This window comes from Xenopus laevis, chromosome 3L (assembly GCF_017654675.1).
Source record: "Xenopus laevis strain J_2021 chromosome 3L, Xenopus_laevis_v10.1, whole genome shotgun sequence".
In the NCBI taxonomy this organism is placed as follows: Eukaryota; Metazoa; Chordata; class Amphibia; order Anura; family Pipidae; genus Xenopus; species Xenopus laevis.
Genome location: NC_054375.1, coordinates 135,155,661 through 135,227,749, shown reverse-complemented (window position 1 = coordinate 135,227,749; position 72,089 = coordinate 135,155,661). Strand labels below are relative to the sequence as shown.

At 40.4% G+C, this 72,089-nt stretch overlaps 2 protein-coding genes across 2 annotated transcripts in view; one reads left to right on the top strand and one right to left on the bottom strand.

The window, feature by feature from the left end:
* The window catches only part of slc25a37.L (solute carrier family 25 (mitochondrial iron transporter), member 37 L homeolog), an 18,972-nt gene extending 17,413 nt beyond the window's left edge, over positions 1-1,559 (bottom strand). Inside the window, exon 1 of the mRNA XM_018253473.2 lies at positions 1,252-1,559. Within this exon, the coding sequence (XP_018108962.1) occupies positions 1,252-1,431 (180 nt within the window). The 5' untranslated portion in view covers positions 1,432-1,559. The remainder of the gene's footprint in view (positions 1-1,251) is intronic.
* A 43,211-nt stretch (positions 1,560-44,770) lies between these two features.
* On the top strand, positions 44,771-71,307 carry entpd4.L (ectonucleoside triphosphate diphosphohydrolase 4 L homeolog; the record flags this gene model as incomplete). Its single annotated transcript, NM_001095079.1, is given in 13 exon segments — positions 44,771-44,807; positions 46,054-46,172; positions 49,684-49,881; positions 53,780-53,985; positions 59,303-59,453; positions 60,295-60,398; positions 62,156-62,215; positions 63,161-63,315; positions 65,887-66,053; positions 66,557-66,881; positions 67,711-67,796; positions 67,935-68,096; positions 69,424-71,307. Coding segments are annotated over 12 exon segments (1,851 nt in total). The 3' UTR covers positions 69,653-71,307.
* Positions 71,308-72,089: the final 782 nt, after the last annotated feature.

The window sequence follows — 72,089 nt, the reverse complement described above, 5'->3', positions numbered from 1 at the left end:
TGCTATTTACCATTTGTGCATTAGGGCTTGGGTGGGGTGGGTCAGAGGCATGTATAACTTCATGTTGCAGGAGTAGCCCCTATGTTTATATTGCAATTTGCACTTCTATACATGCAATCTCTATAATACAGTGTTGTAACTTCCCCTTGGCAAGTGTCTGCCAGCTCAGTTTTTCGCTGGAATGTATATGTATCATTTAAAGGATAACTAAACCCAAATGCACTTGGGGTGCACCCCTGAAGATTTTAATCACTGGCCTGATTTTCCCTGGGATCCCTTGAAGCTTGCCTTCAGATGTCAGCACCTTGCAGGTTACCAAGGGTGGCAAAACCTACTTCATCTAAATTTCATCTCACAAGTGCTCTCTGCACTAGCAATGCAGCCCCCCCCCCAAAAAAAAAAGCACTTTCACACTAAAAATTCAATCCTCAGGGTGCCATAACGGGCAGATTCGCTCCTGCCACAGACTCATGTGGCGCTGTAACGGGAACGTACAACTGGTTGGTAAGAAGTGGAGGTCTGTCCCAGGTTAAAAATTGAGAGTCACAGGAGGGTGCCCATTAAACTGGCATTGCTTTGGGGTTTTGTTATCCTTTAACTTCTATTGACAATAGTAGGAACATCTTCTAAAGAGACTAAACCTAATTTTGCCAATTGGTTAAACCCGATGACTCCATTTGCTCACCCCCATCTCTGGACGGCGCTCCTCTTCTACACACAGGCCTGGGGTAGTTTATACTAAGCACCACATGCAGGAGGTGAGCAGCTAGAATTATGGAGGGGTGTCCAACACCTAAGCCTTCCTCTCAACAATGAGTTCAGATTTTCTCGCCCTTCAAGTAGCACAGCGATATACAATGGAGGAGTGTATACATCAAACAGACCGAGACTGAAGCAACACATCAGAGCTTTCAATCTAAGAGCCAAGAGGTTATGTAATAAATGGTACTAAGTTTCCCCCGGGGCAGTAACCCATAGCAACCAATCAGCAGGTGGAATTTACCAGTCACCTGTTGAAATGCTAGTATTTTATTGGTTGAAATGGGTTACTGCTCCTGGGCATACTTAGTGCCATATATTACATATGAGGGTTAGTCCCTGCAGCTGGTGGACGGTAGCTGCAAAGGGACAAGTTTAATGGTTTTGCAAGTGCTTCAGAGTGGGGTTACTACTTTGCCACATGCATGTGCGCCTGCAGAACGCCATGACACCTGTCAAGGAATCCCCGCCCCTTTATGTAAGGGAACTCACCTTGACAGAGTCCACTGGATACATGACGGTGTGCTCCAAGATACCAGCAACCGCTCCTGCCATCATGTGGGTGAGAGGGGAGGCTTCAGGCGGCAGGCTCTCATACTCATCATTATCCCCGGGTGAGGGAGAGATCCCCTCTCGGGCCTCCACAGGGAGCCCAGCACTTCTCAGGTCCATGGAGCGGCACTGAAGTAGCAACACCTCACTGCACGAGAGCAGCCCGAGCTGACTTATCTGACTGAACTCCAAGCATTGCAAGGCAACATGCTATCCTGAAGGAATGGCTTGAGGAAGGCGTGGCTTCGAATGAGCCAACCAGCAACGAGCATGCGAGGTTTATCACATGACACCGGTGCTGGCAGAGGATTGGACAGAACTGTTGTAGCAGCACAGTAAAGTTGTGAAAGAGTATGTCTGCTGCTCTGTCCTCTCTTACGTCTTTACAACTGCAGGGCCTTTCATAATCTATCCAGTGCCCCGCAGAGGTTTGCAAATTAATAAAAACTACAACTCCCAGCACCCCCTGACAGAATTTAACAACAACTGGAGGCTACATTGTATCTAGGATTCCTGACATACTTAAAATAGGGCACGTACTAAATGCTGAATAAATGAATAATTTAAATAATATAATGAATAAAAGACACCCTCTTATTAAATACAAGGATATTATAAGTTACGGAGGAGTTCCATGACCCTATAAAAACATGAAGCCGAAGGCCGAGTGCTTTTATACAGGTCATGGAGCTCTGAGGTGACTTTTAATATATTTTGCAACAGGGGGTACTTTATTTATTATAATACACACGTTTCAGTGAGTCATGTGACAGAAATGACATCAGAACTCATTGTTTATAACTGATGACATCAGAACTCACCGTTTCTAAGGATATCATTTACAAGATATTCATGGCTTTCGTGTATTATAAGGATATAATTTACAGGATATTCATGTCTTTTGTGTAATATAAATAAATAAATGTAGACACATGCTGCAAGCTTTATTGGTTTTTATTGGAGAAAGTGTAAGGTTAATGGCACGACTGGCATCTAAAATGCCCCTATCTAAACCTCCCTTCACCTCAATAATGTTTAGTGGAAAGTTCCCTGGTTGATACACATGGAGCAGTGACAGGTAAACCCTCGATTGTGCATCTGGCTTTTGCATGGAGGTCACCACTTGGTGAGTCCTAACCTCCCACCTAGGGTTGCCAACTTTTCTGGAAAAAAATACCGGCCTTCCTATATATTTATCTTTTTCCCTATTAATAACATTGGGATCAACCATAATTTTTACCGGCCAGGCTGGTAAAATACCGGCCAGGTGGCAACCCTACCCGAGCCCCAAGTACGTACACCATCGGCACTGGAAGGGCTCAGCCAAGAAAAGGATACCTGCTGCAGTCAGATCTCATGGTGCGCAGAAACCCAAGCAATAGCCACAGAAATGGATCTACTGACAAGGACAAGATCTGCTGATCACATTAACTATGAGGATCTGTTATCTGAAAAACTGTTATCCAGAAAGTTACAAATTACTGGAAGGCCATCTCCCATAGACTCCATTTTAATCTAATAATTCACTTTATTAAAAATGATTTCCTTTTTCTCTGTAATAATAAAGCAGTACCTTGTACTTGATCCAAAGATATAATTAATCCTTATTGGGTTTTATTTACCGTCAAAATTATTTTTTAGTAGACTTAAGCTCCAAATTATGGAAAGACTCCCTGTTGGGCAAGCCCCAGGCCCCAAGCCCCAAGCATTCTGGATAACAGGTCTCATACCCATATATAATCATTTAGAACAGCTTCACACAGGGGCGTAACTAGTGTAGGCATGGAGGGGCATCCCATAAGAACCTGTGATCCTTGCTCTTGGCCACAGTTCCAATTCTGACATTATGCCACTGGGTACCTGAAACTCAATAACTACTAAAGATCTACATAACAGCATAGCGGTACAGAACAGCCTCCTTGCATAGAGAATTAATACCTGAGCCATTAGAGGGGAGAGAAAAAGAAGCTTTTTTTAAAAAAATAATCATTTAAAAAGAATGTCCAATTGCTGAGTGAAGCACGTTATTTGTGGAAGCTCCACCTTCCCATTTAAAAACCGGGTCAAAAACTGAAGGTTAAAGCAAGTATCTGTGCCAATGGCAAAAAAGGCAAAAAGCAGCTTATGTAGTCTCTATTTCCCTGGTCCTCTCCGTATCAGTACTACCCGGGATAGCCCCTCCCATTGCCCTCTGTTAAAAGAACCCTCCCACTTAATTATCTAGTGTACAAGCACCTCTCCAGCACTTACCAACCCAGCTTCTTTTTTGTTCTTCTAATTTCCCTCTCGCGCAAATTTTAGGAAGTTTTTGTATGGGGGTAGCATGGGCCTGCCCAAAAGGAGTCCCTAAAGTGGGTTTTTTTCCTCCATGCCATCTGCAACCGATGGAGGTTTATTTACCAAAGCCAATTCCTCAGGCTACTGTTCCTAGCCACGGCTGTTCCCTGCTTCCGCAGCTTTACTGGACTGGTCCAAAAAGCATCCGGCGCCATTACTGGCAGCACACTTGTCCTCCTATTCGGAAGCAGTTTAGGGCATGTGGAAGGTGTTTTTTTGTTTTTGCCACGGAGAAATCTGCTGCTCTCATTGAATATGGGCCATAGATGGGCGCTGCCAGGTTTGTGGTGGGCGGAAGTGACGTCACAGACGGCAGGGGCCTTGCAGAGCGTGTTCAGACACGCACAAGACTGCATCTTAGCACGCCAGACACTGGCATGTCTTTAGGGCTGCTTGGGAGGACTGCGCTTCCTTTTTGGTGAGCTGGAAAAATGTTATTTTAGTGGGACTCAGGGTTGCCTGCTGCATGTTATCTTTGACGGATTGGTATTTTTTGGCATTGGCAGGCGGTAAAGACCCTGATGATTCCGGGCACATCCCCACCAAGTCTATTCCCCTGGCATTTTGAGGTAAAAAATAAATAAATAATTGTTAGATCTTCTAGGTATCAGGGATTTAGGATTGAGGGGTCAGTGTCTAAGGAAGATCCTTTTGTTTTACAGTGTCTCCGCTATGACTGCACCTACGCAGAAGGAATTGACCACAGCTATGGATCAGCCTTCAAACCATCCTGTTTAGGTTGTTCAGAACTGGTGCTCCCAAACAAGAAGCTCTGCCGTACATGCTTGTCCGAAGCAGCAGGTCCTTCCGAAGCATTTGCCCCGGATATAACAGCATGGAATAGGGAAGCAGTGGCTCAAAAGATATCATCTTCTAGACCTAAGCTGACCTTTAAGTTCTCATTACAGGAGGGCACGGGGATATCTGAACAACAGGGCACGATTTCATCATCAGAAGATGACTCAGATGACGATGTAGCCTCGTTTGACTTTTTTCTAGTGGCTCCCCTCATTCGGGCGGTCAGATCAGCTCTGGGACTGGAGGAGAAAAAGGAGCGAGCTTCTTCATCTTCCTTCCTACCAGGAATTAAGAAAAAGAGCCAGGTTTTTCCATTTCATGAGGAAGTATTGGACCTAGTCAAAGCAGAGTGGGAAGTCTTGTCCAAAAGGTCCCCCACTCCACAGAGGTTCAGTAAGCTGTACCCATTCCTAGAGGAAGATCTCAAGATATTTTGCCCAGTTCCAGTAGTGGATGCTCCAGTGTTAAATTTGCCCAAGAACACTCTACTTCCTATTGATGATCAAGCGTCCCTAAGGGATCCTATGGACAAGAGGCTCGAAGCAGACTTGAAGAGGGATTTTGATTGCAGGAGAAACCCTTAAACCCTCAGTAGCCAGTATTTCAGTTGCAAGGGCAGTCAAGGTTTGGATATCGAACACTGAGACGGCTCTCAGTGAAAACCAGGACAGAGAGGAAGTCTTAGAAGGGATGAAAGAACTGAAAATTGGAGCATCTTTCCTATTGAATGCTACCATGGACCTGGCTCGGCTGGCCTCTAGGTCCCTAGCCCTATCAGTCTCAGCAAGGAAAGCCCTATGGCTCAGGTCATGGGAGGCTGATGTGGCCTCAAAACTAGCATTGTGTACTGTACCCTTTCAAGGAATGTCTCTCTTTGGAAAGAAGTTAGAAGAGCTGATATCAAAGGCTTCAGGGGGTAAGAGTTCAGCTCTTCCCCAAAAAGAGAAAGTGTAGGTATCCAGAGAAGCAATCGTCAAGGGGAAAACCTCCATCCAAGACAAGGGATGACAAGTGGATTCAACAAATAACCAGCCAGGGGTACTCACTGGAATTTCAAACCACTCCTCCACTACCATTTTTTCATCCTTCTTCTCTTCCAAAGAATGCCGCGAAGAGACATGCTCTCAAGGTTTGCCTAGCTCAATTAAGCCAACAAAATGTTATAATCCCAGTCCCTCCACAGGAGATAGGCAGAGGAATATACTCCAACTTTTTTCTGGTCCAGAAAGCATGAGGGGCCTGGCGTCCTATACTGGATCTGAAGGAGGTGAACAGGAGTCTAAAGCTCCCCATAGACGCGACGATTCTTCTTGCCGAACGACCGATTTTAGGGAAGACCGACCAATCCTTCAAAATTATCGTGCAGTTAGTGGGATTCGAACGGTTGTACATTTTACGTTTTTTTTAGGAAATTTATCGGCCAGGTCAAAAAATCTTTGTCGGTCCCAGTGCAATCTATTTATGTTTGCAAGGCCAAGCAGGCAGCTCCCCTTTGTTTTCCTGGCAAATTGATCTTATTAGTTGATGGTGAATCCGTACGATCGTACTATCGTTCCGAGAAAATTGTGGTCTCATGATGAGGATCGGATCTTTTAAAAATCTCAACATCCATGGCCAGCTTAAGGGTCCATAACTTCTGCATGGAGTCATTAGAAGCAGTCAAGAATGCACTTTCCCCAGGGTATTGGATGTGCACCTTAGGCATCAGGGACGCTTCTCACCACATACCAATAGCTTACCGGGACCAAAGATACTTGAGATTTGCAGTAGGGGACCAGCATTGGCAGTTTCGAGGGCTTCCATTTGGTATTTCGACAACTCCGAGAGTATTCCCAAAGGTCATGGTAGCTTTGGTGACTCAACTGAGATGGAGAAAAATTTGCATTTTTCATTACTTGGACGACCTCATCGTGATTGCTTCATCCAAGAAGCAGATGGTTCTCCACCGCATTCATGTGATTTCATTTCTCCAGTCTTACGGCTGGTTTTCAATTGGCAGAAGAGCCAATTGGACCCAACACAGAAAATTGTGTACCTGGGGGCAACCCTGGACACAATGGAAGGTCAAGTGTTCCTATCAGATCAGAGACAGTTGCTGATTCAACAGGTGATCAAAGAAGATACAAGGGTTCCGGAGAGTTGATGATGAAGATGCTAGGAATGATGTCATCGGCAATTGGCCTGGTTCCATGGGCACGATGGAAGATGAGGGTACCACAACAATGCTTCCTTCAACAGTGGGACGGTTCAGACAGAACTCAGACAATGTTTATCCCACAGAAACTGGTTCAATCCTTACAGTGGTGGATATCTCCAAAAACCTTGGGAGAGGGTGTCAGTCTGTTTCCTGGGAGATGGAGAGTACTGACAACCGATGCCTCTGGAATCGGATATAGTGCAGAATTCGAGGGTCAAGCAGCACAGGGCACATGGACTTATTCATCCCCAGAGATACCGTAAAGCGTTCTGGAAATCAGGGCAATGGTACAGGCATGTCTTGCTTCAAGGCAAGAGAGTGAAGATACGCTCAGACAATACCTCAGCAGTGGCATATCTGAGAAAACAGTGGGGTACTCAGAGCAGATCCTTGCTGAGAGAAATAGAGCCTCTTTTCACCTGGACAGAGGAGAAGGTAGCAGACCTTTCGGCAGTGTATATCCCAGGGAAAGAAAACAGGCAAGCAGATTTTTTTAGCAGACAGAAATTGCAGGAGCACGAATGGGAGTTACACCTTCGGATTTTCAAGAAGATTGTGAGCCGTTGGGGCACTCCAGCAATCGACCTGATGGCAACCTCCAAGAACTCGAAGTGCAAGCATTTTTTCTCGAGGACACCGGACCCAGGAGCTTTAGCAGTGGATGCACTGTTACAGACATGGCCCAGGATTTATCTCACATCTTTCCTCCTCTTCCTCTGATTCCGAAGATTATACAGAAGATAAGGGAAGAAGGAGCGGAAGTGTTATGCATTGCTCCAGCATGGCCGAGAAGGCCATGTTTTCCTCGTCTAATGCAATTGACGGTCGAGGCTCCATGGAGGTTACATGGGGATGGTCCAGTAAGATACAAGGTCCAATAGTCCACCCAGACCCAAGGCCATGGGCTCTTACGGCATGGAGACTGAGTGACAAAACCTAGAGGCACAGGGTCTATCTTCTCAGGTAATTCAAACCCTCCTAAGATCCAGAAAACCCAGAACTAACAGATATGGCAAGCTGTGGGAAATCTTCTTGAAATGGGGAGAAAGTCAAGGAATGCTTTCTACATCAATCTCCATATCAAACATCTTAGAGTTTCTACAATCAGGCCTAGAAAAAGGGCTAAGCGTTAGCATACTGAGAACACAAGTATCGGCCATATCAGCTTTCTCGATTGTAAGATGGTCCCAGAATCCATTAATTATCTGTTTTTTCAAGGCAGCGGTGAGGATTCTACCAGTTAGAAGACCGTCCTGTCCACAGTGGAACCTGCAGGTGGTACTCAAGACATTAACGGTCCCTCCGTTTGTTCACCTTGGAAGAAATAACTTTATGGTGGTTAACCTTAAAGGTGGTGTTCCTGGTGGCAATTACATCAGCCAAGAGAGAAGGGGAACTTTGAGCATTAAGGTACGATGCGAACAGTCTGCTGTTCTTTCCTGACAGTCCTGTTAAAATTTGGTTCCTCCTTTAAACCCAAGGTGGTATCCACTTTTCATCTTAACAATGAGATTTCCTTGCCAGCATGTCCCATGGAGGGGACAAGCTCAGAACTGAAGGCCTTGGATGATGTGGTAGCTAATGTTAAAAGATATTGTGAAGCAACTCAGTCCTTCAGAAAGGCAGACACACTTTTCGTGCTACCGGCAGGAAAGAGAAAAGGGGAGGCTGCCTCCACTACAACCATTGCAGGTTGGATTAAGAAGGTGATAAAGACTGCATATATATCACAAGAGCCAGTGGGAGTCAGAGCATACTCAACCAGGGGTCAGTCAACATCCTGGGCGGCTGAAGCTAGAACTCCAATAGAAGTCATCTGCAGATTTGTCGCTTACCTACCCATAGCAAAAAACACTGACCAAACATTATTGAAACATTATTGAATCCTATACTTGCTGGCCTTGCAAAAGCCAATTTAGCTTAATGGCTTAACAATTAACCTAGTGCTTGTACAAATACCAGCTTGTTTAGTATCCAGACACAGTGAATTCTACAGTAACCCCTAATTATTACTAACTACTACCGTAAGCTTATTAGAAGTCGCTGAGGAGCTACCTGACCATATAAAGGCACAGGGCTAACTGTATAAATGCACAAGTTTACAGCAATTGCAGCGAAGAAACCCTTCCCATGCTCATGGTAAAATCTTCTCTCTATAAGTCTCGTTGATATCACCTGTACCATTCTAGGGAACAAAAGTTAGACTTTTAGAATTTGTACACATTTATTATGTTCCTTCATATCCATTTTTTCATATCCAGTAGCCCCCTAAATGTTCTGAATGCCCCAGCAGTTGCTGAGAGTGCCTCCACTATAGTAACAGACTTGTTCTTTCTGACTCTGACCCTGATTTATTGCACATTTGAGATTCTCATTTTTTCTCTGATATTCAGATATTTTATTCAGGGAGTAACTTTTCCGTAAGACGGCTCCTATATCAAAGGAAGGATGTACCTAAAACTCTTTTAATGACTCACAAGGAAGAGGGGTTCCTATTGGATTCTGTGGGAATCACTTGCAGGCACTTTTGCTGTTGTACTAAAAAGGGTTCACTTAGAGAACCAAGGCACCAAATGCAAAGAACAGCTGGGTCATGCTTGTTGCTGCCTCCAAACTTTAAGCTGAATGCCTTTGAGACTTGAAGTAAACCCAGCAATGAGCATGCCCTAGCTAACATTTACATCCAATGCAAACTTTAGCTGGGGCATGTTAGTTGCTGCTTCCAACCTTGTACCCTGATTACTAAGAATAATTTAACAAATCCCTCCTGGAGCTGACTTTAGGGGCATTAATAGGAGTTACAGCCCTGGGCAGTGCAGAATAGCAGCTGTATAGTGGAAGCCTGTAAAATAGGTCATGGGGGTGACACCAGTGAAAGATGGGCACAGATACCCCATTGCAGCCCCTTACAAATGTAAATACAACAGTCAAACATGGGCAAAAAGATGCTGATCTAGGACCCAGTAACTTCTATTGATGACAATGTGCATATAATAAATAATTTATATATTATTTTAACAAATCAATTTTAATATGCCAAAGCTGGACTACCACTACTATACAATAAAAAAAGACATAAACTAAATATTTTAGACACAGTAAGTAAATTACAAAAACCCTGGACAGAGTGCACTGCAAGAATATGCCCTGTTTTAGGGCAGGCTGTAAGTACAGGGGCCCGGTGAAGCTTTTGTTGACTGCTGCTCCCTGACTGCCATGTCCAAATGATGAACAAGTTAGTGAGTGGGAGAAGGGAACACCTATAAGCCCCCCTGCCTGCTCCTAACTAATTCAGAGAGCAGAAAGACGGGGTAAAAAAAATGCAGATTTGGCCAATTTTTTGCACTTTGCACCCTGGCTTCCACGTAAATAACCCTTAGTAAGCATGTGAGCTGCTTCGGTGGCTTGTGCTAAATATATCTTATAGGGTCTGGACATGGAATCCCAGGAAATGTTTATGCCCCTTAAAGGGATGGTTCACCTTTAAATTTGTTGTATGCCTTCATGCATTTGTTTAGAATGAAGCAGCCAATGACCATACATGACTATAAGATTATTGTCTATCTACTCTGTGTGTGTGTGTACATAAAATCCCCAGATATAAAAATAATGTTTTTTTACTCACCGTATCGGATACTTTCAGGAATTCTATTCTATATGCATTTATTTATATAGCGTCAAAAGTGTGCACAGAGCTTTGCAAGGGGTAAAAGAAAAAAAGAAAGGTACAGTACAAATAAATAAGTAATAAGACATACAAGTGCTAGGAGTTTCAATACATGTAAATGAGGTCCGTGCCCCAAAGAGCTTACAATCTATGAGGCAGTAGACACAAACAAAAGTAAAATGGGGAGGGGTACTGTATCCCGACTATTACATTTAGCAGACAGTTAGTTATATAGAAATTTAATCTTTGAAAATGTAATGCCACTGTACTTTCGTTTTGCAGCACACTCTCTAAGTCTGCTAATTTATGCTGTCATATTAATTTTTCTTGTTTATGTAAAATCAAATAAAAATATTTAAAGTTATATAGAAATATTACTATTCATTTAAATTCAATAATATGTATTCTGTTTGTTTGCCGCAGAAATTTTCTACGTCAGTAGAATAAAATAGCATTGTGAGCTTTAACTTTTTAATGAAGAAAAGAATTGTCTGACCAACTTAGGACAGCTTTAAAGTCACACAGAGCTTCTATATGAAAAAAGGATCCCTGGTAAAGTAAAAGATACTGGGGGTTTTAAAGTTCAAGCCAAGTGAGCATCAAAAATAGTGATATTTGACCCTGTATCCTTGTGGTATCCTAACGTATATACAGTTATTATGTGCAGGTTTGGCCAGTTAGATACAACTATGCCTGCAGGCAGATGAGCAAGGGTCAGCCTCCCGAAAGACTCACTTTTTGACCAACAAAGTGCTGATGGCCTGCACTGGTTATCAGACAAATGAGCCATTACTGCAGTACAATATTTCTCAGATAGTGGAAACATATAACTTAAAAAAGCACCTATGCACCCAGAAATGTTTTCTGTGCCTGAGCTGTGGCTCTATCCGAGTGGAGCAAGCATTGATATTACTGACAGTGATGTGGCAGGTCTTTGCCTGGAGTTTCTGTGAGCTCATTCACTTGTATACCAGTATAACAGTATTGTTTGTAGACACATGCAATTATAATTATTGAAGGTGACATTCCTAATGGGTAAGGCCATGTGCTCTGATGATAAGTATGTGATCCATGGTGTAAGAAGTCTAGAATAGAACACATGCACAGACAACTCTTTGGAATCCTGGTGCAATGTCAGAGTTTGCAGGTGATATTATACACAATAGGGTTACAATAGTGCCTAGGCGACAGAGAGAGGAAGAAGGAAATGGAAATATAGTGCAGTACTGTATTTCACAGGTACTTTCCACTGATATAAAGTGTTTGTGCACATACGTATCTGTAGCGCTTCATGAATAGTGATATATCAATCGCAGTGATAATTGATACAGGCAAACAATGATTATAATAAGCTGTTTGACAAATATAGGATCCATTATCCAGAAATCTCTGTATTATAAGCCATGTCCCAAAAAGTCCATTTTGAGCAAACACAAATTATTAAAGCCGATTTCCTATTTTTCTGTAATAATAAAAGTTCCTTGTACTCGAGCCAAACTAAGCAAGTGGAGGCAGCATTATACTGGGTGGCATGGGGCCACTGCCTCGGGCCCCCCCCCAGCCGCAAAGCCCCCTCGGGCCCCCCCCGCATACCTTTTCCTTCTCACAGCTGGCAGTCAGGCCAGGGAGGAAGGTTGGGGGCAGGGGCTATGAATTCAGGCAGGGAATGGGTCTGGGCCATCATGGGCCTATCAGGTTTTTTTTCCGGTGTCCCACAGGCCCAGCCCGACCCTGGGTGGAGGGTGTTGTGTGGCACATTAAAATGCAGGTAGAGGTATCAGGCAGTGAGTAAGTGATAAGTGAAATTTTTGCAGCGGAAATGACGGCCATAGACTCTAATTGTTGAAAAAAATTGTCATACTTCAAAAGCATGAATTTTCGCCATTTTTGACGAAGCGAAAGGGGTCAGATTTGTCCATCACTAATGGTGATGTGTAGCAGTGGTGGCTCATGGTTTTATTTTTTAGTTGACAGGAGGTTGTGGGTAAGTTTGGAGGTGACCCCAGTCTTGGAAGGCCCTGCCACCTCCGGCTCATTGTAGTTCAACGACTGAGGCCAGGGTGGGGGAAAGTTTGACAGTGGTGTCGGGTGTCATGTGTAGCAGCAGTGGTGGGGGTGGAGGTTTCGCAGGGGCTGGGGTGGTGAGCCCAGGAACCCCAGTCCGACATAGTGAGATTTCCATTCAGCTTTAACTAAACCTTTTGGTGCATTTTCAGGGTACAAATGTAAGTACTCACGCAAGCAGCTGGTGGGCTACAAATTCAGGAAGTACTAGTACTAGTATAAGAAACCTTCTGATTTATAACCATTAGTAGCGGTGGTGCACTGGTGTGTATGGATGATAAATCTGCAAGCATAATAGCAACACCCAGTATTGTGAAGAAATCTAGAGGAAAAATGTTCTGGGCATACAGCAAGCTAAACCCTTAGCAGAAAAACTTAAAAATAAATATTTTTATAAACAGGGAACACTGTAACACTCCCAACACTGCGCAGCACAGTCTTTCATTGCAATCAGCAAGAAGTTCCTGAATTATATTTATATCAATATATTATAATTTAATTACATTAAATAAATAGAGGGTTGGACCCAGCTCTTGTGGGCCCTGTCGGCCCAGATCCACACCCCGATCCTTCGATTTGCCAGCTTCCTCCTGCCTCAAATGTCTGAAAAACATAGTGCATGCCTGTGCACAAGCACGCTGTGGGGAGGCAGGGTGGCCAGGGGGGGGTCCGGAGGGGGGCCCTATACAGCAGCCCCGGTGGGCCCAGGGCCCCCCAGTCCGCCCCTGGATAAATATATATAATTTAACCTCTCCAGAAGGAGACCAAGTACTATATAATAATATATATAATTAGAAGTTCTTCAGTGGCAAGCCTAGTGGTAGCTAAAATAAGTTTCAGTAAGTGACACATCATTAAATAGGTAGTACTCCTTTGAGGTAACTTTAAGGGGCACATTTACTAAGCTCGAGTGAAGGATTCGAATGAAAATAAATTCGAATTTTGAAGGTTTTTTTTGGGTACTTCGTCCATCGAATAGGCTACTACGAACTAAAAATCGTTCTACTATTCAACCATTCGATAGTCGAAGTACTGTCTCTTTAAAAAAAACTTAGATTATATACTTCGGCAGTTTAAACCTACCGAGGTACAATGTTAGCCTATGGGGACCTTCCCCATCACTTTTCTAAGCTTTTTTTGATTGAAGAAAAATCGTTCGATTAAAATCCTCGAATCGTTTGATTCAAAGGATTTCATCGTTCAATCGAACGATTTTTACTTTGATCGTTTGATCGTAGCATTTGCGCTAAATCCTTCTAATTCGATATTCGAATTCGAAGGATTTTACTTCGAGGGTTTATTAACCCTCGATATTTGACCCTTAGTAAATGCGCCCATTAGTATGTTATAGAAGTATATAGTCTAAGCAATTTTTCAATTGATTTTCATTGTTTATTTTTTATAGTTTTATAGTTATTTGCCTTTTTCTTCTGACTCTTTGCAGCTTTCAAATGGGCATCGCTGACCCCTTCTAAAAAAAATGCTCTGTAAGGCTACACATTAATTGTTATTGCTACTTTGTATACTCTTCTTTCTTTTCAGGCCTCTCCTATTCATATTCCAGTCTCTTATTCAAATCAGTGCATGGTCCAAATTACCCTAGCAACCAGATTGCATAAAATGCAAACTGGAGAGCTGCTGAATAAAAAGCCAAATAACTCAAAAACCTTAAACAATAAAAAATGAAAACCAATTACAAATTGTCTCAGAATATCACTCTCTACATCATACTAAAAGTTATCTGAAATATGAAACACCCCTTTAATTCAATAAAATGGGGAAGATTAATTATATTTCTACATGGGTACAAACATAGTATATTGCTCTTTTAGTACAGTGCTCCTGCTGAGGTGCTAACTGCCAATACTTGCTTGCACATTAACTGATAGCACTCCTGGGTGCATGCTCATAATGTCTTGTACACTTATCTGACCTGACACACTAACATTTTCCACATTGATTGCACTGTGTGTATGTGTGCTTTAAGATAACAGGGGTGGGACTGGCACAGAGACACTGCCATGTGTGTGTGTGTAAGTGCATACTGCAGAATATGTGTGTGTATATATATATATATACAATCCTCCAAAGTAGAAACTGCACTCTCAGGTCTTACGAATATATAAGAACTTTATTAATGAAAACTAACGTTTCGGCTGTATCACAGCCTTTGTCAAAGTCACATATACATTTACATCCTACCCCTATATACACAGTAAAAAGGCGCGAAATTCAAAATCCCCGTCACCTAGTGACGTGTCCCGCATTCGTTGGCTACTCAGGCTTTTGTGTATTAAATGCTTAACTGATCCCCTTCCCATAAGGGATTATGTTATTTATTTATTATTTAATATTTATTATTTAATAAAGCTCTCCGTTCCTTATGTTTTAATCACTCCTACGGCTGTTTCCTGACCGATGCAGCAGGCACCCATCAGGCCTGCTGCATCGGTCAGGAAACGGCCGCTGTTCTTCTAAAACGACCGTAGGAGTGATTGTAAACAAACAAGGGAATGTTGTGCTCACCACTAATTTTTAAAACCGTTAGGCGGGGGTGCAATGAGGCTGTGACCACAAAATACATATAGACAAATACAAGAGTCCTCTGCACTCAACCCATTATCAATATATTTAAGACAGAGACATTTTGTGCATACTGCTACTGAAAAATGCCTTACCCTTTAAACAAAACAGGGATTGTTTGTCCATATATTGCAATATATTTAAGCTGGCCAACTACGTCATAGTCATCCCATATCTGGCCAGTCCTATGTTCAATTTTATCTGATTCATTAAGAATTCTATTGCTTCATTATACATTTTACAAAGGGACTAAGTTTTACCTATGTATATATATATATATATATAACAAGCAAGGGAAAGTTGTGCTCACCACTATTTTTTTAAAACCATTAGGCGGGGGTGCAATGAGGCTGTGACCACAAAATACATATAGTCAACTACAAGAGGTCCTCTGCACTCAACCCATTATCAATATATTTAAGACAGAGTTAGGACTTAGAGGACTTAGTCCCTTTGTAAAATGTATAATTAAGCAATTGAATTCTTAATGAATCAGATTAAAATTTTTTTAAAAGGTATTTATTTTTTCCAACTTCCAGAAGCATACAAAATAAAGTGCATACAGGAAAAAAGTTATTACAGATATATTGCATTTCGCATCTCTGAAAGCCGTATTTTGATTTACAACCTTGGGATAATCAGATTAAAATTAAGCGTAGGACTGGCCAGATATGGGATGACTTTGACGTAGTCGGCCAGCTTAAATATATTGCAATATATGGACAAACAATCCCTGTGTTGTTTAAAGGGTAAGGCATTTTTTAGTAGCAGTATGCACAAAATGTCTCTGTCTTAAATATATTGATAATGGGTTGAGTGCAGAGGACCTCTTGTAGTTGACTATATAAATATATATATATATATATATATATATATATATATATATATATAATCAAAATGTTAGGCTCCACATGTCATTCTGACCCACCACTTGTAACCAGTTAATTTTGCCTTACATTGCAGTACAAAAATGGGATCCGTTATCCAAATACACGTTATCCAGAAAGACTCTATTTTATCCAAATAATACAAATTTTTAAAAATTATTTTTCTTTTCTCTGTAATAATAAAACAGTACCTTGTACTTGATCCAAACTAAGATATTATTAATCCTTACTGGAAAACCAGCAAAACCAGCCTATTGATGTTTAAATGACTTTCTAGCAGACTTAAGGTATGAAGATCCAAATTATGGAAAGGCCTTTTATCTGGAAAACCCCAGGTCCCGAGCATTCTGGATTACAGGTCCCATACCTGTAGTTTTGAGTATAATTACCTCCCCTTTGTGGGGGCTTTACAATAAAAAATCATGCAATCGTATGTTAGTCCTTTGAGACAGATGATTATATACTGTCCCCTTAATCAACAAGGAGAATTTACAATTTACAATAATATACAGAATTTACAAGGGAATGTGCAAGTATATCCACTTTGCTAGACTTCTTTAGGGTATCCTGATGACAAGGCATGCCTCTAATACTCCTTTTCCCCTAGTATAATTCAATAAAGGAGCCTCAGTGAAAAATGTTGGTAATTTCTTCCTGGATATTGGGCCAGCACTGTTTGATCACTTTTCCTACTTGTTTTCCGTGTCTCACAAATTTGAGAAAAAATGAGATTTCTAATTTGTCTTTGTCCAAAACTGACTTTGGACCCGATTTAAGAATGCTCAAGCCTTCGTGCTCAAGCATTTTGGGTACCGAATGGTTTCTTCTTTGGCAGAATATAATAATACTAGACATTAAGCCCGTTAAATTAACGGGCGCTAGAACATATGTAGAAAATTCGCCAGAGACGGTCCGTGGGGCACATGCGCAGTAGCGCAATCCCACGGACACAGGGACTGGACGCAGAGACACTTCAACTTTATTATATAGGATTCATTCACTCTGAAGCTAAGGGCTCAGAGCAAATACTTTCACTGCTCTGAACTCAAATCATTCCTGGATTTAAGGAAAAAATACTATTCTTCATTTCCATGAGTAATGCTGCCATTAGTCTGAAGACAAATTATTTAGCCATTGGCAGTAATCTATTTATGAGTTAATATTGATACAGCATTGGCATTCACCTTTCCCCAACACAGCCCTGATAATACTAAAAGAGGCCTGTATATCACTCATTTCAAAAAGTCTCACATCAGATCACAAACCTGAAAAATAAAAGGGGGAGTCTAAATAGATTCTCCACATGCCAATAAATGCTAATGCTGCAAGCCACTATCTACACAGCAGGATGGAGCTCAGGGTGTGAATGGGTGCTGGGTGGCCCCTTTCTTCTGGCTCATTAGATAAAGCTAAGAAAGGGATAGGCTCAGCAGACTTCCATTGAATATTATTACCAAGATAAGCTGCCCACCAGAACGTCCTAAACGTGCATGTAGCAGCATAATGAGTGAGACAAAAAAAGAAATTAAATAAAATGCTTTTCGGAATAAAACCATCCCATTTAGCACCACTAAGAGAGGTTTGCAAGTTAATTAAAGGGGATCTCGACTTTTATCAATTGTTGCTGGACTACAAATCTCAACATACTGTATGTCAACATATGTATAGAGTGATATTTTGAGACAGTTTGCAATTCATTTTCATTTATCATTATTTGTGGTTTTTGAGTTATTTCGCTTTTTATTCAGCAGCTCTCCATTTCAGCAATCTAGGGTCCAAATTACACTAGCAATCACTCATTGATTTGAATAAGAGACTGGAATATGAAGAGGAGAGGGCCTGAATAGAAAGATGAGTAATAAAAAGTAGAAATAACAACAAGGGGGTTATTTATTAAAGGAAAACTATACCCCCAAAATGAACACAAGCAACAGATAGTTCATATCATATAAAGTGGCATATTAAAGAATCTTACCAAACTGGAATATATATTTAAGTAAATATTGCCCTTTTACATCTCTTGCCTTGAGCCACCATTTCGTGATGGTCTGTGTGCTGTCTCAGAGATCACCTGACCAGAAATACTTCAACACTAACTGTAACAGGAAGAAGTGTGGAAGCAAAAGACACAACTCTGTCTGTTAATTGGCTCATGTGACCTAACATGTATGGTTTGTTTGGGAGTACAGTGAATCCTACGATCCCAGGGGGCGGCCCTTATTTTTTAAAATGGCAATTTTCTATTTATGATTACCCAATGGCACATACTACTAGAAAAGTATATTTTTATGAAATATTTACATGAAGCAGGATTTTACATATGAACTGTTTTATGCAATATCTTTTTATAGAGACCTACATTGTTTGGGGGGTATAGTTTTCCTTTAAAGTCCGAATGGCAAAAACTAGAATTTTTCCAGATTTATTATTAGGGATGCACCGAATCCACTTTTTTGGATTTGGCCGAACCCCCGAATCCCTCGCGAAAGATTCGGCCGAATACCGAACCGAATCCGAACCCTAATTTGCATATGCAAATTAGGGGTGGGAAGGGAAACACATTTTCTACTTCCTTGTTTTCTGACAAAAAGTCACACAATTTCCTTCCCGCCCCTAATTTGCATATGCAAATTAGGATTCGGATTCGGTTCGGCCAGGCAGAAGGATTCGGCCGAATCCTAATCCTGCTGAAAAAGGCCGAATCCTGGCCGAATCCCGAACCGAATCCTGGATTCGGTGCATCCCTATTTATTATACCCCAAGGATGGAAAAAGTCGGAATCCGAAAATCCGGCATCTTAGACCGACCGAGGTAGAGGAGAGTTCCCTATCCTATTTGGAAGTTTCTTTGGTCTGCGCTGGAATTACCCTGAAAATCCGACTATTTTTTAAAAATTCAAGCTTTTCAGGAAAAAGCCCCATAAAATCGAGGGAAAAAATTGTATGGTTCTAGATTTTTTCGTGTTTGTCCCCGATCCAATTAGATTGTGCTTTTTTTATTAAGAAATAAGGTCTAATCGTGGATTCTAGTTTGGTTATACTTTTTCAATTTAATTAGTCAGAAAAATTCTGAATTTGATAAATAAGGCCCCCTATGTGTAGCCTTTACAGAGCATTTGTTTTTTAGATGGGGGTCAGTGACCCCCATTTGAAAGCTAGAAAGAGTCAGAGGAAGAAGGCAAATAATTAAAAAACTCAAAAAATAAATAATGAAGACCAAGTGGAAAACTGTTTATAATTGCCCATTCTATATACATTTTTAATCCACAAGGTGCAGAGCACAGTCAGATCCTAGTGCTTTTTAAGTGAGCACTATGAGGAGCGCTTTTGTGCCCCTTAATGCTCTTGAATCCGTGTATTAACTTTTAGTGTGATATAGAGAGTGATTTTCCGATTTTGCAATTTGCAACTGTTTTTTTCATTTTTTATTTGTGTTTTTTTTTATTTATTTCGCTTTTAATTCAGCAGCTCTCCAGTTTGCAACCTCGGCAATCTGGTTGCAATGATTACCATGATACAATGATTTGAATATGAGACTGGAACATGAATAGGAGAGGTCTGAATAGAAAGATGAGTAATAAAAAGTAGCATTAACAATACATTTCTAGCCTTACAGAGCATTTGTTTTTTAGATGGGGTAAGACCCCCCATTGGAAAGCTAGAAAGATTTATAAAAAGGCTACAAATCATTCAAAAACTATCAAAAAAAAAATTCATTATATAAGATATTAAAAGTTAACTTAAATGTGAACCACCCCTTTAATGGCCAAAACAATTCAAGTGCAGCAATAAAAGGCCCTTTATACCTCAAAAGTTGAAAAATATATGGATGTATGATATGGCTCTCTACTGAAATGAGAAATTAACACATCATGGCCTAAGTCACAGTACTGAGCATTACACCTTTATCTGGTTAATGCAACTGGTGCTGAATAATGTATTTTTGGATCTTAGTTTCTCTGTTTAAGAATTTCTCTCCTGATCCTCCTGTAAGCTGCTGTCACTGCTGTGCTGTTTCATAACACCCCCTGCTGGATAAAAGCTTAATATCCTATATAATAAAGTTGAAGTGTCTCTGCGTCCAGTCCCTGTGTCCGTGGGATTGCGCTACTGCGCATGTGCCCCACGGACCGTCTCTAACGGCCCGTTCTAGCGCCCGTTAATTTAACGGGCTTAATGTCTAGTAAATTAATAAAGACAACCACCTAACGTTAAAAGACAAGGAAAGTTTTAGGGAGGAATGTAATAAAAAGTCTCAATCAAAAAAAAAGCACAATCTAATTGGATCCGGGAACAAACATGAAAAAATTTAGAACCATACAATACAACAATACAAGCTTGAAATTTTACAAAATAGTCGGATTTAAAATGTTGTCTTTGCAATTGTTTAGCACTACTTGCAATGTAAAATCAGTCGCTGGTGAATATTACATTGCGCATTAGCACTAAGCAAAGGTTGAGCGTTAACACCTGCTCTGGAGTTTCATTTAATATTTTGCTGCTAAAAAGAAAATTAATTACATACACTGTGAATGTTCGCAAAAGGCATTTATTCGCAAACATTAAGATGAAGTGGTTGAGGTCTTTAGTCTGCCAAAAAGGATGCAAACAAGGCCGCTAAGGTTCGCAATTGTCTTTGCGCAGGTTTTTTTGTGCTAACAAAACTTATTACATTCCCCCCCCCCTCTAGGGGCATAGTTATCAAAAAAAAAAGATTTTTCACATTTTGTTTTTTTAAATTGAAAATAACTCGAAAACTCAACAAACTTGAATGTGTGCTTATTAATTAGTTATTTGGATAAAATGGAGTCTATGGGAGATGGCCATTCCGTAATTCAGAACTTTCTGGATAAAGGGCTCCGGATAACGGATCCCATACCTGTATTATCCAGAAACCTTTTATCCAGAAATACTGCGTTGCCCTATGCCAGTTTCCAATTTAATTGCAGACTTTAATAAAGATCAAATAGAACCCCCTGTATGGTGCCCCTCCCTATAAGAGTCAATATTAAATGCTATTCTAGATTCAAACTGTCCTAAAGAAATAGAATAAACAATGAGCACATACACCTTTATTTAAAGGATCAGTAACATCAATTTAAAAAAAAAAAATTGTTAGTATAGAACAAAAAACAAACACAAAGACATATTAAACTTTTAAATCGAGAGTCTTTATTAAGAAATAACTTCGCTTGCGCTCCTCTTCAGAAAAGGCGACACAGAGACGCGGCACTCGATTTCTCCTCCCTTGCTATCTCCTATAAGAAAAGCAGGGAGGAGAAATCGAGCGCCGTACGATGGATCACCTATCGCCTTTTCTCAAGAGGAGTGCAAGCGGAGTGTAAGTAAGTTATTCTTAATAAAGACTTAGCAATTTAAAAGTTTAATTTGTTCTTGTGGGTTTTTTTGTTCTATACTAACGAATTTTTTTTTTCAAAAAATTGATTTTACTGTCCCTTTAATGAATAAAGGGCACTAATCAATAGAGAATATAGACTGAATTGATTAGAAGCTAAAAGATGAATTCATTATTAGACCTAAACTTGATGCCCTTCATTGATTAACCAATAATTAATGAGTGACCAGCGGCGTAACTACCGGGGGAGCAGAGGGTGCAATTGGTCCAGGGCCCGCACCACCTCTAGTTATGTTACTGTGAGTGACTATGAATTGTTTGTATAAAGCGCTCAGTGCACTACTATCACTCATTTGAAACTATTTTCATTTAAAGGACACCTATCATCTAAAAATTGATTTCCCCTACCTGAAGGGATTGGAGGAAACAAGAGTTTTTATCAACACATTATTGATTACATTAAAATCGATCCATAACCGTGTGGCCTGAAACCTTGTTCAAATCATAACAGCTAGTAACGAATCCCAGTATTAATTAGTATTTATTAACTGATCACAAACCAGTTCATTTTACTTAGAACCAGGCACTTTGTTGGCATCTGCTTTCATAAAAAAAATAACACATTTTTATTTAAATTTAAGTAATTTTATTAAACTGTTCAGCACTAAGCACTTTATAATGAATTACTAATTCATTAATTATTTGGGTTACTCATCATAGATATGTTATAGTAAATGCAAAACAATCCTGTTTTTAAATGGGTTCAATGTATTTTACTGGACTTAAAGTCATGGCTCTCCGTATTAAGATTCCAAGCATTTCTAATAACAGCTCATGTTCTTCTCTGTTTCTTTATACTTGTGCATCCCTTGGTACAATACAATGCAAGTACTGTGCTCACATGATAAAGACATTTAAAACTCACCTCCCCCTCGTTTTTGAACTCTGCTCAGTGATGTAAGTGACATAAAAAATGCTAGTTTGAAGGCACTTCATGCTTAATGCCTTTAAACTGTTGTGGAACTCCTTACCCTTATATAATAATGTTATATTGTATTACTGCAAATAAATGTCCAAATATATTTTTACACTGCTGCAGCATTATTTTTTTATCAGTCATTTGCCAAAAATATTGTGTTCCAGTGATAAAAGACAATTTTTGCTGCTACCACATTTAGTGGGTTATTTATTAAGGTTTGAATTGTGCTTATTTATTATACCCCAACCCTGGACCAAAAATACACCATCTAAAACCACCATCCCGGAAGTATCCATCATAGTTAACAATTCCACTATCACCCCCTCTCCCCAGGCACGGTGCCTTGGGGTTATCCTAGATTCTGCCCTGTCATTCACTCCTCATATCCAGTCACTTATTAAATCATGTCACTTCCACCTAAGGAACATATCCAAAATACGATCCTTTATCACCCAAGATGCTGCCAAAATTCTTATTCACTCTCTCATCATATCACGTCTAGACTACTGTAACTCTCTTTTAATTGGCCTCCCCCTCCAGAGACTGTCACCTCTCCAGTCCATAATGAACACTGCTGCGAGGCTCATACACCTCAGCAACCGCTCCTCCTCTGCCATGCCACTCTGCCAATCCCTACACTGGCTTCCTCTACCTTTCAGAATCAAATTCAAACTAATGACCCTGACATTCAAAGCACTTCATAACTCTGCCCCACCCTACATCTCTGAACTCATCTCTATATACTCACCCAACCACTTACTACGCTCCTCTAATGACCTGCTACTCAACTCTTCTCTCAATACCTCCTCACGTGCTCACATTCAAGACTTTGCAAGGGCTGCACTCCTCCTCTGGAACTCTCTCCCACAGTCTGTCCGACTTTCTACCAACCTTTCTGCTTTCAAGAAATCTCTTAAAACGCACTCTTAACTTCCAAACGCAACACCACATACAATACCACATATCTCACCCACTTAATTCAATCTTGCCCACTCCCACACCTTGTGTATTACTCCCTTCCCTTTAGAGTGTATGCTCCTTTGCATATGGCCTTCCTCACCTTTTTAGTATTGATTGTGATGGATGTAACTCCATATAATACACAAAAGCCATGAATATCCTGTAAATTATATCCTTATAAACGGTGACTTCTGCTGTCATCAGTTATAAACGGTGAGTTCTGATGTCATTTCTGTCACATGACTCATTGAAATTTGTGTATTATAATAAATAAAGTACCCCCAGTTGTAAAATATGAGGATATTAGAAGTTACCTCGGAGTTCCATGACCTGTATAAAAACACTCGGCCTTCGGCCTCGTGTTTTTATATGGTCATGAAACTCCTCGGTAACTTATAATATCCTTATATTTTACAAAAGGGGGTACTTTATTCACTATATATTCTATGTATATAATTCATGTGATTTAGTTATATAATCACATTTACATACATTTACGCAATATGTTGGCTGTATATAAATACATGTTAATAATAATAATAATAATAAAACCTGTCGAGGTCTGTAGGAGTCAATGAAAGAGGTCCCTTGAATCATTTGTTAATAACCTTCTTGATGTTCAAGTTTTATTTTTTTTGGAGGGTTTTGTCCAAAAACTCGAATGATAAATGCAATAAAAGTAAAGTTTTTTACTTGGATTTACAATAAAATTAAAGTATAAAGAATAGCAAAATATGTTGTTGCTAAATGGTGCACTTGTCATATTTACAGGAATCTTTACATTTTAACTGGTTTAACTGATCTAATTACTTTGTACTTTCATAACAAGCAAAAGTGGATGCTTGAAGAGAGAACCTAAAACTCACCAAAGTGGCAGAATAAACCAATTTGGATCTAACAAAGGAACCTGAGAAGATATAAGCAAATGTAACGGATACTACTAAAGAAGAGTCACAACAGGTCCCTATTCAAGGCGAAAAAGTAGAAGGTGAATTAAAGAGAACTGATGAGCAGTTTTCTAATGAACAATGTGAGAAAAAAGAAGAAAAGGAACAATTTACTGAAAAATCCGAGCAGGAAGAAGTACAGATTCCTTGTGAGGAAAATAAAAATGCTGAGGAGCAAGAGAAAAATAAAATCTGTGAAACAGATAGTGCTGATGTAAAGAAAAAGAGGATGTCATTCTTCAAAAAATAGAAATGGAAAAAAAGCCCAAACCAATGGAAAGAACAGAAAATGTGAGCATTGCGGGCAGAGCATAGAACAGGACAAGTAGTACCCTCTATTTTTATACTAGAAATGATCCATACAGAAACAAATCCGTTTTCCCAGGAAAAAACATGTTTTTTGAGTGTAACTATACGACCCATGGGCCACAAGTTACACAATTGTACTATTTTTAATGTGCTAATAAAATACTGGAATTATTGTAAAATATATAGGGGCATATTTATCAAGGGTCAAATTTGGAATTGAAAAAACTTCAAAATTCAAATTCAAAAAGACCAACCGAAATTAAGTCGAAGATTTTTTTCATGGTCGAATAGGTCCGTTTTCCATCAAATAGGTCCATACGTATCGAATGAATAGCGCATTCGATCGAATTCGATTCAAAGTTTTTCCCAAAAAAGTCCACCAATTGACTCCAAATGGGTTCTAGGAGGTCCCCCATCGGCTAAAACAGCAATACAGCAGGTTTTAGTACATGATAAATTTCGATATTCGAATTTTTGCATACTTTTCAAATTCGAATCGAATTTGGACTATTCCCTAGTCGAAGTACACAAAAAAAGCTCGAAATTCGAATTTTTTAATCCGAAATTTCACTTCAACCTTTAAATCTGCCCCTAGGTCTCTTTATTATTTATTTAGAAAAATTAAATGTTCTATTGCATTTATATGTGCAACTACAACAATAGCCACCCATGTAGTTAGTGGCAAAATGTGTTCACAACACTGTTTGTATTTTGCCATTTTTAAAGAGTAATTATTAGGTAATTTGTCCACATAATTTTGATTAGGCATCAGATGAGTTAGGTACATACATAGGAATTAGAGGTATGTATATTAGTAATCTGGCTAGGGCCAACTTTAAATATATTGGGGCAGTGTATATATACCTGTATAAATAAATCTGTGTGTTGTCGCAAACGTATTGGCCATGTCCCTTGCATGCACACAAAAGATCAATCAACTAGCAGTTAGGCAGGTTTTACTAAGACAAATTGTGACCTTGAAGGATGTTTTTATTCCAGCTATAGCTAGGGTTGCCACCTGGCCAGTATTTTACAGGCCTGACCGGTAAAAATGACGCTTGATCCCAATGTTATTAATAGGGGAAAAATCTAAATATATAGGAAGGCCGGTATTTTTTTCCAAAAAAGGTGGCAACCCTAACTATAGCTACAATGATACATACCAATCACCAGTCATTTTACTGGTGTAAGTAAGGGGAAACCATCCTGCAACTGCTGGGGGAAGGGGTTGAATTATAGGGAACCCAGTGGAACTTCAACTGATATGTGTCCGCAATATATGCTTATGGAAAATATCTAAAACCCAAAGATTTTGACCTCAGTTGCCATGAGGCCCAATAGCAAGATCTATTGCTGAGTACATGTAGATGATAACTCATACAACTGAGTTAATAGATCCCAATATAAGCAGCTAATGTTCCTCTATAATAAGAAGTTCATATTTAGGTTTTATCAAGGGTCGAATTTCGAAAACAAAAAACAAGTAAGTATGAGCAAAAATAACCACAGCATCCCCTTAAAACACTGACCTGCCCCACGCTCCTCCTCTGCTTCCTCCCCCAACCCGCCCACTTTTTTCCCGCCGTGGCTAGCCCCTTCCTTTGTTCTACCTGAGGGGCTAGCTGGGAAGGGTTGGGGGATGCTAAACACGGGCACATTATGGAGGAAGGGGGGCCTGGCCTAAATCCATTCCTACCTAGACGGTCCTCATTCCCCCGAAGTTCATATGTAGGTTTTATCAAGGGTCGAATTTCGAAGTAAAAAATACTTCAAAATTCGACCATCGAATTTAAATACTTTGAATTCGAAGATCGAATTCGAACTTTTTTTTATCGAATTTGGGTATTCTGCGGTCGAAGTAAAATCGTTCAATCAAACGATTTAATCCTTTGAATCTAACGACTCGAACGATTTTATCGCACGATCGAATGATTTTACTTCGACTTCAGAAAACTTAGAAAAATGCTGTAGAAGGTCCCCATAGGCTAAAATAGCACTTCGGCAGGTTTAATTTGGCGAAGTATTGAAGTCTAAGTTTTTTTAAAGAGACAGTACTTCGATTTTGGAATGGTCGAATATTCAAACTATTTTACTTCAAGTCGAAGTAAATTCGAAGTCGTAGAATCCTATTCGATGGTCGAAGTATCCAAAAAATGTCTTCGAAGTTTTTTACTTCGAAAATTCCCTCTAATTCATTTCGACCCTTGATAAATCTGCCCCTTAGAGTAATTAAAGTAATAAGAGTGCCAATAACATGCCTCCTAACATTTAGGAAACAGAAAGAGGGACAAAAAGATTTGGCGAGCGTATTGAGGCAAAACTTTTTGGCCACGCCCATTTTTGGACACACCCCTAATTGCCATGTTCATTTTACATAATTTGGCAGGTTATGAAAGTTTGAACACATTTCTGTGGTTTTTATATGTTATTACAGTTTTGCAAATTAAGGTGAATTGCCCTTTAAGCTGTGAGTCTTCGTTCTTATCTTATTAAACTGTTACATAAGTATGTCAAGTATCTATTCTGGGATGTCTGCCAAGACCCAATTAAGTTAGAAACTTTGTATCTGTAACTTGTAACAACCAACTTTATTAACACACACACAGAAAATGTGCAAACCTTGAGGACTGCAGTACTCATCAAAACAGTAGATGGCAGCACATGTTAAGTTCTCCATATATGTAAACATCTCCCTTTCTTTCTTTTTTATATAACAAAAACAAACTTCAGTATATATTGTTTTTATTTATATATATATATATATATATATATATTTTTTTTTTTAAAGAACAAAGTCTTTGTATCTTGCAGGTGTTCTGATTACTCGAGTGCGAGTACAGCATGATAGAGCTGTAGTATCATTATTCTCTACTAGTGATGGGAAATTTGCGAAAATGTTTTTGATGACGGCATATTTTCGGGGCAAATTTATTCGCCAGCAAATTCGTGACTGGCGAATATATTCGTCCATCACTATGTTCTACATTTACTTCTACCTCTGGGTTTATAGATGATGTCTGGTTTGGAATGTCCTCCAAGGACTCTGTTGTTGGGGCTGTCTCCTCACTGGTGTTAGCATCACTTTTTTCATTGGTGCTCCTGAGGAATTTCTCCTATACAAGTGACCATCAGCCTCCACTATATATGAACGTGGAGCAACTTTCTCCAAACAAATACCTTTGCACCACCTTCCATCTACCGATGTAGGAAAAGGTTGTATATGCACTGTTTGGCCAATGTCTAGTTCTGGGAGTTCTTTGGCTCCTCTATCAAAATATGCTTTTGCTTTCTGGCGCTTCTCTCTAAGATGATCAACTTCCCCTTTTATCACCTTTGGAAACAGCAGCTTCTGAGTAGTGGGAAGGAGAGTTCTTGTCCTTCGTGACATGTCTTTGTACAGGACTGCTGTTGGGCCCTCGGTAGGAGTATTCCTCCAGTCAAGTATGGCTTTCCAGAGATTTTTTTCTATCTCTTTTAGCGTTCTTTATGATTGTTTCTGCTATCTCCATAGCAGATTCAGCTTTACCATTGGACTGACTGTGATAGGGCGATGATGTATTGTGTTCAAATTCCAAATTTCTGGAAAAATGTGTGAATTCTGAGCTGACAAATTGTGGTCCATTATCTGTGATAACAGTGTCAGGTATTCAATGTTGACTAAAGTGCACTTTATAGCATTCAGTGATGGTTTTGGAGGTGGTATCAGAAATTGCATCTATCTCCCAAAAGTAATCTTGCCCTGGTATGGAAAAGAGGTCCATTCCTAATTTACTCCATGGTAGAGTAGGCAGTTTTGGTGTCATCAGTGGTTCCTTTGTGTGCTTGCGGAGGTATTCATTGCAGATGTTACAGTCCTTTATAACCTCAATTATTTCCAGTCCCATATGTGGCCAGAATATTACATCTTTTGTCCTTGCGATGGCATGAATCTATGCCAAGGTGACTTGAATGTAGTCTTGCTATCATCTCTGGGCATAGAGATTTGGGTATGATGACTCTGTGTCCTTTATACAGAATCCCATCCTGAATAGTGATTTAGTCTCTAAAACCCCAGTAGTCTCTGCTACAAATGGGTACCCTTTCTTTCTGATCAGGCCATCCAGATAGAACAGTTGTCTTCAATGACTGTAAGGCCTCATCTTGTTCAGTATGGTGTTTTTGTTTATAAACGTATATCGGATATTTTTAAATATTCAGCAAAGTTAATCTGTTCTAGCTCCTTCCTAAAGGCGTCATCTGTATACATTGAGAATATTTCATACTCTGGAGTATTAGATTTCACTTGGGTTTTGGATAATGGTGCTCTTGACAAGAAGTCTGCAATATACCTTTGTGATGCTTTTTTGTAAGTCACATTTAGGTTGTACTTTTGTAGCTGCAGCATCATGCGCTGTAAGCGATTTGGGAATCCTAGTAGAGGTTTCTTGAAAATGCTTTCCAGTGGCTTGTGGTCAGACTCAATGCTGACTAGGTTTTTTCAATGTAGGTACTGATCAAATTTCTGACAGCCAAATACAATTGCCAGACATTCCTTTTCAATCTGTGCATATCTTTCCTCTGTTGGGGACAGTGTGTGTGATGCAAAGGCAACTGGCTGTTCCTTTTCACTGGCACTGTACTGTCCTGTCACTTCTTCATTTACATCATAGTATCATAGGACTGGTTTTGCCATCACCAGTTTTTTATTTGCTCCATCGATTCCTCATAGATGGATTGCCAGATCCATACACTGTCTTTGTCTGTCAGCCTTCTTAGTGGTTCGCATAAATCAGACAAGTGCGGTAAGAATTTAGCTAAATAGTTTACAAATCCTAACATTCTTTGGAATGCTTGTACATTCTCTGTATCTGGCATATCCAAAATCCAAAAGACAGCATATGAAATGAGTTATCTATAATACATTTATGATACACAAAAGCCATGTTTATCTTGTAAATTCTATCCTTTGAAACGGTGAGTTCTGATGTCATCAGTTATAAACGGTGAGTTCTGATGTCATTTCTGTCACATGACTCACTGAAACTTGTGTATTATAATTGTATAATAAATAAAGTACCCCAGTTGCACAATATGAGGATATTAGAAGTTATCTCAGAGTTCCATGACCTGTATAAAAGCACGAGGCCTCCTTATATTTTACAAGAGGGGGTACTTAATTAACAGCGGTTATAAGCCAATTCCATATATTGATATGTAGACATGCAAAAGTATAACCACAAGTGGTATGGTTTTTATTGGGGGTGGTATTTACTAAAACTCGGGTTTATCTAATTTTTTTAATGAAAACAAACTGCCATCCACGAATTGAACTCATTCATCATAATTATTCTCAAAAAAGTCGGAGCAAAAAACGCTGCAGCAAAAACGAGCGTCAATTTCAATCGTACAATGTACACTACAGAAATTCAAATTTATCATGCCACTTATCATGGCCACAGACGTGCAGATTATAGCCTAAAGTCATCTGCGCATTTTCCGACTTGCAACTAACCATTCAGATAATATAAAGTAGTAAAGAGAAGAAATCACACAGTTCTCTGGTCATTTATTGGCAGACAGCAATCACAAAAAAGTGATGCCCGACAAATTGTAGTGACAATCTCCAATTGATATTCTCAGATAGGCAATACATACAGAGATATTATTGGTAATCAATATTAATCTTTTAGTTTTCAACATTTTTATTGGGTTTTCCAAAAACAAACAAGATTTACTTATCACAGCGCAAGTTGAGCATGGTTAAGCTATTTAACCCTTTAAGTGCCAGCAGAATTTCACATTTTGGTTACGCGAAATGCCAGCCGTTTTTAAGCATTTTGTGCTCTCTCACTTTAGGGGCATTTTCTGAGGGGAAACCTATAGTTTACCTAGGAAAACTATACATTGTTTTTTTCGGTAGAAACTGAGCTTTCTAAATCTGCCTGAGTTTTCATGTATTTCCACCTGTGCAAAAAAATTTATAGTGCTAAATACCAAAAAAAAAAGAAAAATTACCATTTTTCATCGTATATCAATTTATACCAGAAAAATATTTCATTTTACAGATGAAAATCCAACTGATTTGGAAAGCCTTATGTCTCTTGAACGTGCCAATACCAGATATGTATAGTTTTAGGGAGATTTAGGACTTCTGTACAGCAAAAACTCCCGGCAGTATATTACTGAATTTTGAAAGCACTAAGGCAGAAAACGGCATGCTTTAGATTCCAAGGCAAAAAATCCTGAAACCATAGGTTTACCCCAGAAAACCATACATTTTTGAAAAGTACACATTCTGCCGATTACAAAATGGGTAACTATGTCTCTCTACTCCCAACTACCAAACAGAAAAGCTTGTCTGAACATAGCGGTTTTTCAAAATAAAATTCAAAATTTTGAAAAATCATTTCAAAGGTTTTATTTTGCTGCTCCGCATATCCCAAACTATATTAGGTACCAAGTAAAAGCACCTGCAATATGATTGCCAGGGGTCCACTGAACAGTTTTATACCCATTATGCATAGGTTTACCAAAGTATCTGGCATGTAGAGACACCAATATGAAGTTAGCACATCCAAATTGTTCAGGACTTTACTTCAGCTACTGAGAAATCAACACATTGACTGCATTTTTTGTGGGGTAAAAACACAGAAATATATATTTACCCCCCAAACCCATATATTTTTGGAAAGTACACATTCTACAGAATCTAAAATGGGTACCCATGCCTTTCTGCTCCAAACTACTGAGTCGCAAGGCTTTCCCAAAATTGTCGGTTTTGGTGAAATATCTGAAAATTGCCTCAAACCTTCAACTTCTCAGCACCATATCACCCATGTATCGTTACGCACCAAGAAAAAACACCCTAAATATGATTGCCAGGGTTCCTAAAAACAGTTTGGTGGCCATTGTTCATAGGTTTACCAAAGTATCTGGCAGTTAGAGGCCCCAAAATGAAGTTAGCGCATACAAACAGTCCCGTGGGTGACTTCATCTAATGAGAAATCAACACATTGACTGCATTTTTGTGGGGTAAAAACACAGAAATATATGTTTACCCCCCAAACCCATACATTTTTGGAAAGTACACATTCTACTGAATCTAAAATGGGTACCCATACCTTTCTGCTCCAAACTACTGAGTCGCAAGGCTTTCCCAAAATTGTCGGTTTTGGTGAAATATCTGAAAATTGCCTCAAACCTTCAACTTCCCAGCACCATATCACCCATGTATCGTTATGTATCACAAAAAAGCACCCAAATTGTGATTGCCAGGGGTCCTCCAAACAGTTTGGTGCCCATTGTGCATAGGTTTACCAAAGTATCTGGCATTTAGAGGCCCCAAAATGAAGTTAGCGCATACAAATTGTCCTGTGGGTAACTTCATCTAATGAAAAATCAACACATTGACTGCATTTTTGTGGGGTAAAAACACAGAAATATATGTTTACCCCCCAAAACCCATATATTTTTGGAAAGTACACATTCTACAGAATCTAAAATGGGTACCCATGCCTTTCTGCTCCAAACTACTGAGTCGCAAGGCTTTCCCACAATTGTCGGTTTTGGTGAAATATCTGAAAATTGCCTCAAAGCTTCAACTTCTCAGCACCATATCACCCATGTATCGTTATGCACCAAGAAAAAGCACCCTAAATATGATTGCCAGGGTTCCTCTGAACAGTTTGGTGGCCATTGTTGTTCATAGGTTTACCAAAGTATCTGGCATTTAGAGGCCCCAAAATGAAGTTAGCGCATACAAACAGTCCAGTGGGTAACTTCAGCTAATGAAAAATCAACACATTGACTGCATTTTTGTGGGGTAAAAACACAGAAATATATGTTTACCCCCCAAAACCCATATATTTTTGGAAAGTACACATTCTACCGGATCTAAAATGGGTACCCATGCCTTTCTGCTCCAAACTACTGAGTCGCAAGGCTTTCCCACAATTGTCGGTTTTGGTGAAATATCTGAAAATTGCCTCCAAGCTTCAACTTCTCAGCACCATATCACCCATGTATCGTTACGCACCAAGAAAAAGCACCCTAAATATGATTGCCAGGGTTCCTCCAAACAGTTTGGTGGCCATTGTTCATAGGTTTACCAAAGTATCTGGCATTTAGAGGCCTCAAAATGAAGTTAGCGCATACAAATAGTCCTGTGGGTAACTTCATCTAATGAAAAATCAACACATTGACTGCCAGGGTCATATGATTGCCAGGGTTCCTCCGAACAGTTTGGTGGCCATTGTTCATAGGTTTACCAAAGTATCTGGCAGTTAGAGGCCCCAAAATGAAGTTAGCGCATACAAATAGTCCTGTGGGTAACTTCAGCTAATGAAAGATCAACACATTGACTGCATTTTTGTGGGCTAAAAACACAGAAATATATGTTTACCCCCCAAACCCATACATTTTTGGAAAGTACACATTCTACAGAATCTAAAATGGGTACCCATGCCTTATTGCTCCAAACTACTGAGTCGCAAGGCTTTCCCAAAATTGATGGTTTTTGTGAAATATCTGAAAATTGTCTCAATGCTTCAACTTTCCAGCATCATATCGCCCATGTATCATTACATAACACAAAAAAGCACCCAAATTGTGATTGCCAGGGGTCCTCCAAACAGTTTGGTGCCCACTGTGCATAGGTTTACCAAATTATATGGCATTTAGAGGCCCCAAAATGAAGTTAGCGCATACAAATTGTCCTTTGGGTAACTTCAGCTAATGAAAAATCAACACATTGACTGCATTTTTGTGGGGTAAAAACACAGAAATATATGTTTACCCCCCAAACCCATATATTTTTGGAAAGTACACATTATACAGAATCTAAAATGGGTACCCATGCCTTTCTGCCCCAAACTACTGAGTCGCAAGGCTTTGCCAAATTTGGCGGTTTTGGTAAAATATTCTGAAAATTGCCTCAAAGCTTCAACTTTCCAGCATCGTATTGTCCATGTATCATTACCAGCATAAAGCATCCTAAATATAAACATAGGGGTCTACTAAACAGTTTGATGCGCAATGTGCATAGATATACCAAACTATGTGGCGCACAGAGACCCCCTAATGACAATATGTATAGACATTTTCACGGCTGACGCGCTGGCTGCTGCAATATAACCACCCGGTGTGTGTATTATGCGACATTAGACCACCTAACAGTACAGAGACCCCAGAAAACCATATATTTTCAGAAAGTACACATTCTGACGAATCCAATATGTGTAAATAAGTCTTTCTACTGCAAACTGCCAAACTGCCAAGCAATGCTGAACATAACGGTTTTTATCAAATTTCTAAAAATCGTCACAAAGCTTGAATTTTACCCCATTATATGCCCCACATTTCATAACTTATCAGCATAAAACATCCTAAATATGAACGCCAGGGGTCTACTAAACACTTTGATGCCCAATATGCATAGATATACCAAAGTATGTGGCGCACAGAGACCCCCAAATGACAATATGTATATACATTTTCACAGCTGACGTGCTGGCTGCTGCAATATAAGCACCTGGTGTGTGTATTATGCGACATTAGACCCCCTCCTAACAGTACAGAGACCCCAGAAAACCATATATTTTCAGAAAGTACACATTCTGACGAATCCAAAATGGGTAAATAAGTGTTTCTACTGCAAATTGCCAAACTGCAAAGCAATGCTGAACATAACGGTTTTTATCAAATTTCTGAAAATCGTCACAAAGCTTGAATTTTACCCCATTATATGCCCCACATTTCGTAACGTATCAGCATAAAACATCCTAAATATGAACGACAGGGGTCTACTGAACACTTTGATGCCCAATATGCATAGATATACCAAACTATGTGGCGCACAGAGACCCACAAATTGATATATAGTAGATAAAATTTACATAAGCAAAACAAACTAACACAGAACAGTGTGAAATGCAAATAAATCACCAAAAACTAATAAAACCACAAAAATCAATGCTTTTTTTTTTCACACTAGTGTAATCGGCCACCAGAATTACCGTTTGAATATTTTAGCTGGGCCAAATCGATTATACGGACAGAAACAAGTGAACAACATAAATGCAGAGCTGAAAATGCAATAAAATGGCTAAAAATTCAATAAAATGGCTAAAAATGCACCAAAATACCCAAAATTGCAATATAACCACCAAAATAACATACAAAAGCTATTGCACAGTACGGTTAGCGAATACGCTATTCGGAACGGCAATAAAACATTCTTTTTTAGCCCAAAAAGAGACGATGCGATAAGAAAAAAAAAAAAAAAAGCCACAAAGCCATATATGTACATATGCGTGTGCACAACGGGTAAATTGCATGTTATTTGCACGTGTGCGCGTGTGCAAGTGTACATGGGTGCTCTGAGTGTGTGTGACCCCCCCAATCCCCAAAAATCTATGTGTGAGTGTGTGTAAGTGTGAATGTAAGTGTATATTACTGTAATAAGTGTGTGTTGGTGTGTTTGTGTGTTTTTGTGTGTGTAAATGTTACACTTACCTGGGGTAGATGCATCAGATCGATGAGAAAGGGTCCCACGCAGCAGATCTCCAGCTCCAACGGTCAGCAGCCATGGGGGAGCGGAGCTGGGCGGAAGTGCAGCGCAGGCAGCAGCAGGACGCATAGGAAACGCGTCCCTGCTGCTGCTTTGGGGCCCCTGGGCGATCGCGCCCCAGGGGCCACACGATCCCCTGCTCTGCTCGTTGTCTAGGGGCAGGGGATCGTGAAGGAGCGGAGCGAGCGGCTCTAACAGCCGCTCCTCCGCTCGCAAACCCGGAAGTGCTGCAGAACGTAGAATCTACGATCTGTGGCACTTTGGTCCTTTGATCCACAGAACGTAGATTCTACGTTCTGTGGCACTTAAAGGGTTAACTTCATGCATACATCATGCTGTTTACAACACAAGGGCATAATAAACTTGTGAAAACATAAAGATTATAAATGGCTTATATTTGTGTAATGAGTCCCTTGACCCATGCAATAAAGTTTAGTAATTAGATCTACTGTACAAGCTAACAAAAGCAACACACAAACAAAACCTCTCATGGTGGAGTTATAATAACACTAAATATTATGTAGATACCAAGTTAATTTTGTTGCCCAGACATTAGGATAGTTAGATCTGTAACAGCTCCTGAATTTTAGTTATGTGTTTAGAGTTTATTTGATCAAAGTAAAGCGACCAATTTTCAGAAAACTTAGTTTCAATATGTGGTTCCTCAAATTTAATTTTTATGGCCTCTTGCCAGCTATATAAATCTTTTAACCTGTCTGATTGGCTGAATGACCGATCGCCATTTTCGTTTTGTACGATAGTATCTTCGTGTCTATGGCCAGCTTAAATCAATAACAAATGGAACTATTTTGGCTAATGAACAGTTTTTGACACCTGACAAACACAGGTGCATGCACTTTCAGCTGATTCATAGTAGCTTATTGGGGCAGTTTTCATTTTTTTGATGATGATTGGGCAGGTAAAAAAAACATGGTCGATAAAATGTAAAATGTAAAGTAGTGACTTTAAAGCTCAAATAATGCCATATTTACCTGGGTGGGTGCTTATTTTGACCTTAAAGGGATCCTCTCATAGGAAAACATGTTTTTTTAAAAACGCATTTTTGAAATCTGACATAGGGCTAGACATTTTGTCAATTTTCCAGCTGCCCCTGGTCATGTGACTTGTGCCTGCACTTCAGGAGAGAAATGCTTTCTGGCAGGCTGCTGTTTTTCCTTCTCAATGTAACTGAATGTGTCTCAGTGAGACATGGGTTTTTACTATTGAGTGTTGTTCTTAGATCTACCAGGCAGCTGTTATCTTGTGTTAGGGAGCTGCTATCTGGTTACCTTCCCATTATTCTTTTGTTTGGCTGATGGGGGGGAAAGGGAGGGGGTGATATCACTCCAACTTGCAGTACAGCAGTAAAGAGTGATTGAAGTTTATCAGAGCACAAGTCACATGACTTGGGGCAGCTGGGAAATTGACAATATGTCTAGCCCCATGTCAGATTTCAAAATTGAATATAAAAAAATCTGTTTGCTCTTTTGAGGAGAACTGAAGCAGTAGCTAGAAATGTTGTACATTATGTCCTGAGCTTCTGTACCAGCCCAAGGCAACCACAGCCCTTTAGCAGTAAAGATCTGTGTCTCCAAAGATGCCCCAGTAGCTCCCCATCTTCTTTTCTGCTGATTCCCTGCACATGCTCTGTGCTGCTGTCACTTACTGAGCTCAGGGACCCACTCACAATATACAGTACACATAGAATATAAATGTCACAATATAAGGTTGATTAGTAATTAATACAGATAATTAATACATGGCAGTACAGAAACCAGTGCAACCAGCATCAGAATCTAATAATCAGCCCTGTAGCATCATTTTATATTACAGACCAACCTCATTTTCTGCTGGATAATTAGTGACGACCCCTAAGCTTAGCTTCTCAACAGCTGCTCAGAGCCCACTGAGCATGTGAGTGTCACAGACATTTTTAGCCCTATTCATTTGTAGACTTTAGTTCTCCTTTAAGGGCCAGGGCACACTGAGTAGATCATCTGCTTTCCTCATCCTGCGTTTTGTACTCAAGTGGAGGAAAGCGGATCCATTGTGATCTACTGCATTGTGTAGACAGGCACAACAGTAGCCTGAGCGGATTTCGGTGCTGAAACACAAAAGTTTGCATTTTCAGGCCAAACTCTGCTCGGTGTACCTCCACACAGACAGATGCCAGGCCTGTCAAAAGGGCAACAGGTGCAGGCAATATATTTGCCTGTTTTTTGCTCGCCTGTACCATTGTGTATGAGCACAAAGCTTTCATGATGTCAGTGAATGCCTATTAGTGTTGAATTAACTGACAAACTGGAAAATCCGGGGAATGATGTAAAGCAGGGGTGCCCAAAAGATAGATCGGGATCTACCAGTAGACCTGATGATCTAGCTGGTGATCAGTAGATCTCAAGACTCTGTCAACAAACAGCTTGTCTAAAATCACCCTCATGTTTCATTCTTTTCATTCGGATATTTATTATAAGGTTAAATAAGAACTAGTTGTTTGTTAAATATTCATTTTCTCATAAATCATTTATATCAAAGGTATAAATCAATATTTAAGTAATATTTTCCATGGAGCAGAATGCTAAGAAGGGCTTTCATGGATGTAGATCATAATGGGAAATCATGACTAAAAGAAGACCTCGCATTAGTAAAGTATGGGCACTCCTGATGTAAAGTGACTGGAGGCAGGGGGGTCTGAATCGCGAAACTCCAGGCAAGTAAAGATGTCTGCTAACTAACCGCATGTCGGATAAAAATACACGCTGGGCATTTATGAGACAATATATTTTATGTTTCCATGTAGAAATAAAAGGAAGGTTTTTGAAAAACTAGTGTTAAATCTTGTGTCACTCTACTGACATGGAACTAGACACAACTCCACAGCAGTGTTGTAAAAAAAAAAGAGTGTGAGTAAGAGAACTACATCTCCCAGAATGTTGTGCCCTGTGCAGAGGAAGTGATGTTGGAAGGTGGAGTGAGGCAGGTGCTGGAAGGAAGTGCATCAGAGCAGAAAAGGCAGCTGGAGATATGCTCTGAGCAACTGGCAGATCCTGAAGGGCGGCTTGTGTGTGTGTGTGAATGTTGTGGGCTGTGGGGCAGAGCTCAGACCTCTGTGTGCAGCTTGTGTGTGTGAGTGTTGTGAGACAGAGCCCACTCCTCCTGGGTGCAGCTTGGAACAACTGACAGACAGCCTTTTCTAGCAGCCGATCGTACAGGGAAACAGTGAGAACTGCAGTCCCCAAGCAAGTACTGTGCAGCGTGGCTTCTCCTGCCTCACATCCTAGCAGTAAGTGTGTCCTGATACTGACCTACAGCTCAACCCTGTATATTCTGTCTATAACAGCAGCAACTTGAGCATTAAATGCACTATATTGTTCTCTTTACTCAAGTATTAAATGCACCATATTGTTCCCTCTACTCACACATTAAATGCATTATATGGTTCCCTCTACTCGAGCATTTAATGCACTATATTGTTCCCTCTACTCACATATTAAATGCACTATATGGTTCCCTCTACTCACACATTAAATGCACTATATGGTTCCCTCTACTCGAGCATTTAATGCACTATATTGTTCCCTCTACTCACATATTAAATGCACTATATGGTTCCCTCTACTCACACATTAAATGCACTATATTGTTCCCTCTACTCAAGCATTAAATGCACTATATGGTTCCCTCTACTCGAGCATTAAATGCACTATATGGTTCCCTCTACTCGAGCATTAAATGCACTATATGGTTCCCTCTACTCGAGCATTAAATGCACTATATGGTTCCCTCTACTCGAGCATTAAATGCACTATATGGTTCCCTGTACTCGAGCATTAAATGCACTATATGGTTCCCTGTACTCGAGCATTAACTGCACTATATGGTTCCCTCTACTCACACATTAAATGCTCTATATGGTTCCTTCTACTCACACATTAAATGCTCTATATGGTTCCTTCTACTCACACATTAAATGCTCTATATGGTTCCTTCTACTCACACATTAAATGCTCTATATGGTTCCTTCTACTCACACATTAAATGCACTATATGGTTCCTTCTACTCACACATTAAATGCTCTATATGGTTCCTTCTACTCACACATTAAATGCTCTATATGGTTCCTTCTACTCACACATTAAATGCTCTATATGGTTCCTTCTACTCACACATTAAATGCTCTATATGGTTCCTTCTACTCACACATTAAATGCTCTATATGGTTCCTTCTACTCACACATTAAATGCTCTATATGGTTCCTTCTACTCAAGCATTAAATGCACTATATAGTGTTCCCTCTACTCGAGCATTAAATGGCTATATAGTTTCCTGTACTCTAGCATTAAATATACTATATAGTTCTTATTTACCCCATCTCAGTGCTGTGCATTTGTGCAAACCTGTATTGTTTACCTCCAGAAAATTGCTGAAACATTCACAGTTGCCTGGACCAGATCTATTATTGCATGCTGTTTCCTGCATTAACTGCTATTTTGTTTTAGCCCAGTTTCCACGTAATAAATGGTGGTGTGCATGCACTGGGAAGCTTTGGGAAATAACCATGGCAATATTAGAACCACCCCCACAGGATGGGCTGCATAACTGAAGTGGCCTCTTGGGTTTCCACTGGTGGAAGTGGCACATGCTAGTTCTGCTGCTCTGCCTACTGTTTGTCTCTGCCCAGTGTTTGGATGTGTCCCACCAATACAGCCTGAGTCATCCATGCAAACATAACAGCACATATTGTATGCCCAGTTAAAAAATGTCTCCTCGAGCTCTTGTTCTTAGCAGTGACAAAATGATATCTAATGACAGAGCAGCTGTGGTTTGTATTGCAAAAAGTAATGGTTTTCTGGTTGCTAAGGCTGCCTGGTAACTAAGGTGTGTGACAAGAGGAGCCCAAAAGGGGGAAGCTCGTAGTGATCGCCATCTCCTGCCCTACAGTAACGTGTCCTTTAGCCAGTGGCCACTTGTGAGGCGCGTGGGACGGTGAGAGGTGCTGCACAGAGGGGAAAGCCTGAGGGGGTTACAGCAGTTGGGGAAATAAAAGTTGGAAGTCTCCGTTCAGGCATGTCTTGTTTCAGATGCGAGTGGACTCGTGGTAATGAATTATTATCTAACATGCAGGCCTTCCTGTTGTTGTTGTTGCACTACAACTCTCAAATAACTGTGAATAGCAGTCCCATGACAGCTTGAGGGCTGCAGATTAAATATCCCTGATGTATAGATGGAATATAGCAATCATTTTTAAACTTTACATGCTTTGACATTTTATTTACCTTTTTCCTTCCAAGGGGTTCCTCAGATTTTGGGGCCCTAGGCTTAAACTCTCTACCCTAAAATCAGCTCTGTTCAGGATCACTGCTGCAGGTTGAATAGGCTTGGTATAGAGAGTGGGTGTGAGGTCAATACAGAAAACAAAAGTAATTTGGTTTATAATGGGCATCTGCTGGGGGTTTGACAAATGTGCAGGGCAGGGATCTAACTACCCAGGGAATAGAAAGCTGTTTCTTGAGGTTGTCATTGGAAGCTGAGGCAGGAATCCTTGCACAGACAAAGTCAGGGGTGGGAGGAATAAGTAATAAGTAGGTCAGGGAGAAGAAAGGACTAGTTGAGGGAAGGTGTTTGTGGTGTAGGACTGTCACAGGCCTGAGGAAACGCTAATCTGGGATCATAACCTGATATAAAAAAATGTATTCTAGTACAGTTATGGGACCCGTTATCCCGAAAGCTCCAAATTATGAAAACGCTGTATCCAATAGACTTATTTTATCCAAATAATCCAACTTTTTAACAATGATTTTCCTGTCATAATAAAACCGTAGCTTGTACCTGATTCCAACTAAGTTATCATTTAATCCTTATTAGAAGCAAAACCAGCCTAATTGGTTTATTTAATGTTTACATGATTTTCTAGTAAACTTAAGGGTAAGGTCACACTGAGCGTTTTGGGGAGATTTGGTCGCCTGGCGACTAATCACCTCGTCTTTGCGGCAACCAATCTCTCTGCGCTGGCTAAAATTAAAAATCGCCGGCACTAATCACACGCATCGATTTGTTTTCCGAAGTCGCCCAAGACTTTGGCCAACTTCGGGAAAACGAATCGCCGCGTTTGATTAGCGCCGGAGATTTTTCATTTTAGAAATCGCAGAGTGAGGGAAGGCATTTGAGGAGATTGGTCACCGCAAAGACGAGGCGATTAGTTGCCAGGCAACTAAATCTCCCCAAAACGCCCAGTGTGACCTTACCCTAAGGCATGAAGATTATGGAAAGATCCGGCATTCGGAAAACCCCCTGTAGGTTATCCTGAACATAGCTGTTCAGCCCACAGAGTTCCCACCTGTTCGGTTTTAGGAGATGCTACTCTAATTCTGTAAGGACTCTCCTGGTTTCAAACTTCTAATAACTGGGTACATAATAATATGGTCAAACTGTGTGGTTCTGCACTGTAACTGTGCCCTTAAAAACATGAAATTGTCGACCTATTTCCTTGTCGGTGGAATGGCAGGATGATGTGTCCAAGTGAGCTTATTGCTGCAGTGTGTCTGTGCTTGTAGTAGCAATTTCTGATTTTACACACTACTGTAACCCTCTGAGAGGGTACAACTGTATGCACTCATTTTCTTAGTTGTAATCCGATCGTTTGGCCCTAGGGCTGAACGTTCAAATTAACTTGATATCGCCCTGCCGTGAGTGGTCACATTGGGTTAAGATCTGCCCATTCTTATCGTGTATGTATGGCCACCTTTAGACTTCCACGGAAGTTTTATGTAGCCCAACCCTTTAAACTGATAAAGGAACAGCAACGCCAAATAATGAGTTTTTTTTTTTAAAAAAAAACAATGACCATGTAATGCACTGTTGTCCAGCACTGGTAAAACGTGTGTGTTTGCTGCAGAATTATAGTTTATATAAACAAGCTGCTGTGCAGCTATGGGGGCAGCCATTCAAGCACAGGATACACAATGAATCACAGGTAAGCTCTGTAGTATACAATGGGATTCTTCAGAACTTATCTGTTATGTGCTGTATATCCTGTGCCTTTTCTCCTTTCTCAGCTTTGAATGGCTGCCCCCATGGCTACACAGCAGCTTATTTATATAAACTATAGTAGAGTTTCTGCAGCAAACATACCAGTTGTATGAGTGCAGCACAATCAGTACATTATATTTTATTTACTTTAATGCACTTTCATTTTTTGATGTTACTGTTCCGTTAAATACTGTGATGCTGGGGAATGAGTATATACAGTAGCAGATGGTGAGAACAAAAACTTTATTTATTTTATTTGCGGTTCCAGGAGAACATAATTTATTTTCTGGTTTCCTTGTACCTGTAATTTAATAGTGCTTAGGATTTATTCAATGGATGACAAAATAACCATTGTTTTATGAGACACAGTCTAATTTATTATGGGCAAGACTGCACAAGCTCCAAAACTGGTCCCATAAAAGCTCCATACAGCGAGCGGTTGCATGCCTGCCCATACCAAATGCAAGTTTGCCTTGTGCATGATTGGAAATCTAGTCCAACACTGATAGGCATGAGGAAGCCTGGTACTTTACTACCAAAGCTGGCATTCAATGCAAAGCTCCCTTGCTCTTTACAGCTTGCTCCTGAGTAGAAAATGAGCCCTAATGATACATATTACATAGTTATGTTGGGTTGAAAAAAAGACCAAAGTCCATCAAGTGCAACCCCTCCAAATGAAACCCATCATCAATACATATTTACACTCACCCCTCCATACCCTCACATACACAATATATACCTATATCTATACTACCTATAGAGTTTAGTATCACAATAGCCTTTGATATTATGTCTGTCCAAGAAATCATGAGAATATTCGGGGAGATTAGTCGTCCGAAGAAGAGCCGATTTTTGCCGGGCGACTAAATCTGCCTGAATCTTCTTGTCTATTTCTGCCCTTAAAGGCATTAACAGAATCATTTATCACAACATCACCCGGCAGTGCATTCCACAACCTCACTGTCCTGACTGTGAAGAACCCCCTACGTTTCGTCAAATGAAAGTTCTTTTCTTCTAGTCTAAAGGGGAGGCCTCTGGTACGGTGATCCACTTTATGGAAAAATAGATCTCCCGCTAGCAGGCTATAATGTCCTCTAATGTACTTATAAAGAGTAATCTTCTCCTCACAAGCATATTTTTCCAGAGAGACACTGCTGGAATTATCCAATTTATCTACAAAAACCCCAAGATTCTTCTCAGTTAAGGAAACCCCCAAGTGTATAACTTGCATTTATATTATTTCTACAAAAGTGCATACCCTTGCATTTATCAACATAGATCCTTATTTTCCAGTTTGCTGCCCAGTTTTCCAATTAAGCATACCTCCCAACATTTTGGAAATAAAAAGTGGGGGGAAAAAGTTGGCACGTGTAGCATGGCGAAACTTTCTTTGACCACACCCATTTTTGTGGCCACACCCCCTAATTACCATTTTACAAAATTTGGCAGGTTATGAAAGTTTGAACAAATTTCTGTGTTTTTCTTCAGTTATTACAGGTTTGCTAATGAAGGTGAATTGCCCTTTAAGCTGTGAGTCTAACTTCTCCCAAGGGACCTGTTATCTTATATTGTTACAATTACTTATTTGCTTATCTCGAAATTGTTTCAAAAGTATCTTTTGCTGTGGCTGTTCTGGGCTCTCTGCCAAAAGCCACTGAAGTTAGAAATGTTATTTCTTTTTCTGACCAGTGCAGAGAAAAACTGGACCTTCCACTACAAAGGAGGGACTGCGGGTTGAGCTGTCAAAAGAGGGACTGAGCCTCTTAAAACGGGACAGTTGGGAGGTATGAGTTTTAGTCAAATCACTCTGCAAAGTGGCAGGATCCTGCATGGAACCTATAGTTCTGCACAAAAATAGAAACCGTACTTTCCATGACCTCCTCCAGGTCATTAATAAACAAGTTGAAAGGGAAAGCACCAAGTACAGAGCCCTGCGGTACTCCACTAACAACACTGGTCCAATTAGAAAAAGTTCCATTTACCACCATTCTCTGTAATCTATCTTTTAGCCAGTTAGGGATGGCACTGGGATCACTTTAGCTTTCCGAGGTCGCCCAAAGTTTCCTCGTGAGGCAACTTCGTGCGACTTCAGAAAACGACGTGTTCCGAGTGCCATCATGCTGGCGATTTACAAACTAGCCAGCGGGATTAGTTGCCTGAAGAAGAAGCGATTTGTCGCTGGGCAACTAATCTCCGATAGCAGCGGGTGTCTCTGCCCTTAAACGTTGGGCCGATGCACTTGATTTTAAATCAGATTTGCAGAATTAGGGCAGTTCTGCACTAGGCTGAACCCTTTGGGAAAGTTCTAGGATATGAACTAAAGTGCTGTGCTCCGATAGATACAATTAGTGGCGTGGGACCTGACAGGAGTGTATCTGGGAACAGGACATATAAATGACAAAATAGGGGAGTACATGTGGAGGAAAAGGTTCTGCAGATCCAGCACTGCAGAAAGAGACAGACAGATACTGCTTTCAATTGCAATTACATGAGCTAACTGGCTAAACCGCTGAAAATGTGTAATTAAAGGTGCTTAAATTGACTTTCTTTTGTTATGTGAAAACATTTGTGGGTGGAGTCCCCTATTAAGAGAAGTAACTAAAGTTCAACAGGACATTCATTCAAAGGAACAGGACATGGGGTGGGGCAGATAAAGGTGATAAAGAGTTACAGTAGGTGGAGTTGTGGGGGGTGAGGTGTGAAAAAGGGATTTACTTTATCTTAATCAGGTAAACGACATGTAAAACAAGTGCAGTACAAAAGTAGACGTGTAAAGTCGGGACTTATGTGGAGAGAAAGAAGACTTGGCTTTTTTGTGGCATCAGAAGGGTTAACTGTAAGTACTCTGCATGTGATTTGACTATAATCAGTGTATTGTCTGTACAGGTATGGGATCTGTTATCCAGAAAGCTCTGAATTACAGAAAGGCCGTCTCTCATAGACTCCATTTTATCCATATAATCAGAATTTTTTTAAAATGATTCCCTTTTTCTCTGTAATAATAAAACAGTACCTTGTACGTGATCCCAACTAATCTATAATTAATCCTTATTAGAGGAAAACCAGCCTATTGGGTTTATTTAATGTTTAAATGATTTTCTAGTAGACTTGAACCCCCTGTTAATCAAAACTCCCCATCCCCTTCCGTCCATTGGACCCCAAACTGCTTTCTCCCTCCTTAGTAACTCTGGAAAAAGTGTCCCGTTCATGTAGCTTGGCATATTCATGCAGAGTAGCACAGCGGAGCTCTCCGGCACCATCTTCTGTTTCTTTTGGTTCCTCGTGGAAGTGAGCGCCGGCACGGAGCTTTTTTACAGGTATGACCATTCTAATGCACGAACATGGAGAGCTCAACCTGATCCCAACACACTTGTTGTAAGTGTAGGATGCTTATCCAGAAGACCCCTTAAGGGTCAATGGGTAAATGACAAAAGAAATTCGGATGCACACCTGTTAGTTGCAATTGTGTCCAAACGGTGATTTATTTGAAGCCCAAAGTATACACCGCAAAGGGGCAATGTTTCGGACCCCTCCGGGTCCATTATCAAGACCATTCTGGTATTTGTTCCTACTGTGCATGGAAAGCTCTGAAGATTGCAGAAGGAAAAGAAGAGTATCCGAAGATGGCACCGAAGAGCTCTGCTACGCTACTCTGCATGAATATGCCAAGGTACATGACAGGGACACTTTTTTCAGCGTTACTAAGGAGGGAGAAAGCATTGAGTTGGGCCAATGGACTGAAGGGGATTGGGATTCCGATTAATGGGGGGTTTAGTTCTCCTTTTAAGGTATGAAGATCCAAATTACAGAAAAATCCATTATCTGGGAAAACCCCAGGTCCCGAGCATTCTGCATAACAGGTCCCATACCTGTATTGAGAAAAGGGGCTATAAGCTGAAGAGAAGCTGTCCACTTCCTCATGTGCCAATGCACTGCTGCTGGTCAGCTATCGGGGTCACCATCAGCCAAACAGACAACCAGATCTGGGTGTGAATGATGCAGGTATTTGTTTAAGAAAAATTTCCACAAATATGTCACTGTGCATGTGATTTAAATGCATATACAATGTGTTCTGTTTGCAGGGTCAGTAACAGTGAGGTGGGACAGAAGTTGTGCCAGTGACATAGGAAACATTGCCCCAACTATGGGTTGAATCCTCTACCTGTGCTTCTACCGTGCTGCTCTTCCTCAACATGGGAAGGTGAGTACAAAGAGATCCGAGTGATGAACACAACCTAAAGGCAACGACTGACCTAGTTGTGATGCGGTGTCATTCCACTAACTCATTAGGGACTTTAAAAGGACGGTTACCTTTAAGTAGATTATAGAATAAGCAACCTTTCAACTGGTCTTCTTTTTTTATAGTTTTTGCAGTATTTGCCTTCTTCCGACTCTTTCCAGCTTTCAAATGGGGATCACTGACCCCATCTTAAACAAATGCCCTGTAAGACTACTAATTTATTGATACAGGCCTTTTATCCAGAATGCTCGGGACCTGGGGATTTCCGGATAAAGTCTACTAGAAAATCATGTAAATATTAAATAAACCCAATAGGCTGGTTTTGCTTCCAATAAGGATTAATTATATCTTAGTTTGGATCAAGTACACAGTACTGTTTTATTATTACAGAGAAAAAGGAAATCCTTTTTAAAAACCTGAGTTATTTGGTCATAATGGAGTCTATGGCTTTCCCGTAATTCTGAGATTTCTGGATAATGGGTTTCCGGATAACAGATCCCATACCTGCTACTTTCTATTACTGATATTTCTATTCAGGTGCTCTCCTGTTCATATTCAAGTCCCTTATTCAAATCAATTCTTGGTTGCTAGGGTAATTTGGACTCTAGCAACCAAACTGCTGAAATAGCAAACTGGAGAGCTGCTGAATAAAAAGTGAAATAACTTAAAAACCACCAATAATAAAAACCAATGGTCTCAGAATCACTCAACTACATTATACTAAAAGTTAATTCAGAGCTGAACAACCCCTTTTAAGGGCCACTCCTATTCATAGTGCAGTCTCTTGTTAATATTAATGCATGGTTGCTAAAGTACTTTGGAACCTAGCAACCAGATTGCTGAAATTGCAAACTGGAGAGCTGCTGAATAAAAAGCCAAATAACTCCAAAGCCACATAATAAAAAATTAAAACTAATTGAAAATTGTCTCTACGTCATACTTAAAGGTGAACAAACCCTTTTGGGGAGAAGACCACTCTGGAAACATTCACTTTGGCCGTGGGAGACAGTCAGATGGGGGCAGTCCAACACCCACAGTACAGCAGCAATTACTTTGTAAAGGGGCAGTATACTCTCTTGTTCAGTGAATAGCTCTGAACATATTTTTTTCCTATTTTTTTTAAAGGGGACCCGTCACCCAAAATTATTAAAAATCCTATTTTATCACATTAGTCAGGCAAAATGAACTTTAATTACACTGTATAAATTATTTGATTCTTGTTTCCTTCAGTCTGGGAATTTATAATTACAGCAAGCAGGCAGGAGCCATTTTGTGGACGCTGTTAAGACAAGCCTTGCATCATCTCAGAATCTTGTTTGTGCAACAGAATGGGGGACCCAATGTCCACCCCCATGGATGTTACTGGTCCTTTAAATGGTAAAGAGAGAGGGGGAATGTGGGGAGAGCAGTAACATCTAGGAAGTGCTGAGTGGAAAGTGAAAGTAAATGTTTGAAAATCTCCGCTGTCAATCAAATATGGTCTGCCCCTCCTCCTCCTTTTGGGGGACAGGTCCACTTTAATTTAAGAAAAATCGAAGGCTTTTTTTTTTTATTTATTTTTTTTGATGTTTCATGAGATAAACTGAGAATAATAAATTAAAACTTTGTTGAATATCCTGAGGCAGGAAGAGTAGCTAGTTAATCAGATTATCAGCGTACGGATCCACGCCATGCAACATGGACTTCTGCTTTTCTGTAAGCTAATACAATCGCAGCAAAGAGCCTGTATCTCTTATGAACTAAAGCTGGACCAATATTAGCTGCTGATTCTGACCCTTTTCAGCCTACGTATGGGCCCTCCATCACTTCCTCTCACAACCGATACCAGCCTGAACATTGGCCAGGTATCTTAAAGGAGAACTAAAGCTTAACTAAAGAAGTAGCTAGAAATGTTGTACATTATGTTTTGTGCTTCTGTACCAGCCCAAGGCAACCACAGCCCTTTAGCAGTAAAGATCTGTGTCTCCAAAGATGCCCCAGTAGCTCCCCATCTTCTTTTCTGCTGATTCACTGCACATGCTCTGTGCTGCTGTCACTTACTGAGCTTAGGGACCCACTCACAATATACAGTACTCATAGAATAGAAATGTCACAATATAAGGCTGATTAGTAATTAATACAGATAATTACTACACGGCAGCACAGAAACCAGTGCAACTAACATCAGAATTTAATAATCAGCCCTGTAGCATCCGCTTATATTACAGACCAACCTGATTTTCTGCTGGATAATTAGTGACGAGCCCTAAGCTTAGCTTCTCAACAGCTGCTCAGAGCCCACTGAGCATGTGAGTGTCACAGACACTTTCCAAGATGGTGACCCCCTGTGACAAGTTTGAAGTCCTGGATCATTGCTGCTATTGACAAGCTGAAACTTTAGGCTGGTGCAATAAGTTCACAATATAAAATATTACATATTTAGCCCTGTTCATTTTTAGTGTTTAGTTCTACTTTAAGGAGCAGGTTTAAAAATCCGACCAGGCGAGGACCACACCGCCCAGCTCTACAGATAATAATATAAAAAAAAATATGGCTGTGGTTTAAATGAAAAGAATAGGCAGGATATATTTTCAATATTCATTCTCATGTTAAAGGTGTATTTAGGTGTAAATTGCCTCTTTTAACTGACCACAGGCTGTGGAGAGTATTTCTCTGTCACATCAGATTTTTTTTTTTAAGGCTGAGTGTGTGCTTTGTTACATAGTTACATAGTTAAATTGGGTTGAAAAAAGACAAAGTCCATCAAGTTCAACCCCTCCAAATGAAAACCCAGCATCCATACACACACCCCTCCCTACTTTTAATTAAAATTCTATATACCCATATCTATACTAACTATAGAGTTTAGTATCACAATAGCCTTTGATATTATGTCTGTCCAAGAAATCATCCAAGCCATTCTTATAGTCATTAACTGAATCAGCCATCACAACATCACCCGGCAGTGCATTCCACAACCTCACTGTCCTGACTGTGAAGAACCCCCTACGTTGCTTCAAATGAAAGTTCTTTTCTTCTAGTCTAAAGGGGTGGCCTCTGGTACTTGTTCTCCAAGGTCCTGCTTGTTTTTATATTACAGGTGTAGGAACCGTTATCCAGAAAGCTCTGAATTACAGAAAGGCCATCGCCCATAGACTCCATTATAATAAAATTAATTCACATTTTTAAAAATGATTTCCTTTTATTCTGTAATAATAAAACAGTAGCTTGTACTTGATCCAAAACTAAGATATAATTAATCCTTATTGGAGGCAAAACCAGCCTATTGGGTTTGTTTAATGTTTAAATTATTTTTTTCTTAGACTTGAAGTGTGGAGATTTAAGGAAAGACCCCTTATCCGGAAAACCCCAGGTTATCCAGCATTCTGGATAACAGTCCCATATCTGTATTATTTTTATTGTACGGGAAAATATTTATCACTTTTTCTTTTAAGTTGATATTTTTAAAAATGTCTGTCTACTTTATTCACAGGTTGAGCATCTCTTGCTTGCTTCCAGCTTCCTGGCACTTCAGCCTCTCAGCAACTGGGTTCCCACGTCTCCTAAACCCCACTTTCCGGCAGCTGTTGGTGATTGGCGCAGCAGCTGTGATCCTCCTTTTACTCATATACTCTCTGCTCATGGCCAGGACCAAATACAGCAGTTCTTACCTGGACAGGAAATATCAGAGGTAACCCATAGCCATGACCCTTAGGGCAGGACTACATGGGCGTTTCAGCCGCGATCCGACGCGCTGCGCAAAATCGCATAGTCGGATGCGATGGAAAAAGGTAAGTAATGGCAATGTCGGATCGTGCCGCATTGTTGATGCGACACGACTGTCTGATGCAGATGCAGCGTCTGCATCCGACAGTCGTGTTGCATCAATGCTGCTACACGATGCGACAATTGAATTACTTACCTTGTTTCCGTCGCATCCGACATCACACCTGTGATTTTGTGCAGCGCGTCGGATCGCGGCTGAATCGGCCATGTAGTCCTGCCCTTATAGTTTACATACAGAATATGCAGTACAGGTATGGGACCTGTTATCCTGAATGCTCGGGACCTGGGGTCTTCCGGATAACGGATCTTTCCGTAATTTGGGTCTTCATGCCTTAAGTCTACTAGAAATTCGTTTAAACATTAAATAAACCCAATAGGCTGGTTTTGCTTCCAATAAGGATTAATTATATCTTAGTTGGGATCAAGTACAAGCTACTGTTTTATTATTACAGAGAAAAAGGAAATCATTTTTAAAAATTTGGATTATTTGGATAAAATGGAGTCTATGGGAGACAATTTTTCTGTAATTCGGAGCTTTCTGGATATCTGGTTTCCGGATAAGGGATCCTATACCTGTACTATAAACAGGCTTGACTTTCCATAGTGTAATGGTACCCTAGGTACTGAGATTGCTGAGGTCAAATCGCTTTTATCGGCTGCCAGCTATCTTACATTGTAGTATATAAGAAGTCTGCTGACTGCGGCACATGTAAATGCAAATATCCTGGTACAACCTGCACATAAGCATTCTGTTAGGAGGATGGTGACTGTTTATTCAGTGATGTTTACACAGAACAGGGAATCGGCTGCCAGTGCTCGCAATTAATTTGCTGTGTTTTATGTTCATTTTTATATTAAGTTGTAATAATCAATATACTTACTTCACTGACACTTAATGGAGAACTAAACCCTAAAAATCAATGGTTAAAAATGCCATATTTCACATACTGAACTTATTGCACCAGCCTAAAGTTTCAGCTTGTCAATAGCAGCAATGATCCAGAACTTCAAACTTGTCACAGGGGGTCACCATCTTGGAAAGTGTCTGTGACACTCACATGCTCAGTGGGCTCTGAGCAGCTGTTGAGAAGCTAAGCTTAGGGGTCGTCACTAATTATCCAGCAGAAAATGAGGTTGGTCTGTAATATAAGCTGATGCTACAGGGCTGATTATTAAATTCTGATGCTAATTGCACTGGTTTCTGTGCTGCCATGTAGTAATTATATGTATTAATTACTCATCAGCCTTATATTGTCATTTCTATTCTATGTGTACTGTATATTGTGAGTGGGTCCCTAAGCTCAGTAAGTGACAGCAGCACAGAGCATGTGCAGTGAATCAGCAGAAAAGAAGATGGGGAGCTACTGGGGCATCTTTGGAGACACAGATCTAAACTGCTACTGTGGTTGCCTTGGGCTGGTACAGAAGCTCAAAACATAATGTACAACATTTCTAGATACTTCTTTAGATCTTCTTTAAACAAATACACAGAAAATTTACCCCCAACTCACTCTTATACCTGATGTCATATTTTATCTCTTTAATGTCAGCACATTGACGTCATCATCCGATGTCTGCTCCAGCAAACCATATAAATAACTGTTAATAGATTTAGTGGGGGTTTTTTTTATTCTGCTTTTAACATGCATTTGCTGTGTCCTGGGGAACAGTGTTCCCTATAGGAATGAATTTGATTTCTTAAACATACCAGACTAATGAGGAGATGAGCTAGGGTCCGGCACAGACACTGACGTAAACCTCTCACAAAATCTTTTATTGTTCATTCCTAATATTGGCGATTTGACAGAAGTGGCTGAGAGGCATTAAATGGTCGGTGGTATTTATATCAGTGCACCTGGTTAGACTTTATTTCATTGGGGCAAGCCCATATGGCCACCATACGAAAACACTAAAAATAAATGCTATTTTTAAAGCACAGCGCTGCTAAACTAGCCACAGGCATTTGGAACCATGCGTCCTAAAGAGCTGGGGTTGCCTACAGCATGCCAACTACATGCAGTATATATAGGGTTGCCACCTGGCCGGCACTTTATTTATATTTAAAGGGATACTGTCATGGGAAAAAACATTTTTTTTCAAAATGAATCGGTTAATAGTGCTGCTCCAGCAGAATTTTGCGCTGAAATCCATTTCTCAAAAGAGCAAACAGATCTTTTTTTATATTCAATTTTGAAATCTGACATGGGCTAGACATATTGTCAATTTCCCAGCTGCCCCAAGTCATGTGACTTGTGCTCTGATAAACTTCAAACACACTTAACTGCTGTACTGCAAGTTGGAGTGATATCGCCCCCTCCCTTTTCCCCCCCAGCAGCCAAACAAAAGAACAATGGGAAGGTAACCAGATAGCAGCTCCCTAACACAAGATAACAGCTGCCTAACACAAGATAACAGCTGCCTGGTAGATCTAAGAACAACACTCAATAGTAAAAACCCATGTCCCACTGAGACACATTCAGTTACATTGAGAAGGGAAAACAGCAGCCTGCCAGAAAGCATTTCTCTCCTAAAGTGCAGACACAAGTCACATGACCAGGGGCAGCTGGGAAATTGAGAAAATGTCTAGCCCCATGTCAGATTTCAAAATTGAATATAAAAAAATCAGTTTGCTCTTTTGAGAAATGGATTTCAGTGCAGAAGTCTGCTGGAGCAGCACTATTAATGGATGCGTTTTGAAAAAAACATGTTTTCTGATGACAGGATCCCTTTAAAAAGTATGGTTGATCCCTATGTTATTAATAGGGAAGAAAGATAAATATATATAGGAAGACTGGTATTTTTTTCCAGAAAAGTGGCAACCCTAAGTATATTGTATGTGGGCAGGGCCACCATCAGGGGGGCACTGGGGGGACAATTGTCCTGGGCCAGATAGCTTCAATATGTTAAGGGGGGGGTCCATCCATGCTGCGTTTCCTTGATTAGCCAGGCCCCCCTTGTACTGCTGAAGTAGGAGCCAAGCTGCACTCAAGAAGGAGCCAAGCCAATGCCGAACACAATTTTTAATTTTAACTTTTTTATTTTTTAAACCTTTGGGTATTCATTTTTTTAACTTGGGGGGGGGGGGGGGTAGCCACTAAGGGCTTTTTTTTTTTTTTTACTTGTACCAGTCCATGGCCACCAATGGGTTTTTGTTTTGTTTTTTTTTTTTTGATGGGGGGGGCCAGAAAATCTGATTTCCTTGTGTATTTTTTAGCATATCTTTACAGTTTACAGTATTTGAGAGAGCCTGATCTGCTAGGTTCTAAATTGCACAAGTGCAGTTGTCAATAGCAACCAACCAGATCTTGCATATTACCTTTTCATATTATCTTTCGTATAAAAACAAGATCTAACCACTGACTAGGGTTGCCACCTTTTCTTAAAAAAAAAAAAATACCGGCCTTCCTATATATTTATATTTTTTCCCTATTAATAACATTGGGATCAACCATCATTTTTACCGGCCAGGCCGTTAAAATACCGACCAGGTGGCAACCCTACCAATGACACAGTAGAACCAATCGTGTATTATCCAAGCGTGACCCTGCACAGTGACGCCTGGTCCAGTCTGGAAAATAAAACCTGTTATAAGTAGGGTTTTCCATCGACGTTTCCAGTGAAATATGAGAAGGATATGTTGACGGAAGTTACACTGCAGTTTTATTTTCCTGCACGCTAGTCTAGCAGGTGAGCAAAAAGGTCAGGTGAACGTAAATTCTATGTGACAGTAAAGGTGCTACTGTCATAATAAGCCAGGGCTTTCCTATGTGTTGTTTAAAAATGGATTTTTGGACTTATTCCAGGTACCTGGCTCGGGTTACAGACATGGAAGCCACTGACACAAGCAACCCCAACATTAATTATGGCATCGTTGTAGACTGTGGAAGCAGCGGCTCACGGATATTTGTGTATTGCTGGCCACGTCACAATGGAAATCCACATGAGCTGCTGGATATCAAGCAGATGAGAGATCATAATAGGAAGACTGTGGTCATGAAAATCAAACCAGGTACCCAGTACAAAGATAAGGAATAGACAATAGCAGTAGGATTATATGTTCTCACAGGCACGGCCCTGTCTGCCTTTTGTTCTATAACTGTATCTGTCTGCAGCATTATTAGCTTTTCTTGTAAGCAGAGCCTATGTTCCCAGGATCTTGAAGCTCCATAACTGTGCCAAAGGTTAATGTTCCTGCTGTAGACTTTAAAAGGGGAAGGTCACCTGAAAAAAAAAACTTACTTTCTTTAGACATTGGTTTAAAAGAACAGTAATACTAAATAAATGAAAGTGTTTTAAAGGGGAAGGGAACCCTTTTGGCGCAACCCCCCCCAGGCAAATGCCCCTAACTTGTTAGTCACCCCTCCATGCAGGTCCTCTTCTTGCCAAGTTCACGGGCGCCATCTTCGTCTGATCGCTTCCTGTATTTGGCGGCGCATGCGCAGTAGGAGGCATTTGCCGGTTGGATCTACTGCGCTTGTGCCGAAAGTCACAAAGTTTCTGAAGAAAGAAATCGGAAACTTCATGAAATTTGGGCACATGCGCAGTAGATCCATTCGGCAAATGCCTCCTACTGCGCATTCGCCGCCAAACGCCAATCAGTACAGGAAGAAGAGGGCTCGGACGAAGATGGCGCCTGTGAACTCGGCAAGAGAGGACCTGCACGGAGGGGTGACTAACAAGTTAGGGGCATTTGCTCGGGGGGGAGGTAGGCCGGGGGGAGGATTGGGGCCTACAGAGGGAGGGATTTTGCGCCAAAAGGGTTTCCTTCTCCTTTAAAGTAAATAAAATATCATGTAGTGTTGCCCTGCACTGATAAAACTGCTCTGTTTGCTTGAGAAACACTACTATAGTTTATATAAACAAGCTACTGTGTAGCAATGGTGGAAATTTAAAAAAAGACTATATGGCACAGGTTAAATAGTGGATAACAGATAACACCATTATGTTCTACAGAGCTTATCTGCTGTGTAACCTGAGCCTTTTCTCCTTTTAATGCCCCTGTGGCTACACAGCAGCTTATTTATATAAACAATAGTAGTTTTTCTGAAGCAAACACACCAGTTTTACCAGTGCAGGGCAACACTGCATTATATTTTTATTCCTTACAATCACTTTAATGTTTTGATGTTACTGTTCCTTTAATAAGGCCGTATGTAATTGGTCTGCAGTTTTATTTATTGCCTTTTCTTCAGGTTGCTGTTGGCAGTGTCCCAAGCAACCAGGCAGTCAAATGTTCACTCAACAATAGTAATGCTCCGAATGAGCTGTCTGGAAAAATCTACATCCGATTTATTATATAGCAGTCCATACAAGTACTGGTAAATAGTCTTATAACTGTGTACCATGGGTATTGCTCCGTCTTTTGACTGAGAACGCTTGGTAACATAATGATACAAATAAAGGTTTGATTGTGTTTTACAATACAAAGGGGGCCCACACGCTAGAGTCCTGCGCAGAACCAATTGTTAAACCTGCTACTTGTCCCGCAAGTACCTTATACGCAACCCTATCCGTGACCCACTGACCATCAAGAAACAGGAAGTGCTGTCATTGTAAACTGGAAGTGATGTCATTAGACGTAGGTGTGGTCAGAAAAAAAGGTGTAAAACAGGAAGTGCTGTCCTTGTAAACCGGGAGTGACATCAGAAGTATGATCAGAAAAAAAGAAGTAAACCTTTCTATTGAGAAGACCTGCGACCCGTAAACCCAGAGACCCGTGTCTATACCCGATCCCGCAACTTCTATCTGCAACCCGCAGGGTACGGAGGTTTTTGGGGGTAACTCGACCCACTGCAGGACTCTACCACAGGCTGGTCACTTGAAGATCAACCAATGTATGGCCAACTAAAGTGGGCATATAGTGTGACTGATTCATATCCAATCGGAAATGTCCTCATCATGCCTCTGATGCTTGATAAAGGGGCCTGACCCCGAAACGTTGCTTTTTCTGTGAATAAACGCAAGGGCTTGTCCCTGCTTGCACCTGCCCTTTGAGTGCCAGTGATTTTTTACCTATTTGAAGTTGGAGGGTGCCGACCCCCTGTCACCGTGCACCGGGCAATCAACACGAAGGCCAGGGAGTGCGAGAAGAGCTTTTCATCTCATCATGCCTCTGACCAGCTCATATTCCCATTAACTAAATAGATGTGGTGTGATCTCTTTAGCTGAATTAAACTAGTTGGCAATGGCTGGAAATCCTTGACATTTTGTTTATGAAATCACAGTTGTTACATTCAGCATTACAGGTACAGCCCCCTTGTTTCTGGGCTGTTTGCAGGTTTACATTATGTTAAGGTCCACAATGACACAATGAAGGCAGGGCACAGGGGGGCAGTAAGAATATAGAAATATAGAATATAGAGAACCCCTAGCTTTGATTTGGTAAGGACCATATGAAGCAACAGAGTTTTATTATGCACGAGCTGCAAAATTTGCTCTACACTATTGCAACTTATGTGCCTTGGGTGGTAGATAAGTCTTGATTGTGCTAATTACAGAATCAAGTCTTAAAAAAACAGAGAGAGAGACAAATACATGGCATAAGTTTGCACAGCAGTGTTGCTTTCCATTATAACACCCAGTAGGGGGCACCCTGTGTTGCAAGGCTTTGTTTGTGCAGCATTCTATGTTTGAATATATTTTTATGACATTACCTTAAGCCCCATGGAGAAATCAGTCCCTTCCCATCCTATTAAAAAGGTCTATAGATTTTTTTTTTTTTTTTTTTTTATCGTCGTAATGAAAATGTGCTCGATGTTAAAAGGAGATCCATGTTGCAGGCTTGCATGCCAAGTGCTGTATCATGGAATTACCTCCTACAGAATATTTTGTATCATAATAATTATACCTTAAGCAATGTAGATCTGTAAATTTGCTAGATTTTTGTTCACCAGCACATACTTTTGCAAAGGCAGTGTGACCGTTTTACCCATCTTTACTTCTCCCAGGACGCATGTGTATTTATCAAAGCCCAAAAATATCAGTATTTTCTGAAAACTACTCCGACTAAATGCGCAAAGGTTTTTTTCCCCTTATTTATCAATACATTTTTCCGAAAAAAACTAGAAAAAATGTAATCGTACAGTTTTTTGGTTTTTTTTTCTTCAGATTTTCCACCCGAAATCTCATAGATTTTTGCCTGAAAACCACAAAATCTTCAGATTATTGCACGAAACCCAGCGCAGATCAAAATATGTTTGGGAATTCTGGCATTGACTTATATACAACCTCTGTAGGTCTGAGATGCCAGATTTTCGGATTTGGACATTTTTCCATCCTCTGGGTATAATAAGTCCTGAAAAATTTGGATTTTTTTAAATTTTTAGACTTTAATAAATAACCCCTAAGTGTATTTCTTTGCAAATCACCCAACCCTAGAACATAACATAGTTACATAGTTAAATCAGGTTGAAAAAAGACAAAGTCCTTCAAGTCCAACCCCTCCAAATGAAAACCCAGCATCCATACACACACCCCTCCCTACTCTCACATAAATTCTATATACCCATATCTATACTAACTATAGAGTTTAGTATCACAATAGCCTTTGATATTATGTCTGTCCAAGAAATCATCCAAGCCATTCTTATAGTCATTAACTGAATCAGCATCACAACATCACCCGGCAGTGCATTCCACAACCTCACTGTCCTGACTGTGAAGAACCCCCTACGTTGCAGGCAGTATATGCATGAGAGATAGGGAGGTGGTAGCATTCTACCAGAATCTATGCTTATTGTATCTTTGAACATCATCAATACCTAGGACAGGATATATATCAAGACTATTCATGCAGTTACATTTTTATATATATATCTGCACCCATACAGCCTCTGCCATCATGAACATAATGGTAGGATATTGTAAGAAAGCACCTGAATGAGGTGAGTGAATGGGGCAACTTAAAGGAGAACGAAAGCTACTGAAGCAGTTTATTGCCAATAGATTAGCCACAATAGTGCAAACTATAACACTATATTTATTCTGCAGAATGTTTTACCATATGTGAGTAAACAGCTCTAGAAGCTCTCTGTTTGTTTAGGATAGCAGCTGCCATATTATCTTGGTGTGACATCACTTCCCGTTGGAGAGAGAGAGAGGAGAAAACTGAGCATGCTCAAGCCCTAGCCCTGGAGGTTTCAGCTGAAAACAGGAAGTCTGATACAGAAGCCCATGTGTACACAATAGAAGGAAAGAAATGTGGTGTTTCTTTTGAAAGAGGACTCAGCATTACTTTGAGGGTTTACTGGTGTATTTATATAGACCTTTCTGATAAAGCTTCAGCCTTTCCTTCTCCTTTAAAGTTCTATTTCAAAGCTAGTAAACCAGTGTCTTTCCAACAGGTCTGGACTGGGATTCACAATAGGCCCTGGCATTCCAAGTACACAGAAGCCCAAGCAGCCCCCACTAGCCCAATAAATAGTGACTTTCTATGGCAACTTACAGCAGCCCCTGTGGCATTTGCCAGAACCCACAGATTGCCAGTCCAGGTCTGCTTTCCAAGGCCAGTTAGTTGTATGATCATTATAGCCTCTTTATACAACTGTTTTTTATTGTTGTCTCTAATTTTATTTTGGATTGAGACTTTCTAAGTGATGGCACAGAGTTCAAAGGAAGTTTGATCTTTGTGTTGCATCCACCTAATGTTCTCCAGCCTGATATGTAAGGAAGCTGATACAACCAAGCTTGAACTGAGAATTGGTGGGGCCTAGCAAATCACAACTACCTTTTGTAGCTTCGACCTAGAGGTCTGCCAGGGAGCTGGTTGGGTTCCATAATTAGTTTCATTTCAAATGACGTTTCTAATTTAAAACTGGGAGGCTTTAGCAGTTGTCAGTATAGACTGACAGTGACCCGTGTTTAATTACAAAGGCCCCCTCAAGCTACAGGTTACTCCGGTATGTCTGGCTCTCCTGCAATGTACCCGAGTAACAGGATAACTCTCAGCTGAGCCACTGCCTTCCCTTAGAACTCTAACTGCTGTCAAACAGTAGAACAAGTTTGCTACTCTGAATAGTTCATGTGCTTTATTTTTCCTCCCACACTCCATGACCTTTCAGGCAGGTTAATGGGCTCCTGATAAAACTGACATTGTGTGTGTGTTCAGCGACTGAATAAATAAAGTATAATAAATAGAGGCATAGCTGCTTTCTTTTCAGCTGCCCCAAACCATTTCAAACAAGCAAAATAAATACTTTAATCCTAAGAATGATATTGTAAAACTAAGTTGCTGCTCACGCGCAGTGTTTTTTTTTTTTTTTTCACTAGAGGATTCCTTGAATAGTTTTAAGAAAAACCTGTTTCTCGTCATTCCTGTCCCTCTGCAGGTATTTCCGAACTTTCTAGCACCCCAGAGAAAGCCAGTGACTACATCTCCCCCTTGCTTGACTTCGCTGCCAGCCACATCCCCAGGGACAAGCACAAAGAGACCCCTCTGTATATCTTGTGTACGGCAGGTCTCCGAATCTTAACTGAGAGGTAAGATTGGCAACTAGGGGGCAGAAAATATTGCATGGGTTGAATATCGATGCCTTTGCAGTTCAGTAGCCTTGCATGTGGCCAATATGGTGGCAGCTGTGTCTTTCAACTATTCCTCCAACTATTTACACAATGTATACACAGAAACAGGAGACCTTAGAAGCTTCCATACATGGTGGAGTTTATGCTGCAGAGATAACAGTTGGGTATTTTTCAGGCCTCCAATATATCTAATAATGCATTATGCCCATGTAATTGTGTTATTCTGTTTGAGCAATTGTGATAGCAGCATTATGCCTTAGCCAATGGTAGGTAGAGGAAAGCACACTCATTAAGGGTACAACTATATGGACGATATCACTGCGATTGTGCCGGATCCGACTCTCTGTGCCAAAACGCAGGCGTCAAGTCGGATGAGACGGAAAACAAGGTAAGAAATAAAAATGTCGGATGGTTTCGCAGAGTTCATCCGGTGCCTCCGACTTGACGGATCCGGCACAATCGCGGGGGAAATCGTCTGTGTAGTTGTACCTTAAGACAACCAAATGCCATTTTATTATTTGCCACAGATGTGACAAAATATGTTCAACTTCTTTCTTTGATGGGATAATAATCGGGGGAGTCCATGACAAAGGAAGGGTTATCCCCCCATCCCAAAACATTGAACAATTTTGTAACATCCGTGGCTTAATAATAAAAGGCTAAGAACGATTTTTAGTGAATGTGCTTTTTTTACCCACCGTTATATTGACACCGTGCCAGGTGTCCAGGGAATGGTACAAGTGCTGTTATTCTAGACGCTTACTAGTGTGCAAAAGTAGTAACCATTTATTCTCATTAGTCAACAGGAAGCCATTCTGGAAGATCTGAGGACGGATATCCCAGTGCGATATGACTTTCTATTCTCCGACTCCCACACTGAGGTCATTTCAGGCAAACAAGAAGGTAAGAGTGTGTAGCTGCAGCCTTGTGTGCTGAAATGTAATAGAACGCTCATACCTTTTAATATTCCCTTTTATCAGCACAATCAGTGGCCCTGCTCTACTGATTTGCATTCGATCAGCCTGTGTGAGCTTACACACAGTGGAACTGAAGCTGCGATCAGCTCGGAGCTGCCTCCTTTTGTGTATTTGGGCTGATCTCCACTTCAGCTCCGCTGTGTGTGACCCATCAGAGCTAAAGTGTCTGCTGTGTCTTACACAGGCTGATAAGATTTAAATCAATGGAGCAGGGGGTACTGACAGATCGGCTTCTCTCAGCCTGCAAAATTACGCAGGCTGACAATAGCCGCAACCTTCAGCCTAAGTTATACAACTGCTATAATTCAGCTATGTTGTGCATCTTGAGAATTGTGTTTTACCTCCTGCCATATATTCTGAACATTGGCAAGCCAGTTAAAAGGGATGGTCATGATTTTTATGGTGTATTTTTTTTTTTTTCTAAATTACACTGTTTATACTGCAAACAATTCACTCTACAATATTAAATGTCATTAATGAACCAGCAAGTGTATTTTTTTTTTTATTTTAATTTATAATATTAGTATGTAGGCGCCACCTCATGTGCTTTCAGAAAGAGCCAGCACTTTAGGATGGAACTGCTTTCTGGCAGGCTGTTGTTTCTCCTACTCAATGTAACTGAATGTGTCTCAGTGGGACCTGGATTTTACTACTGAGTGCTGTTCTTATATCTACCAGGGAGCTGTTATCTGGTTACCTTCCCATTGTTCTGTTGTTTGGCTGCTGGGGGGAAGGAAAGGGAGTTGGTGATATCACTCAAACTTGCAGTAAAGAGTGACTGAAGTTTATTAGAACACAAGTCACATAACTGGGGGATCCTGGGAAACTGACAATATATCTAGCCCCATGTCAGATTTCAAAATTAAATATAAAAAATCAGTTTGCTCTTTTGAAAAAATGATTTCAGCGCAGAAGTCTGCTGGAGCAGCACTATTAACTGATGCTTTGAAAAGTATCCCTTAAAGGATCAGTAACACCGAAAACCTCTGTCTTCTGTGCGTTTAAATGTTTTAAATGCATAAACTTCACTGGTACCAACTGCATGTTCGCTTCAGAGACTCGACTATAGTTTTAGAAAAAATTTGCCATTCAATTTGAATTAGGGAAAGTGGGGGATTTAAACGTGGCTGCAGTTTGTGCACTATTAACTCTCTGCATGCCAGACATTATTATATAATGTACATTTTAGGGTCAGGCCACACGAGCAGATTCGGGGAGATTAGTCGCCCCAGCGGCAAATCTCCTATTCTTCGGGCGACAATCTCCCTGAACTGCCTTCCCCCTGCTCTCCACCGGCTAATATGAAAAACTCCTGGGGGAAGGCACACGCAGCGCTTTGTTTACTGAAGTTGCCTCAAGCGGAAAGTTTGGTTGACTCCGGAAAAAGAAGCACAGCGTGTGCCTTCCCCCATGCGTTTTTCATTTTAGCCGGCGGAGGGCAGGGGGAACTAATCTACCCGAATCTGCTCGTGTGGCCTGACCCTTAGGCAGATGGTCAGAGCAGTACATTGAGGTTTTGCTCCTTTAACTACATTGTTTTTCTGCATTTTCACGGATAAATATTGATATTTTTAAAACTTGGCTTCTGCTGGAATTTATATTCATATTGGGAGTCTGTTGGTCATGATAACGCATTTGACAATGACATTTATAATTTTGTTCCCCCTTTTTTGTACATTTTAGGAGTTTACGCCTGGATCGGCATTAATTTTGTCCTGGGGCGCTTTGATCACATAGAAGAAGGTAAATGAACTGTCACACTTTCTCCTGGAACACATTCCTTGGGATTCCTGCCAGGTTGAGGAGTGCAAGCCAAAATTGGGTGTTCTGAGGTTATTGTTAATCCAATAGTAGCTTGGGGCCAGAAAGCAACATCTCACCTGTCTATATCTATAATTGAATAAGTCTTCTCCACGTGAACTTTATTTGCAAGGTCACGTCACACAGCCTTTTTGCTGCCACGTTATTTAAAACGGGTAAATATTCTCCTACAGACCAGCAACGGGTGATATAACAATGAGTAAACCCCTTATCTATCTCTGCTGTATTTATAGAACAGCGTGAAATGAATGTGAGGGGTATAACTGGGGTGTAGTCTCTGTGAATGGGGATATACCCAAATGACTGTGAGATATAGGGGCAGATTTATCAAGGGTCGAATTTCAAATTTTTTTAGAGTTTTTTTAGAAAATTTGAATTCAATTTGAGATTTATCATATCATACTCTGACTAATCGCCACCTAAAACCTGCCAAATTGCTGTTTAAGTCGATGGGAGTGGTTCAGGGATCATTTTTGATATGTTTGCAGCCTTCCTGACATTCGAGTTCTTTTTGGATTGAAAAAATCAAACGAGTTTTTAAAATTATAATCGAATTCGATTCGAGTTTTCGGGTTGATTACATGCATCCGAGTTTAAAAATTTTACGTTTTTTTAAATAAATTTCGATTGGCCGAATTTCGAGTTTAGGGGAGGTTTTAAAAACTCACTTCAAACTCAATTCAAAAGTCGACCTTTGATAAATGTGCCTCATAGTGTTCCTTTTGTCTTCCCCTTTTCTAATTTTTTTTTTAATTTTTATTATCGATTTGTTTAAAAAAAATTACAAAATAAAATTACATACATTCCCCCTTTCTAATTGGTATATACTCTGCCTACCTTTGTCTCTCACGCTGTTTGTTCCGGCAGAAGATGACGCTGTAGTGGAGGTGAATGTCCCCGGGGCTGATAATAAGGAAGCGATCCTGCGCAAGCGCACAGCAGGCATTCTAGACATGGGCGGCGTCTCCACCCAAATCGCATATGAAGTCCCTAAAAGTGTAAGCTTTGCCTCCTCCCAGCAGGTCATTATCAGAAAAACTTCATTCCTTTTTTTTGCTTGTCTTGCTTACAGCTTTTTATGTGATATAGCGATTACAGAGACATTGATAATAAGCCAAGTCCTTACATCAGTTTTAATGCTTTTAGAAAGAAAAAAAAAAGGGGGGGAGGGTGAAGAAAATAAATCCGTTTATAAGGTTTCTGGAATTATATTGAAAACACTTTAAACAGCAGACACGTGCAGACTTCCACATGGCAAATTTGGCCAAGAGCTCCAAGCACTTGGGAGTGTGGCAGACACAGGGAGAAGCCAAACACAACTAACTTGTCTCCCAAAAACAGCAATTTGTTAGCTGCCTGTGTTCCCTGAATTGTGTCGGCAATAACACAGCAAGAATGATATAAAAAAAAATAATGTTAAAGGGCAACTATTGCGAAAATATTAGCTTCAGCATTCTGCAATAAGAAACTTTCTAAATACAATCAATTAAATATTCTGTACCGTTTCTGAAATAATCAAGTTTATCTAAACTATTCCTCTCTCAGCATCTGTTTCTCCTCATTCTGTCTTCATGCAGGATTTGGGTGTCAGATGAATGATCCAATATATCTTATAGGAAGGCTCCTTTTGCCTAGAAGATGTATTAGAGCTCACTCTATTAAAATCACCAGACATCCCGTCTCTCTACATGCAGAATTTGTGAAAAAGGCAGTTATTTTGTTTGGACTGGAATCGGTTATCTGAGTGAGCTCTAATACATCTGCTAGGAAAGGGAGCCCCCCCCCGCCTATAAGATATATTGGAACTGTCATTGAATATCCGACACCCAACAAGAAGAGAGAATGAAGAGAAACAGATGCTGAGAGAGGGATAGTGAATATAAACTTGATTGTTTCAGAAATGGTGACGAATATTTAATTGATTGTATTTAGAAAGTTTCTTATTTCAGTATCCTGAAGCTTATATAAAATTTTCATTTTCACAATAGTTCCCCTTTAATAATTGGGGTGGGGAGAAAAAAAAGTGCATAGCATTGAGATAATTGTCACTGTTTATTTAAAGCATGGCGTGGCATGCTAATGTGGCAAATTACAGAATTTCTGATGGGATAATGTTATTTCTGGCTGGGGCAGATCAAGAGGAAAATGCAGGTCACTTTGGGAGATGAAATCTGTACACGTTGTTCTTACAGTTTCCCAGTGCTTCCACATTCATTTATCTGTTCTGCTCACTCTTATTTTCCCCCGGCCTTTGGTCACGTTTCTGCTGCCACATGAATGCCTTTTCCCCCATTTCCAGGCATAATTATCTATATAATAAAACAAGGCGTATTTCTGCGTACTATTTTAGACATGCTAAGCCCAAGAGTCATGCTCTACAATCTCTAGGAATGGTGCCAGAAAAAAAAAAAAAAGGGACATAAGAAGGGATATAAAAGAGACATTCAATTATGGTTGACGCAAATGATGCATTTTCTCTACTATTTCACACAGAATTTGTCTGGGAGGTTTTTGTATGATTCAACCATTTATTCAGTTCAAGTGACCATCAGAGGGTTTGCTTTCCCTAAATGAGGTTGCCCTATCAGATCAAGCATGGCTCCACCCACTCATATACCATTTCTGCTATCCCACACAAAATATCTAGGAATTTGCAGACTGAGGTGGTTAAGATTGTGATAGCTGGTATAGTCCCAAGACCAGTCTCACCGTTGCTCCTTAAAGGAATACTGTCATGGGGGAAACAAAACCATAAAACATCAGTTAATAGTGCTGCTCCAGCAGAATTCTGCACTGAAATCAGTTTCTCAAAAGAGCAAACAGATTTTTTTTATATATATATATAATTTTGAAATCTAGGCTAGACATATTGTCAGGTTCCCAGCTGCCCGAGTCATGTGACTTGTGCTCTGATAAACTTCAGTCACTCTTTACTGCTGTACTGTAAGTTGGAGTGATAGCCCCCCCCCCCCCTCCCCAGCAGCCTAACAGAACAATCGTTTTGTTATCCTCAAAAGGACCTTTGGGATTTAAGGTGTGTTTCAGACCAATTAAAGAGATTGCTGCTTAATGCCACATTACTTCAATTAGAACAATGGGAAGGTAACCAGATAACAGCTCCCTAACACAAGATAACAGCTGCCTGGTAGATCTTAGGACAGCACTCAATAGTCAAAATCCAGGTCCCACTGAGACACATTCAGTTACATTGAGTAGGAGAAACAACAGCCTGTCAGAAAGCAGTTCCATCCTAAAGACCAGGCTAAATGACCTGAGATGCACCTACACACCAATATTACAACTAAAAAAAATACACTTGTTGGTTCAGGAATAACATTTTACATTGTAGCATGAATTATTTGCAGTGTAATTTAGAAATCAAAACTATATCATAAAAATCATGACAGAATCCCTTTAATAAAGTGGTAATGGAAAATGAAAATGCTACCCACCTCTCAATGCATGTCCTGAAACATTGCTTGTCGCAGTCATAGGGCTGCAGGAACACGGTTTGTTATGCAAGATGGCAGCTGCATGTCCTGTTACTGCTCGCTGCAGCTTGATGCCCACTGTTCCTTGCCTTACCCCTGCAGGAAGAAGTGGCCAAGAACCTGCTGGCGGAGTTCAATCTTGGCTGTGATGCTCATGAGACACAACACGTTTACCGAGTGTATGTTGCCACTTTCCTGGGGTTTGGAGGTAACGCCGCTCGACAGAGATATGAAGATCACGTCTTCTCCAGTAACATGGAAAGGAATAGGTCAGCACTTGGGGTGAAAAACCACGTGATCTTTTCATTGTACATCATGTTCCTTTTCTATGTGTCTGTGAAGATTCTCATTCATCCAGGTCATGGTATATCTGTAGAAATAAGTCAAATCAACTGAACTTGCTGTGAAAAATCCTCCCCTCATTCCGCAGGGTGCCCGCTTTTTTTTCCGGTTACCCGACCCGCTGCAGGACTCTAAACATACAATGCTGTTTTGGCACCTCTCCCTGGAAGGCTTAATAATAACAACAACAAATAGCTCCAATCATGCTCATACAATCAACACCTAACTTCATGACATCCTTGTGGATTATGATAAACATTCCAGAGGATATATCCCCGAAGAAAGATCCTATGTACAAGTTATTCTGAATTGAGGAAGCCAGTTGGATGACTTTTGGAACGTCTTCAAGAAAAACACAGCACGTCCAGTTGATTTGACTTATTTCTACAGATGTTTCTTTTCTACAAATAATGTCCTGGTTTTTCATTAGGTTACTGGGGAAGCAAATTGGCATGTCGGAGGATACTCCATACCTGGACCCCTGTCTTCCTCTGGATATCTCTGATAAAATCCAGCAACGAGGGCATATTATGTACTTACGTGGCACAGGGGACTTCCAGCTTTGCCGGCAGATCATTCAGCCCCTCATGAACCTGTCTAATGAGACACAGACCACCCTGAATGGTATTTACCAGCCACCAGTGCCCTACCAGAACAGCGAGTTCTACGGTTTCTCCGAGTTCTACTATTGCACGGAGGATGTGCTGCGTATGGGAGGGAGCTACAACTCTACTCGCTTTCTGCTGGCCGCACAAGTAACAACTGATATTATTTATTATTATTAACATGTATTTATACATAGCACCAACATATTGTGCAGCGCTGTAAAGTAAATGAGTTGCATACATCACAACCAATACCGGTACAAAAGTTGACGAAGGCCTCGTGCAAAAGAGCTTACAATCTAAAGGGAAGGAAATAAGACATAAGATGTGGGAGTGGGCAAGATCAGAATTAAGTGGGTGAGAGATGTAGAACTGTATGTGGAATTGCGTTTGGTAGTTAAGCTTTGTCAGAAAGGTCTATATAAATACACCAGTAAACCCTCAAAGTAATGCTGCTCTGAGTCCTCTGTCAAAAGAAACACCACATTTTTTTCCTTCTATTGTGTACACATGGGCTTCTGTATCAGACTTTCTGTTTTCAGCTTAAACCTCCAGGACTAGGGCTTGAGCATGCTCAGTTTGCTTCTCTCTCTCCCTCCCTCCCTTTTCCTCCCTCCCTCAACCCCCCCCTTCTGTAATCTGAGTCCAGAGCTATGAGTGAGCAGGGAGAGACTCAGACAGGAAGTGATGTCACACCAAGCTAATATGGCAGCTGCTATCCTAAACAAACAGAGCTTCTAGATCTGTTTTACTCAGGTAGGGAAAAGCATTCAGCAGAATAAATATAGTGTTATAGCTTGCACCATTGTGGTTAATAAATTGGCAATAAACTGCCTCCTTAAAGCAGAGTGAGGGTAGGCTTCTCTAATTAAGTGTGTTTTATGTGATCAGGGATAGATAGGAGGGAGGACTTCATGAAGCTGGACTCTGAGCGGGGACTGGGTTCCTAATTATTAAAATTGCCTCATTATACCCTTAGGATTACTGTGCCACCAAGTGGTCTATGCTGAGGGAGCGATTTGACCGTGGCCTTTACGCATCACATGCTGACTTGCACCGCCTCAAGTAAGTAGGAACGGTCTCATGGCTCCTGAAAAGAGAGATAAAAATACAGTATTTTATACAGTGTATCTGGCACCAATTAAAATGTTTATTTCAATTATCCTATTGGTAATGATACTCTGGTCTGTCCTCATTTTACAGGTACCAGTGCTTTAAGTCTGCCTGGATGTATGAAGTTTTCCACACAGGATTTTCCTTCCCTACTAACTATGGCACCCTCAAGACTGTTCTGCAGGTGTATGATAAAGAAGTGCAATGGACCCTGGGAGCCATTTTGTATCGGACCAGATTCTTGCCACTGAGGTAAAAATGTTATTCTAAATCAAACAAGACTTGGGCTACATGTGAAAGTATAGATATAGCTAAGTGTATAATCACAATTTAACACACACTCTAGCATGCACACTTATATAGTCCTAGAGCAAAATGTGTAGAGCCGCTGACACCCAGAGCAGCCAAACTGTGTAAGGTAAAACCACTGGGTTATGGACTGGGCAGCAGTAATATGGACCTCTGGCCTCTAATAAAGAGAGAAATAATCTAGAGATCTAGTTATGGAGAGTGAGAAAAGAACACATTGTCAACATTTTTTTTAATTGGACTTGTGTTGAATATGTTTCTATAGCTCACATTTAAGATCATAGTTTTAGTGCCAGTGGTATATATCAAAGCCAGAATTCTACCCCAGGAATATTCTATTTATCCTTAAAGGAGAACTAAACCCTAAACCTAAATGTGGCTAAAAATGCCATATTTTATATACTGAAAGTTTTTGTGCCAGCCTAAAGTGTCAGCTTGTCAATAGCAGCAATGATCCAGGACTTCAAACTTGTCACAGGGGGTCACCATCTTGGAAAGTGTCTGTGACACTCACATGCTCAGTGGGCTCTGAGCAGCTGTTGAGAAGCTAAGCTTAGGGGGCGTCACTAATTATCCAGCAGAAAATGAGGTTGGTCTGTTATATAAGCTGATGCTACAGGGCTGATTATTAAATTGTGATGCTAATTGCACTGATTTCTGTGCTGCCATGTAGTAATTGTCTGTATTAATTACTAATCAGCCTTATATTTCTATTCTATGTGTACTGTATATTGTGAGTGGGTCCCTAAGCTCAGTAAGTGACAGCAGCACAGAGCATGTGCAGTGAATCAGCAGAAAAGAAGATGGGGAGCTACTGGGGCATCTTTGGAGATGCAGTTCTTTACTGCTAAAGGGCTGTGGTTGCCTTGGGCTGGTCCATAAGCCAAACACATAATGTACAACATTTCTAGCTACTTCTTTAGTTAGGCTTTACTTCTCCTTTAATGAGCTCACTGTTTAGGCTAATGCTGCACTAGGTAGTTATTATTACTCATATCTCGTCTTCCTGGGTACAGACACAGTGGATTTCAGCATCGAAATCTGCGAGTACCGATTCCAGCAGCAAAATCCACTTTGTGTGTCTGCACTCAGGCTGATGCAGTGGCTCTAGGTAAAAACACAAAAGACAAGAAAGTGTGGAGTTAGCCTTAGGAACATCACAGGGCATAAGCCCACTGACCCAATACTGTATGAGTTGCCAGTAACCATTGTGTAGCTGCAATGTGAATGGCTTGATGTTACTACTGATTGATTCCTGTCCTGCCCACAGAGATATCCAACAAGAACATTTCCGAGGCAACCATCCCCATTGGCGAGGGGCATCCTTTGTGTACAATCACTACTTGTTTCTGGTGTGCTTCCTGGTTGTGTTACTGTCTATTGTGCTTTACCTGCTGAGACTTCGACGCATTCACCGCCGCATGCAGCGCAACACCTCCTCTTCTGCTCTGTGGGTAGAGCAAGGACTTCAGTCTCCTGGACTAACAAATGTTCTATGAGCCTTACCTGCACACTTCTCACTGGATCGGCAAGAAGATAGTAGTAGCTCCCTCTTTAAGAGAGCCGGATTCTCCCTGGCATGTACAGATGCATTTAACAAAGCCATGTTTTTAGACTCAGGGTCACCTTTAAGTGAGAGTGATGGAGCCCTTTCTTCAGTCAATAAGGGCATATCATAAATCATGATGATGATGATGGAAGAACATTTGTCATCCTCTAGATGGCTATTACATCCTCACCTCGCACACAACAAAGACATAGATGAAGTTGTTGTTCAGGTTGTTTTAGATCATGGTGTCCAAAAGGTGGATCGGCATCTACCAGTAGACCTTTAGTTGGTGATCAGTAGATCTCAAAACACTGTCAACAATATATAATATTTAAGTAATGTTTTTCATGGAACCGAATACTTACAGTAATAATATAGATGTAGATCATAATGGGACAACTTCACTAAAAGTAGACCCCCGCATTACTAAAGTATGGGCGCTCCTGGTTTAGAACATTGTGAGGCCTTGGTCATGATGTGAATGGGAGATTTAATTTAAGGAAACTTTTAATATATTATAGAATTGCTAATTCTAAACAACTTTTCAGTTGATCTTCATTATTTATTTTTTTAATTATTTGCCTTTTTCTTCTGACTCTTTCCAGCTTTCAAATGGGGGGGTCACTGACCCCCATCTTAAAACAAACGCTCTGTAAGGCTACACATGTATTGTTAATTTTCATTACTCATCTTTCTATTCAGGCCTCTCCTATTCATATTCCAGTCTCTTATTGAAATCAGTTCTTGTATGTAGCACGGAGCACCACAGCGTCAAATCGGTGCATGGCTGCTAGGGTGGGTGGACCCTAGCAACCAGATGGCTGAAATTGCAAACTGGAGAGCTGCTGAATAAAAAATAATTCAAAAACTATAAATAATGAAAACCAATTGCAAATTGTCTCAGAATATCACTCTCTACATCATACTAAAGGTTTATTTAAAGGTGAACAACCCCTTTAAGACCCCAAGCAGTTGCTTCACCCTAAGAGGGTGGCTAAGAGGGTCGGTCGCCTTCCTTTAGTGTCTGCCATGTCCTCTTTGTTCTGAATGGGTCAGTGTTAATGATAAATAGGTTTGTGCTTTTCCGTGCAAGAGTATTTGTTTGGGGCATCCGTGCCTATGTGTTAGCACCCTCTCCTTATTCTGCCTTATGGGGAGATTCTAAGAAGGGGAGTGGCTGCTACATTGCATGTGTCTTTGTACATATGACAATAGAAATTGGTGAACAGACTCTTCCTATGAAACCTTCCATCCATAAAAGGACTTGCGCAGTGTAGTAGTTTGTATGATGAAGCAGTTGGGAAATTAAGTTGAATCGCAGTGCCCATAAATGATAATGGATGGAAACCTGCTGCAGCTGTTTGTATGTTAGGCACCATCTTTGTCTCTGTACGCGCACACGCACACGTGTGTAAATCATGGCACCTGTTTTAGCCCCATTGTCAACTGCACTTTAAACTGCAATTAGGATTTACGGTTAAAAGTGCCTCTTAGTGAATTCTTAAGTACAGCCTTCTGCTTCTGGCCCTTACCTGCAGTTATGTGGTTTACAGGATCTCGTTAAAGGAAAACAAAAATGAAGGCTTGCTAAAAAAAAAAAAAAAAGAATAAAGTTACGTTGCTGGGCAACAAGACCACTATAAATGATCAATAGTATTTATAGAAAGTGAAGTGTGGGTATTATAATTAAGGACATGCAAGAGAGCACCTTTCTTTGAAATATTGTCATGCATCCTGTTCATTTTTTTTTTGCACAGGATATAAGGTTCATGGGTGAAAGACATGGCTCCTTGCCCTCCTCGAATGGTGACGGCAATTAGAAAAAGCCTGCATGATGGCTTGTATGCGCAAAACCGATAAATGGACTGTTGTTAAGGAGGAATAAGAGAAATGATAAAACTGAAAAGGGAATATTGGGGCTCACTACAGGTATGGGATCCGTTAACCAGAAACCTGTTCTCCAGAAAGCTCTGAATTATGGCGAGGCTGTAGACTCCATTTTATCGAAATAACAAAATTTGTAAAATTATTTCTTTTTTCTCTCTGTAATAATAAAACAGTAGCTTGTATAATTAATCCTTATTGGAAGCAAAACCGGCATATTGGGTTTATTTAATGTTTACATGATTTTCTAGTAGACTTAAGGTATGAAGAGCCAAATTACAGAAAGATCTTCTATCCCAAATACCCCAGGTTTGGAGTGTTCTGGATAACAGGTCCCATACCTGTACAAGCAGAGATTTGCTTTTGTTTTCTTGCCCAGTGCAAGACCAAATAAAGAGAGCCCCTATAAAAAAAAATACATATCTATTGAATAGGATTGTGTTTCAGGTCTGTCAAAATATTAATTGAAAAAAAAAAATTTTTTTTTTTTAAATGAAATGAAA